This window comes from Bombina bombina, chromosome 8, assembly GCF_027579735.1.
Source record: "Bombina bombina isolate aBomBom1 chromosome 8, aBomBom1.pri, whole genome shotgun sequence".
In the NCBI taxonomy this organism is placed as follows: domain Eukaryota; kingdom Metazoa; phylum Chordata; class Amphibia; order Anura; family Bombinatoridae; genus Bombina; species Bombina bombina.
In genome coordinates, this window is record NC_069506.1 from 180,101,641 (window position 1) to 180,173,729 (window position 72,089).

The window sequence follows — 72,089 nt, forward strand, 5'->3', positions numbered from 1 at the left end:
TAAAAATTAGCATTTTGGACAGAAAAAGTAATATAAACCAAGCACACAGTTAGGGAAAAGCCAAACAAATAAAAGCATATACTTTACTTACTTGCACAAATCTGGAAAGTCAGAGAAAGGCCTTGATTTAATGGCAAGGAGATGAGCGTTGTGAAACAGTAGTTTTAGTTTCTCTGTCTTTGTCATGGTAGCGATTGCCTGTCCAGCAGGTGTTTCAGTCTGCTTTAATTTTCGGTTTGACTCACACTGGACACTCCACAGATGCCCTGATGAAAGCTCATGTGATCGAATACCTTCAAGTTTCATTGTGCTGGTACCTTCCACAAATGCATTCCGTTTGTTTGAAAATGCCTGGCATACACTAGATAGCATAACCCGTTTTGAGCTGTTGTACACAAGCCACTCTCTCTTTTCCCCCTTATCATTAATCATCCAGCTGTCTTTGAATTGTCTCTCTCTCTTTTCCTTTTCATATTGTCTGGCCCTTTCTCTCTTTTCTGCATCATCTACCTTCTTCTTTGATGGTTCACTGACATTATTAAGATAGAGCCACATCATATAGCCATCACTTTGAAATGGAACAGGATTTATCAGTACCTGAGCAGCAGTGTCTGCTACTGGTATTCTGCTCCCAAAAAAATAGTGCGTATGCTGTGACATTGCTAAGGTAACTTCCAGAAGCATGGTCGGTATGCCAGAAAAATATAGAGTAATGCAAACCTGAGCAGCACTTTCTTTTATTATTTCCGCTGCTATTGTAGTACATACAAAATTGTGCATCAGCTGCAACATCGCTAACAAGGTGCCCCACAAAACATAAAGCGTCTGCCGTTAACGAGGAGCGTTGCTGTGACATCAATGTGATCCGGAACACCAGCTTGTATCAATGCTCCCAAATAAAAGTGCGTATGCTCCCTAAAAATATAGTACGCCCTGATGTGACATCACTAACAATGGACAAGCAAGCTAGATGGAATAAATGCGCTGTGCAAGCTAGATGGAATTAATGCGCTGCGCTAGTATTTAGTATTAAGGCGCTGCTGTAAAAAAAATAGTGCCGGAAATAGTGCGGCTGCAGTATGAAAAAAAAGATAGAACACATTATGCCCCCCAAAAAATAGTGCAAAGCTGCCAATGGTGAGATCGCCAGCCGGGCTGTTAAATTGTAAATTTTACTTGCCCGCAGGAATTTTTACTCGCCATTGGCGACCGGACCGGTCTATTCATATGCGCTGAATTACTATAGAAAGTTTATTAAAAACTTTTCTTCCTTGGTCAAACCTATCACAGACATGACCCGTAAGAAGAATGATCCACTCCATTGGTCACCTACTGCCATTAAGGCCTTTGATAGTCTTAAGACTGCCTTTGCTGCTTCTCCAGTACTGGCTCATCCTAACCCTGTCCTGCCATTCGTTCTTGAGGTCGATGCATCTGAGACTGGAGTAGATGCCCTCTTGTCTCAACGTCCTACGCCTGACGGTTCCTTGCATCCATGCGGTTTCTTCTCTAAGAAATTGTCTCCAGTGGAGTGCAATTATGAAATTGGCGACAGGGAATTACTGGCCATAATTTTGGCACTCAAGGAATGGAGGCATCTTCTCAAGGGTACTAGCGTACCAGTGCTCATTCTTACTGACCACAAGAATTTAACTTTTCTATCCGAAGCAAAACGTTTGTTGCCCCGACAGGCCAGATGGGCGCTATTTTTGTCTCGGTTTAATTATGTGGTCTCCTACCTGCCTGGTAGTAAGAATGTTAGGGCTGATGCCCTCTCTCGACAATTTTCACCTCTGTCCAAAGAGAAGTCTGTACCTACTCCAGTTATACCTCCTGATCATATTTTGGCTACCATACCTACTAATTTGACTTCTCCCTTGGGGGAGGAGATCCTGGCTGCACAAACCAATGCACCTCCTGAGAAACCTAGTGATAAGTGCTTTGTTCCTGAGAATCTTCGAAGTAAACTTTTGCACACTTACCACTATCCTAAAGCCTGCAGGTCACCCTGGGCAAGAACCAAATGATTTGGTCTGTCATTCAACAATTCTGGTGGCCAGGTCTTCGTTCTGATGTTGCTCAATGTCTTCCTGTGGGTCTTCTTCAACCTATTTCTAATGGTGAGCATCCTTGGACACACCTTTCCATGGACTTCATTGTCGAGCTCCCTGTTTCCAATGGCAATACTGTTATCCTAATGGTGGTTGACCGTTTTTCTAAAATGTCACATTGCATTCCCTTGAAGAAGCTGCCTACCGCTCAGGAGCTTGCTTCATTTTTTGCCAGGGAGTTCTTCCATTTACATAGGTTACCCAAGGAGATAGTCTTGGACCGGGGTAGCCAGTTTGTCTCCAGATTTTGGTGTTCCTTTTGTGCTCAAATGGGGATCCAGCTTTCTTTCTCCGCGGCATATCACCCTCAATCCAATGGGGCTGCGGAACGATCTAATCAAGCTCTGGAACAGTTCCTCCGTTGCTATGTCTCAGATCACCACAATAATTGGTCTGAACTGTTACCTTGGGCAGAGTTCACTCGTAATAGTGCTATTAATGCTTCCTCCCAGTTATTCCCGTTCATGGCAAATTATGGGTTTTAACCATTCTTGTTGCCCGATTCATTTATGTCTCAGTGTATTCTGGCTTTGGAGGAGCATCTCCGGCAACTCCGTTCCACGTGGGTGCAGATTCAGGATTGCCTTCATCGTTCTCTGCAGCGCCAAAAGTTCCAGGCTGATCGTAGGCATCTGCCCGCACCTTACTACCAGGTTGGTGAGAGGGTTTGGCTGTCCTCTCGAAACTTGAACCTTTGTGTGCCTTCCAATAAACTGGCTCCTCGTTATGTTGGTCCTTTTCGAATACTCCGACAGGTCAATCCTGTGGCTTACGCTCTTTACCTTCCTCCTGCAATGCACATCTCCAATGTTTTTCATGTCTCCCTCTTGAAATTATTGGTTTGTAATCGGTTTACCACTGTGTTGCCTCATCCCCGTCTTATCTCTGTTGACAACAATGAAGAATATGAGGTCAGCAGCATTATTGACTCTCGTATGTCCAGGGGCCGCAAACCGTATTTGGTTCACTGGCTACGGTCCTGAGGAGTGTTCGTGGGTTCCCTCCTCTGATGTTCATGCTCCCGCCCTCTTCCGTGCCTTCCATGCACGTTTCCTCAATAAGCCTTTTGTCCTCCCGTGGGGGAGGGTTCGTTGAGGGGAGGGTACTGTCAGGGTTTTTTCCCTGCTTTGCCATGTGCTGCTGGCAGCCATTTTGCTTACCTTTTCTTGCTGAATCTGGTGCAGAGTGTGTGATGCGGCTCATTTCCTGCACGCCCTTTTATGGCCAGACTGTTCTACATATCCGTGTGACACAGGTTGCAGTCTCAGAATTGTAATGTCATCATTTATTATTTAAAGGGCCTCTGTTCAGTATACTTTGTACTTGCGTTGTCTCAGACCTGTTTGTGAGTTCCTGGAGTCAGGTGTACATATATCACTAGGTCAGTAAATATGTTAACATGCACCATACTGCATATATATTTACAACTAAGCTTATAACTCAATTTGAGTTAAGACAGTGGTACCATGGGAGAGGAGAACTCTTATCTCTGGTTAGTCAGGTTGCTATGTTTTACCAATGTACAAAAAAAGGTGGACATACATTCATTAAACAAATGATAATTAATTTTTCAAAAAATTGCATAAACCCAGTATTGAAAATATGCAGCAATCAGATCGTATGTAAATATGTACATAGACCAATTATAACCAATAGCACTCTTTGGTGTATTTATTGTAACTGTTAAGATGTTATGCAACAAGTTAGATAATGTATTGTAGCACAATTGTATATATATATATATATATATATATGTGTAGTTTTACAATTCTTAGCAAAGTACCCTAGTTGTATGTCACTTAGGTAATGTAGCTTTAACAGGGTACCTTTAATGACCAGTCTATCTCGTTAGTCTATTAGCCATTAGGATGTTATTTCCCCCTTTTAAAATGCCTGCATGTTGGAGGGATTACTAAATCAGCTATAAGTACGGCATTGTAGCCGAAACGCATAAGCTGTTCTCTTTACGTTATGGACATATATTGAATGCTGTATTTATTTTTATTTTTAATAACACGGAATAAAAGCAAAGTTTTATCTTTGACTTGTTGTTCCTCCACTTCTTTTTCTCATCTATTAGAACAGCTTGAGGATCCCTCGATCTCGACCCGTACTTGGATAGTTTGGCATTGTGACGGAGGCCTTGAGGTCTATCTCTGGCTTCCCCATCTGCTGCATATCTCTGCAAAGACCTCGGGGTGGAGAGACCATTCCCCCCTTGAAAGGATTGCCTGCTGAGGAAGCCTGCTTCCCAGTTGTCCACAACCAGAATGTGGATCACTGACAGAGTACAGTTGTGGGCCTCCGCCCATTCTAGGATCTGAGATACTTCTCTCATCGCTAAGGAACTTCTCATTCCACCCTGATGTTTGATGTAGGCTACCAAAGTTACATTGTCTGATTGGAATCTGATAAACTGGGATGAATCCAGGAGAGGCCAAGCATTCAGAGGATTGAAGATTGCCCAGAGTTCCAAGATATTGATAGGAAGATTGGACTCCTCCTGAGTCCACAGCCCCTGTGCCTTCCTGGCACCCCAAACGACTCCCCAGCTGGATAGACTGAGACAGGTGATCTTGACAGAGCCACCAAGAGAGCGAGTCTCTCGACAGGCTGTCCAGAACTATCTGTTGTGACAGATCGGAATGGTTGCCGTTCCATTGCCTCAGCATGCATAGCTGTAAGAGCACTGATCACACTCTGGGTCCATATGCAGCAGATGCCTGGAGCTTCAGGAACTCCAGCTCTTGGCTGTTACTTAACAGCCAAGACTGCTGGAGCTTTCTGAAGCTCAGGCGTATATACTTTTTTATATCAACTTTCACCATTGGAATTTTTCTGACTATTGGACATTGTCACATATAACGCCACTGATCCACAGTAGATGAACTGATTCTATTTGGAGGACTTTCCATATTGTACATACATTATTTTCCATTTTGCTCAACATCGAATTTAACAAGCTCCCAGGAACAGACTTTTCAACATATTTTTAAAGTATTTTATTGTGAAACTTCGATCCAAGATATGTGTTATTATTTTATTAGAGTTATTATTGTGTTATTATTATATTAGATTGAATTAAATTCTTTTTTTTTTACACACTTCAATACTGTACAAGCTTTGTCTATAAATATAGATACCGTCTGCCTTATAGGCGCTCTTTGTTTCTAGATAAATTTAGGTTCATTAAAGCTGTAGTCATCGCTATTGTATAGTCTGTCTACAGTGGGCAGGACACAAATTGTGAATATATATAATATGTGATATCCCAAATAGCTAACAAGATCTGCAGGAAAAGCAAGAAAATGGAAATCACACCTGCAACATCTAAGAATGCTGTGTAGCTGTGTTCTAAAAAAGTTTTTTTAAATTCATATTTGCATTTTTTTAGATTGTCAGTTTAAGTACTTCATCTTCATAAAGGATTTCACATCTTGGTGACAGGGATTTATTTATTTGCCAACCAAGAGGTCCCATAAATAGTGTTTTGAATAATCACGATTTACAACATCCAGAACATTGTGCGTCTATCTTCTTGATTTAAATAGAATATATATGGACTCTGAAAAGAGACCACAAAATTCAAAAAACACAGGCGCTAAAACAGCTTAAAATAGACAATGAAAACGTGATTTTTAAACCATATAGTGCAATATATATATGCTTGCAAATAACAACACCCAGTGCGGACTGAAACAACAAAAGATGTGTGAACAACAAAAGTGTATAAAATATATGTTTAATTACATAAGTGAAATGAAAATATTAAAATATTGAAATATTTGTACATATAAAGGCGCTGATCAGGCGCAATATTGAAGTGTAGCATACATTTTGACAATAATGTGATACAAAAAATGATAATAGAACAACGTGAGAGGTTTAGTAATTTCCAGTATGCGATTCGATGCGATGATTTTTCCAAATAGCCCAGATTTTGAAGAAAGATTTATGTCTTCAATGGGAGCTGGAACGAGATGAGGAAGACCAATAAACGACAGAAAAGGCAACAAAATAAGGTTTTCACTTTTACTTACACCGGAAGTCGGTGGTTGAATCCTGCAAGTTCCTTTTCGTGGCGTGAGACTCCAAACCGCAGCGGGCAGCAAAAGTTAATCCAGCAGAATATGCAAACACCTTTGCACAGGTGGCTGGAAAAGATGCACCTACGGAGGCCGGAAAGAGACAAAAAAAGAGCACAAAAGAGCAACGCGTTTAAACCCGTAAACCGGGTCTTTTTCAAGCTCCCAACAGATAGATAAGTGTGTCATATATAGCCGATGAAATCAGGCTATTGGCTCACTTATCTATCTGTTGGGAGCTTGAAAAAGACCCGGTTTACGGGTTGAAACGCGTTGCTCTTTTGTGCTCTTTTTTTGTCTCTTTCCGGCCTCCGTAGGTGCATCTTTTCCAGCCACCTGTGCAAAGGTGTTTGCATATTCTGCTGGATTAACTTTTGCTGCCCGCTGCGGTTTGGAGTCTCACGCCACGAAAAGGAACTTGCAGGATTCAACCACCGACTTCCGGTGTAAGTAAAAGTGAAAACCTTATTTTGTTGCCTTTTCTGTCATTTATTGGTCTTCCTCATCTCGTTCCAGCTCCCATTGAAGACATAAATCTTTCTTCAAAATCTGGGCTATTTGGAAAAATCATCGCATCGAATTGCATACTGGAAATTACTAAACCTCTCACGTTCTATTATAATTTTTTGTATCACATTATTGTCAAAATGTATGCTACACTTCAATATTGCTCCTGATCAGCGCCTTTATATGTACAAATATTTCAATATTTTAATATTTTCATTTCACTTATGTAATTAAACATATATTTTATACACTTTTGTTGTTCACACATCTTTTGTTGTTTCAGTCCGCACTGGGTGTTGTTATTTGCAAGCATATATATATTGCACTATATGGTTTAAAAATCACGTTTTCATTGTCTATTTTAAGCTGTTTTAGCGCCTGTGTTTTTTGAATTTTGTGGTCTCTTTTCAGAGTCCATATATATTCTATTTAAATCACTTTAACAATTGAGGTTGGGAGTTTCCTCTTTATCATCACAGGTTTAATAGTTTCCTATTTTGCGCAGTTAACCCTTTTGTTTTTTTGCGTCTATCTTCTTACAGTAACAGAAACTGTGCAAAGACAAACCTTGTTCTCTACAGTGAGGTTTTCAGTTTTTGAAGCTACATAATTGTAATGGAGGAAACTGCGTCACTTAGTGGTTTCATAGATTTACAGTATGAGAACTGTTAAATTCCCATTCTATGAGAAAAGTTGCAGTTACTTTCTTCTAATAGAAACTAATTTCCCACAGTGTTTTCTGATGTAAGTCTAGCCAAACTGGGAAATAATATAATCGAGCAAACGTGCACAATATACCCATCATGCCCATATACAATTGGCCTTCAGATTGTTATCCAGTTATCTGGATGGATTCCGATTACAAAAGGTTACACATGTAAATGATAACAAAGGGGTTAATTCAGAACAGCTGTAATGTAAAATATCTTTGTTTTTGTCAGTGTCAGTTGGATTCGCAGTTTCGATCCCGATAACAATTAACTTTGAATGAAAACTTGTTTGCACCTGTGAAGTTTTAGTAGGTGAATCCATTTTGATCACCAGAAAAACATAAGCTTCCCATATCAGTCAAAACCTCATTATTGGGAGCAGAGATCAGAAAATTGTGATCGACCCCATAATTAGAAAAATGCATGCTTTATATAAGTTTTACCAAATATTTATTTAGCACAAGAACAAGTAGCTGAATGTAAATATAGGTAGAAAATAAATTAAAGGATTTGTGATGTTGGTGAACAAAAGGTAGGTGGCGCTGTGTCTCAAGGTTTCCTGCCTCATCACTTTCAATTGAAGATGCACAGCAAATGTAAAAATACACCCATCCTATTGTTAGCCAAATAATGACATTGAAAGCTTTGCTTGTTATGTTATTTATTGCATCTTTATTTTGTATTTGTTTATAAATATATGCCGTAAACAGGACCCATATCTTGCCTAGGGATGATGATCCTTCCTGTATTTTTCCTCTGGTTGCCGACTGCAGTTTCCTTCTGTGCTTCAATGTCACTTCCATACGACAGCAATATTGATGATGGTAGAACAGCCAGCAAAGACTTAAAAGAACAGAAGCAGGTAAGAACATACATGCATGTATTTTCACACTATGTGTTTCTCCATTTTATATATATATATATATATATATATATATATATATATATACAGTATAATATATATATATATATATATATACACAGAGTATATATATATATATATATATATATATATATACACACATCTTCTCTCTTTTTCACTACATACATATTTTATGAAATATTGTGTCTGTGTGTGTCTGTGCAGTGTATACTGTGTGTTCATACATAGGGCTCAATACCATTGAGTCGTTTAAAATGGAGGCGTAAACTACACAAGTTGCCGACAGCTAAAAGTGGTTTACAGCTTTTTTAATACCAGGTTTCCATTAACATATTTTGCGCAATGCGTGCAGTCAGTCTTTCTGTGTATGTGTAAATTAACGTTGTGTTAACACTTCGATCCAACATCGAATTTCTTGAAAATCTTTGCAAAAACAAGTTTGTTGCTATGGTAATCTGACCTAAGATTTTAAAAGGTACATTTAGCGCTTGCGCTCCTTACCTGTGATTGGCTACAGAGGAAAAGACACAGTAGTTAGTTGCAGTGTTAAAGGGACACTCAAGTCAAAATAAACTTTTATGATTCAGATAAAGCAGCAGTTTTAAGAGACTTTCCAATTTACTTCCATTATCAAATGTTGCACAGTCGTTTTGGGGAACAAAATCCTACTGCGCATGTGCACAAGCTCACAGGGTATACGCATACTAGTCTGTGATTGGCTGATGTCTATCACATGATACAGGGGGCCCGGAATATGATAGGAAAAAATTAATTTGTCAGAAACAAATCTACTGCTTATTTGAAATTCAGAGTAGGTGTTTTTGCATTGTCTTTTTTATTATGCGCTTGTTAATTATGTAATTCTACTGCATTGAGTGGTCCTTTAAGACTTTGGTGTTTTTTGAGCTAGGTAAAGTGATTTGGCCACCTAATAAATAATCAAACAATTTAAAGAATTTATTTAAGATTAATATCACCCATTTGTTTTTGGTTTTAATTAATAGTTGCATTTATTTTTATATGTAATATTTAGTGCTGCCCCAGGCATAGGTCTAGATGGGGTTATGTGCTTGATTATATTTTTATATTAAGTACATGCTGAAACATAATAAAGAACATAGATGCAACCTGCCTGGAGCAGCACTGAATATTACATATAAAAATAAAGTTGGCAAACAATGCAAGCTTTTCTCTTTTAAAATTTAAGGTCTCAATGAAAAAGAGGCTTTAACAAACAAAATGTATGCTTACCTGATAAATTATTTTCTTTCCTGGCATGGAGAGTCCACAAATCCATTCAATTACTAGTGGGAATTCAATTCCTGGCCACCAGGGGGAGGCAAAGAACACCCCAGCAAAGCTGTTAAGTATCACGCCCACTTCCCATAAACCTCCAGTCATTCAGCCGAAAGAATATGGAAAGAGAAGAGGATACAAGGGTATAGAGGTGCCTAAGGGCAGGTCGTGGCCTCTCTATGTCAGGAAAGAAAATAATTTATCAGGTAAGCATAAATTTTGTTTTCTTTCCAATGGCATAAAGAGTCCACAAACTAGTGGAAACCAATACCCAAGCTAGAGGACACAGAATGGAAGGGAGTGAGAACAAGACAGGCGGACCTAAACAGAAGGCGCCACTGCTTGAAAAACCTTCCTTCCAAAGGAAGCCCCAGTAGAGGCAAAAACATTGAATTTGATAATTCAGAAAAAAGTCTGCACGAAGACCAAGTGGTCACCTTGCAGATAAAGGCCCAGGAAGAAGAGACAGCCCTAGTGGAATGAGCCATAATCATCTCAGGAGGCTGTTGTCCAGCTGTCTCATAGGCCAACCAAAATACCTTATCAACCAAGCTTGTTCTGTGGCTAGTTACCACCCAAGAAGAAGCCTCTTTTGCTCTTTTTCTCTCTTTCACAAAGAACTTTCCTGAAGCATATGAGTCTGATCCTGACTTAACAGTACAGTACAGCTCCAAAATACCAGGCAATCCCTCTCTGAACGAGAGAAACAGCAAAACCCCAGATGTTCGCAAAAAGAGGCTGCTTCTTGGGTAGTGACTAGTCATAGAACAAGCTATTGTTCGTTCCCAGGTTGAACGCTTCTCTCTTTTTATTTATGCAAATTATGACACTTAGGGAAGTCTCCCTAAGTGTGATGCGAGAATCCAGACGTGGACCTGTTGCTCAGTGTGCCTAGAGGGATATGGCTGCACCTCACTGACGAGGCCCACAATAGGCCGAAACATACGTCTGGGGTTTTGCCGTTTCTCTCGTTCAGAGAGGGATTGCCTGGTATTTCGGGGCTGGACTGTACTGTGAAGTCAGGATCAGACTGATATGCTTCAGGAAAGTTCTTCTTTGTGAAAAGCACATGTTGAGCAAACAGAGGCTGCTTCTTGGGTGGTAACTAGCCATAGAACAAGCTATGATGCTATTGTTTGTTCCCAGGTTGAGCGCTTCTCTCTTTTTAGTTTATTTATTTATTTATATATATATATATATATATATATATACAAATCCCCAAATCTGGAATTCCAAACTTCTTAATATTTAAAAATAAAAATAAAAGTATTACTTTTTCCACACCTTTAAGTTACAATATTCTCTGCCTATGTATTTCTTTCATGTAATTGGCAAGAGTCCATGAGCTAGTGACGTATGGGATATACAATCCTACCAGGAGGGGCAAAGTTTCCCAAACCTCAAAATGCCTATAAATACACCCCTCACCACACCCACAATTCAGTTTTACAAACTTTGCCTCCTATGGCGGTGGTGAAGTAAGTTTGTGCTAGATTTCTATGTTGATATGCGCTTCTCAGCATGTTGAAGCCCGGTTCCTCTCAGAGTACAGTGAATGTCAGAGGGATGTGAAGAGAGTATCACCTATTGAATACAACGGTCTTCCTAACGGGTATCTATTTCATAGGTTCTCTGTTATCGGTCGTAGAGATTTATCTCCTACCTCCCTTTTCAGATCGTCAATATACTCTTATATACCATTACCTCTACTGATTCTCGTTTCAGTACTGGTTTGGCTATCTGCTATATGTGGATGGGTGTCTTTTGGTAAGTATGTTTCATTTATTTAAGACACTCTCAGCTATGGTTTGGCACTTTATATATAAAGTTCTAAATACAGGTGGCCCTCGTTTTACAACGGTTCAATTTACACCGTTTCAGAATAACAACCTTTTTTTCCAGTCATGTGACTACTATTGAAAAGCATTGAGAAGCAGTGCATTTATTAAAATAGCCAGTAGGTGGAGCTGTCCGCTTGTGTTGCAGCGCAGCCAAACAAGCTGAAATTAAACCAACGTGAGGGAGCGCTCAGACACGGCAGCTTTTCATGTTGTAAATTTCTGCAGTGGCCTTCACGTAGATGATCCCTCCTCCAATAATGTCATGATGACGTAACAGCGTAGCAGGATCCAACAGCCGGTGCGAGGACAAGAGCGATCCACCTCCGCTCCAACAAAATCCAGCAAGCACAAAAGTCAGCGCACCCGGCTTTAAAGAAACTGAAGGCACACAGTAATATTCTCAAGTAGTGAATTTAATGTAATGCATGTATAAAACATTACATGACAAGAAGTGTATGGTGGCTGGCTCCACCGGTCTTAAAAGATAAACAGGTCAGACGCGTTTCTTAGTGGATATATCACATATTCATCAGTGACCGTACTTCACACCCTCTGAATAGAGCCTTATATCTAGGCAGAAAACACTCCCATTTAATTGCCGGTCCAATAGAAAAAGGACCTAATGCTGGCCATAAGAAGTGGGTGTGTAGTAAGGAGTGATGTGTTAAAGCAGTTCACATTTCATAACTTGTAACAGGTAAACAGGTAATGTATATCATAATTTGATATATAGAAAACAAATAACATTGTAAAAATACAGTGTTGAATATGGTAAAATATGCGACATTGTGCGCAAGGCACTTCCCATTCTAAACACTGATGAGAGTCTAAACAGCATACTGAAAGATGGTACCTGTTTCGTATCACGTAAGGCACAAACATTAGGGAACTTACTGTCCCCATCTATGTTGCCTAGAAAACCATTGAGAGCCAATTGGCTCTCCATTAAACCAGGATTTTTCAGATGTGGCAGCAGGAGATGCAAGTCTTGTTCCTATGCGACTTTTGGAACCAGTTTTGTGTCCACTGCTACTAACAAATCTTTTCAGATTAGAGAACACATGAATTGTAATTCTTGTTACGTTGTTTATCTTCTGACATGCAAGGGATGTTTCAGGCAGTACGTAGGTCAAACGACCCGTGCCATGAAGGACCGTTTTTTGGAACATCTACGCTCCATTGAAGATCCGGAGGCAACTACTCCAATATCCCTATCATCTTTATTTCAGAAGATATCATAATTCAGACAGTTCTTTGTTGACATTTCAGGCCATCCAAATGATCCCTAGACACCCAAGAGGAGGTAATCGAGGTTTAATCCTCAGTAAAAAAGAGGTGTTTTGGATCTTTCATTTGGATACCCGCCTTCCTATTGGTTTAAATTCAGAGTGGGATGTTAAGTTATATGTTGATCAATAGCAATATCACTAGAATGTTACACCTGGATATGTTTGATACATTATTACTATTCACCTTACTGTCAATTTAAATTTCGTTTGGCAAAATTTCTTTCTCTTTTTTTATTATTCACGGTATCAGGTTGTTTGTTTATTTATTTATATTTTTTACTTTTCAACATTTTTACAATTTTATTTGTTTTCTATATATAAAATTATGATATACATTACCTGTTTACCTGTTACAAGTTATGCAATGTGAACTGCTTTAACACATCACTCCTTACTACACACCCACTTCTTATGGCCAGCATTAAATGGGAGTGTTTTCTGCCTAGATATAAGGCTCTATTCAGAGGGTGTGAAGTACGGTCACTGATGAATATGTGATATATCCACTAAGAAACGCGTCTGACCTGTTTATCTTTTAAGACCGGTGGAGCCAGCCACCATACACTTCTTGCCATGTAATGTTTTATACATGCATTACATTAAATTCACTACTTGAGAATATTACTGTGTGCCTTCAGTTTCTTTAAAGCCGGGTGCGCTGACTTTTGTGCTTGCTGGATTTTGTTGGAGCGGAGGTGGATCGCTCTTGTCCTCGCACCGGCTGTTGGATCCTGCTACGCTGTTACATCATCAGAACATTATTGGAGGAGGGATCATCTACGTGAAGGCCACTGCAGAAATTTACAACATGAAAAGCTGCCGTGTCTGAGCGCTCCCTCACGTTGGTTTGTTTGCTGTTATCCACCGCATCGAGGGTAAGCTGCACGGACATTGCTGTATTCTACTGTTTGTATTAATGGTGATATTTCTGCATGTGCTGTAAGCCGTAGTTTTCCCAATAAGCTTTTCACATTTCTGGACATTAAGGCACAGTAATTGTTACATTTAAATAAGACATTTAATTGAAGTGTATGGTATGGCGACCGGGGGTTTTGTATTACAGCAGTTTGCTGACGAAGTGAGTGACAGTGAGGATCTGTTTAACACAGACGTTATGGAGCAGGAAGCAAATTCTAATTTGGATAACCTGTTTTTTAGAATGGATGCTTTTATTAAAAAAGGATACTCGAATTGAATTGGACATTAAAAGTTTCCAAATGTATCAGAAAGCACAGCGTATTCTACGGATTAGAAAATTTCCTTCCTTCCAGGTGACAAACCAAGTGTTTATTGATAAGTGGAATAATATCCTAACAACATGTTCTTTAGCACTCATTGATCTGCTTATTGAATATAAAAAGGCATCAAGACAAGAACTGACTAATGACAAGTTAAAATTACAGTCTTACTTACGTCCACTTACTGAAAATCCTGATTTTGTTAAATATGACACTAAACTTAAGAAAGTCATTACTGAATTTAAAAGGGATCTTTGGCAATTCAAGAAACAGAAAATCCTACGGGATAAGCAGGACTATGAGCTTAACAAAGTCTATAAATGGACAGTGACAGATTCTAGAAGGAGGTACAGAAGGACCAATAAGAGCCAAGGTCCTGAACACAAGCAAGTAAGATTCGCAGAGACAGATACCGAATATGACTATGACTCCTCTGACATAGAGGCTATGGGTTCTGCCTCAGTACCCACAGTAGGAACTGGTTCTTTTTCTCTTGATACACATGATGAGATGCCCACTCCAAGTATATAACAGTCAAAAAACGAGTGGGGCCCTCACAAGTCTCATGTAAGACGAAAAAAATACGTAGAGGGGGCCGTGGAAGGTCTCGCCCAAGAACCAGCAGTGACACTGACATCGCTACCAAGGCGGTATCCACAGAGAAAGAAAGCCACTCAATATCAAAAATATGCTTAAATACTAGTAATGTGATTAATCTTTCTTCTTTTGAATTGACAACAACACAAATGGAAGTATTGTCTTTGGGCCTAGGATTCTCTCCTACATCACACTTTAAGCTATTTGACAACATCGTAGACCTGAATCGGTTTGTAAGGTCTATTGTTTTGAAGAAGCACTTTTCAGGGTTACCTACTCAGGGTGTGAAAGTAGCTGAGAATCTTGGCCAAAGAAATTTTGCCTTTGATTTTTCTGATGAATGTTCAGTTTTGGATCTTCTAGCACTTGATAGAGAGAGTTCTAATTTTAGTCCACAGGTATTAGGGGAAGAACAGGATATCTCCAGATTAAAGAAAAAGTCCAAATTTTACCCTGTGCAGGCAAGATCTAGTGCTATTGAAGTTTTTCAAAAAACAGTTGAACAAGAATTGAGGAAACTGTCTATGAGAGATCCCCCCTCTCACTCTGATAATCTATCTAAAACACAACATCTAGCCATTAAACAGTTAAGAGATAATCATGATTTGGTTATTCGTAATTCAGATAACGGGGGTAAAGTGGTTGTGTTGGACCGTGAGGATATCTCACAGAGGCATATAGGCAGTTGCTTGATGCTACGGTGTATGAGAAACTTAAATTTAACCCCATTTTTTCTTACAAAGCTGAACTACGAAAGATTCTTGAGAGAGCTTTACAAGATGGGCTTATTAAGCAATCAAATTTTGAGTTTCTATACAGCGAGCATCCGGTTATGGCTATATTTCATTATCTGCCAAAAGTTCACAAGCATGCCACCAATCCCCCCGGTAGACCCATTGTGGCAGGGATTGGTTCTTTGAACGAGCCACTCTCAGAACTCATTGATGGTTACCTTCAACCATTTGTTTTGAATTTAACAGGTTATATAAGGGACACGTCTGATGTGATTAGACAGTTTGAAAGCCTTGAATGGCGTGTGGAATACACATTTGTCACGATTGACGTAGTCTCATTATATACCTGTATTCCTCATGACAAGGGCATCGAGGCTATTAGATTTTTCTTGGATCATTTTTCCAATTATGAAGAGGCATTGAAACTGTTCATTAAGAACTCTGTAGAGTACTTATTGACCCATAATTTTTTCTTGTTTGAGGGGGGTTTCTATCTCCAGAGACGTGGGACAGCGATGGGGGCCAAGTTTGCCCCCTCTTATGCCAACCTGTACATGGGTTGGTGGGAGCTGTCCCGCGTCTATGGAGATGGAAATCCTTTCAGGCAATACATTTATTACTACGGTCGCTATATAGACAACGTCTTACTCATTTGGAAGGGCCCAGAATCTCTTCTTGGACAGTTTCTGCTGTATCTTCAAGACAATTCTTTGAATCTCCAATTTACCATGGAGGTTAACAAATCTTCGATTTCTTTTTTGGATATCGAATTGTGTTCAAATCTGGAGACTTCAAGCATAGATATTGAATTGTTTAGAAAGCCGAGTGCAGGAAATACCATTCTAGATGCCCGGTCGTGCCATCCGAAACATACTATTAATTCTATTTCCCAAAAGCCAGTTTGTAAGGGTCAAACGTAACTGCAGTACCTCTAGCAGTTACTTAAAGCATTCTCATGATTTAACTGTCAGATTAATTGAAAGAGGATACTCTGAAACAGCTCTTGAACACATCAAAAAAGAAGTGGACCAGACAGCAAGAAAAGATCTTTTTCAGTTTGATACTTCTAAAAAACAGAGTAGGTTAAATAAACTTAAATTCATTACTACATACAGTGTTGAATATGGTAAAATATGCGACATTGTGCGCAAGGCACTTCCCATTCTAAACACTGATGAGAGTCTAAACAGCATACTGAAAGATGGTACCTGTTTCGTATCACGTAAGGCACAAACATTAGGGAACTTACTGTCCCCATCTATGTTGCCTAGAAAACCATTGAGAGCCAATTGGCTCTCCATTAAACCAGGATTTTTCAGATGTGGCAGCAGGAGATGCAAGTCTTGTTCCTATGCGACTTTTGGAACCAGTTTTGTGTCCACTGCTACTAACAAATCTTTTCAGATTAGAGAACACATGACTTGTAATTCTTGTTACGTTGTTTATCTTCTGACATGCAAGGGATGTTTCAGGCAGTACGTAGGTCAAACGACCCGTGCCATGAAGGACCGTTTTTTGGAACATCTACGCTCCATTGAAGATCCGGAGTCAACTACTCCAATATCCCTGCATTTCAGAAGATATCATAATTCAGACAGTTCTTTGTTGACATTTCAGGCCATCCAAATGATCCCTAGACACCCAAGAGGAGGTATTCGAGGTTTAATCCTCAGTAAAAAGAGGTATTTTGGATCTTTCATTTGGATACCCGCCTTCCTATTGGTTTAAATTCAGAGTGGGATGTTAAGTTATATGTTGATCAATAGCAATATCACTAGAAATGTTACACCTGGATATGTTTGATACATTATTACTATTCACCTTACTGTCAATTTAAATTTCGTTTGGCAAAATTTCTTTCTCTTTTTTTATTATTCACGATATCAGGTTGTTTATTTATTTATATTTTTTACTTTTCAACATTTTTACAATGTTATTTGTTTTCTATATATCAAATTATGATATCTATCAGGATCTCAAATCATTAAATTTGAAGGTATGGAAATTGAACGCTAAGTGCTTAGTCATAGAGGTTTCTCTGACTCAGTGATTAATACTATGTTGCAGGCTCGTAAATCTGTTTCTAGAAAGATTTATTATCGAGTTTGGAAGACTTACATTTCATGGTGTTCTCATAAATTCTCTTGGCATTCTTTTAGAATTCCTAGAATTTTACAGTTTCTTCAGGATGGTTTGGATAAGGGTTTGTCTGCGAGTTCCTTGAAAGGACAAATCTCTGCTCTTTCTGTTTTATTCCACCGAAAAATTGCTAAACTGCCTGATATTTATTGTTTTGTACAGGCTTTGGTTCGTATCAAGCCTGTCATTAAATCAATCTCTCCTCCTTACTATTCACCTTACTGTCAATTTAAATTTCGTTTGGCAAAATTTCTTTCTCTTTTTTTATTATTCACGGTATCAGGTTGTTTATTTATTTATTTATATTTTTTACTTTTCAACATTTTTACAATGTTATTTGTTTTCTATATATCAAATTATGATATACATTACCTGTTTACCTGTTACAAGTTATGAAATGTGAACTGCTTTAACACATCACTCCTTACTACACACCCACTTCTTATGGCCAGCATTAGGTCCTTTTTCTATTGGACCGGCAATTAAATGGGAGTGTTTTCTGCCTAGATATAAGGCTCTATTCAGAGGGTGTGAAGTACGGTCACTGATGAATATGTGATATATCCACTAAGAAACGCGTCTGACCTGTTTATCTTTTAAGACCGGTGGAGCCAGCCACCATACACTTCTTGTCATGTAATGTTTTATACATGCATTACATTAAATTCACTACTTGAGAATATTACTGTGTGCCTTCAGTTTCTTTAAAGCCGGGTGCGCTGACTTTTGTGCTTGCAACCTGAAATTAATCAGTTTAACCAGACCTGAGCAATCGAGCAGATTTTAAAGGAACAAGATCTTCCTGTCTATAAATCAGTCCAGATTGGAATGCATAGAAAGAACTGTTTGCAGAAAAATGCAAGTTTAGTCTGTGTTGTGTGATTATTTTATTAGGTTTATAATGCTGTTCAGCAAATGTTTTTGTTCATTTAACTTAGTTTAATTATATATTCTGTGTCGTGTGATTATTTTATTAGGTTTATAATGCTGTTTAGCATTTAACGTCTTCATTTCAAAGTTTTAAAAATAATGTATTAGGTGTTACTTATGACAATTTTGAGAGGGGCCTGGAACCTATCTCCCTCACTTCCCATTGACTTGCATTATAAACTGGGTTTCAATTTACAATAGTTTCGATTTACAACCATTCCTTCTGGAACCTATCCCCGGCGTAAACTGAGGGCTACATGTATATGTTTGTACTTATATTTGCCATGATTCAGGTTTATCAGTATATTTCCTTTTTGCAGACTGTCAGTTTCATATCTGGGAAATGCTTTTAAAAAAAAAAAAAAAAAAAAAAAAGATATTTCTTACCTGAGGTTTTCAAATTGACTCTTTCTAAATTGCGGGCTGTATTAGGTTCGCAAGTGCGCAAAATGCTATAATTTATTGCGTCATTCTTGGCGCGAGACTTTTTTGGTGCGAAAAATTACGTTTGTTGACACAAATTCGTCATTTCCGGCATCTTAGTTGGTGCCGAGTCTTTTCACGAGGTTGTGTCATCTATGACGCTCGAGTTTCGTTATGGATGTTTTTGGCACCAAAAAATGTTTTTCAGTTTGTGGTGCATCATACTTGGCGCCAAACATTTTTTCATTATTTAAGACCTCATTCCTTTTGCCTCTGGTCTTTTTTTTATGTCAGAGGCTTATTCTGTTTGCATTTTTTCCCATTCCGGAAACTGTCATATAATGAAATTGATCATTTTGCTTTATATGTTGTTTTTTCTTTTACATACTGCAAGTTGTCTCAATCTGATGCTGTCTCAGAATCTACTACTGGAATCCTGCTGCCTGATATCGGTTCTACCAAAGCTAAGTGCATTTGTTTCTAAACTTGTGGTAACTGTTCCTCCAACTGTGGTTTGTAATAGTTGTCATGATAAACTTTTACATGCAGAGAATGTTTCCATCAGTAGTAGTTCATTACATGTTGCTAGTCCATCAACATCTAATGCTCAGGATATTCCTGTAAATTTAAGAGAATATATTTCTGATTCCATTCAAAACGCTTTGTCTGCCATTCCGCCTTCTAATAAACGTAAAAAGGTCTTTTAAAACTTCTCATAGAGTTGATGAATTTTCTAATGACCGACAACATACTGATTTATCTATCTCTGATGAGGATCTGCCTGATTCAGAGGATCCTGCCTCAGATATTGACACTGACAAATCCTTTTATTTATTTAAAATGGAGTATATTCATTCTTTACTAAAAGAAGTGTTAATTGAATTAGATATGGAGGAGACTAGTCCTCTTGATACTAAAACTAGTAAACATTTAAATTTGGTTTATAAACCTCATGTGGTTATTCCAGAGGTTTTTCCAGTTCCTGATGCTATTTCAGATTTGATTTCTAAGGAATGGAATAGACTTGGGTACTTCTTTTACTCCTTCTTCAAGGTTTAAAAAATTGTATCCTTTGCCTACTGATAGAGTAGTACTTCTTTTAAGGATCCTTTAGATAGGAAGCTTGAATCTTATCTAAGGAAAGCTTATTTATGTTCAGGCCATCTTCTTAGGCCTGCTATTTCTTTGGCTGATGTTGCAGCTGCTTCAACTTTTTGGTTGGAGACTTTAGCGCAACAAGTTTCAGATCATAATGTGTATAGCATTGTTAAATTAATTCAACATGCTAATAATTTCATTTGTGATGCCATTTTTGATATCATCAGAATTGATGTTAGATCTATGTCTTTAGCTATTTTAGCTAGAAGAGCTTTATGGCTTAAATCTTGGAATGCTGATATGACTTTTAACCCCTTAACGACCGACGACGTATGCCATACGTCCTAAAAAAAAAAGCACTTAACGACCGAGGACGTATGGCATACGTCGTCGGTTTAACAGAGCACTGGAAGCGATCGAAATCGCTTCCAGCTGCTCTAACAGTATTGCAGGCTTGCCTTGAGGTCTAGGCATCCTGCAATACTGTTCCCGAGTGCCGGGACCGGATTGATCACTCCCCCACGAGTGATCACTTCCGGTTTCGCTCCACGTGGAGCCCGGCAGTGTTTCAGAGCATCGGAAGCGATCGGACACGCTTCCGATGCTCTGCTTGTGTGCTAAGTGCCTCGGTGGGTCAAGGCACTTAGTTGGTTATTAAATAAAAGTAATAATTAAAAAAAAAAACGAATTAAATAAAAAAAAGCCCTAAATAGCCCCCCCCCCCTTCACTAGGCATCCAAGATGGCGATGCCCAGTGCATCATGGGGCCTCTGGGGGTGTCCCTAGCCTGCATCATCATAGGGGCAAGCTAGGGTCACCCAATCTGAGCCTCCCACCCTAAAAAAAATAATAATAATAAAATACCCCATTTGTCTGATCATGTCAATATTTGTAAATATTGACTATGATCAGTGTGGATCTCCCTCCCTCTCCTCACTTGCCATTTTGTTGGAGAGAGAGAGACCTGTATTTAGCAGAGAGAGAGATTTATTTCTTTTATTTGTTAAAAAATATAGAACCAAAGGCTCTTTTCAGAGCCATTAACCCCTAGCTTGCCAGTGATCACTATATATCACTGGCAGTAACATAGGTGCACTTTTTTTTTGCTGCATTTTGCTGTCTGTGCATTTTTTTAGGGGTTAATTTTGTTGTTGTAATTTTTTAAAAACCCAAAGGCTCTTTTCAGAAACATTTAGTTAATTTAATTTAATTTTCAGAGCCATTAACCCCTAGCTTGCCAGTGATCACTATATATCACTGGCAGTAGCATAGGTGCACTTTTTTTTTGCTGCATTTTGCTGTCTGTGCATTTTTTTAGGGGTTAATTTTGTTGTTGTAATTTTTTAAAAACCCAAAGGCTCTTTTCAGAAACATTTAGTTAATTTAATTTAATTTTCAGAGCCATTAACCCCTAGCTTGCCAGTGATCGCTATAAATCACTGGCAGTTGCATAGCTGTACTTTTTTGCTGTCTGCGCATTTTTTTAGGGGTTAATTTTGTTGTTGTAATTTTTTAAAAACCCAAAGGCTCTTTTCAGAAACATTTAGTTAATTTAATTTAATTTTCAGAGCCATTAACCCCTAGCTTGCCAGTGATCGCTATAAATCACTGGCAGTTGCATAGCTGTACTTTTTTGCTGTCTCTGCATTTTTTTAGGAATTAATTTTGTTGTTGTAATTTTTTAAAAACCCAAAGGCTCTTTTCAGAAACATTTAGTTAATTTAATTTAATTTTCAGAGCCATTAACCCCTAGCTTGCCAGTGATCGCTATAAATCACTGGCAGTAGCATAGCTGTACTTTTTTGCTAGTTAATTTAGTTAATTAATTTAGTTAATTTAATTTAATTTTCAGAGCCATTAACCCCTAGCTTGCCAGTGATCGCTATAAATCACTGGCAGTTGCATAGCTGTACTTTTTTGCTGTCTGTGCATTTTTTTTAGGGGTTAATTTTGTTGTTGTAATTTTTTAAAAACCCAAAGGCTCTTTTCAGAAACATTTAGTTAATTTAATTTAATTTTCAGAGCCATTAACCCCTAGCTTGCCAGTGATCGCTATAAATCACTGGCAGTAGCATAGCTGTACTTTTTTGCTAGTTAATTTAGTTAATTAATTTAGTTAATTTAATTTAATTTTTAGAGCCATTAACCCCTAGCTTGCCAGTGATCGCTATAAATCACTGGCAGTTACATAGCTGTACTTTTTTGCTGTCTGTGCATTTTTTTAGGGGTTAATTTTGTTGTTGTAATTTTTTAAAAACCCAAAGGCTCTTTTCAGAAACATTTAGTTAATTTAATTTAATTTTCAGAGCCATTAACCCCTAGCTTGCCAGTGATCGCTATAAATCACTGGCAGTAGCATAGCTGTACTTTTTTGTTAATAAATTTAGTTAATTTAATTTTTTTTAGTAATTGTTTTCTGTGACAGATACAAAAATGTCACAGAAAAGATATAGTGCTGAGGAGGCGTATGCCATCCTTGCGTCAGAGTCAGATGCCTCTATTTCTGACTCAGACCCCAATTTTGACCCTGCCATGTGCTCAGATACATCACTAGATGCAATCTCAACTGATAGTGATGTATCTGTGGCTGCTAGCCCCCCTGCCAGCCCCCCTGCTACCCCCCTGCCAGCCCCCCTGCTAGCCCCCCTGCCAGAAGGAGGCGTGTTGCTGCCATTGCTGCTGAAGAGTGGGTAACGCCTCATCTCCAGAGGCCAGATATCCCACCCTTCACAGCAAATGCTGGCATAAATATAGATGTGGCAGGTTTTAGCCCCCAGCAGTTTCTGGAAGTGTTTCTGGGCGATGATATATTGGGGAACATTGTCGCCCAAACTAATTTATATGCCCATCAGTTCCGTGCTGCAAAGCCTGGAACATATTTGGCAAAGCAGCAATGGGCCCCCATCAATGTGCCAGAATTCAAAAAATTCTGGGCATTGACTATGCTGATGGGCATCATAAAGAAACCCTCCATTCGCTCCTACTGGAGTACTAGCCCCATCTGCTCTACCCCCATTTTCTCCCAGACTATGTTGAGGAAGAGGTATGAAATGATTCTGCATTTCATGCACTTCAGCGACAACAGCCTGTGCCCCCCTAGGGAGCATCCCCAATTTGACAGGCTGTATAAAATCCGCCCCCTGATAACCCACTTTTCTGCCAGGTTTGCAGAGGCTTATACACCTGGAAGGAATATATGCGTTGATGAATCCCTAATGAAGTATAAGGGAAGGCTGGGATTCAAGCAGTATATTCCTTCCAAACGCTCCAGATATGGGGTAAAGGTGTATAAGCTCTGTGACAGCGAGACTGGGTATACTTGGGCCTTCCGGGTGTATGAGGGAAAGGATAGCCACCTTGACCCTCCAGGTTGCCCAGAACATATGGGAACCACTGGCAAGATTGTCTGGGACCTGATATTACCCCTAATGAACAAAGGGTATCACTTGTACTTAGACAATTTTTATACAAGTGTCCTTTTGTTCAAGCTACTGTATTGCTTTGATATAGTAGCTTGCGGTACAATTAAAAAGAACCGCGCAGGTTTCCCAGGACAGCTTGTACGCACCCGGCTACGAAGGGGGGAGACCTCAGCTCTGCGCCAAGAGGAGCTGTTGGCACTGAAGTACAGAGACAAGAAGGATGTATACCTTCTTACCACCATCCACACAGAGAGGACGGTGGCGGTTTCTGTACGTGGCAGAGCTGAGATCATAAGGAAGCCAGTGTGCATCAAGTCTTATAACCGGCATATGGGTGGGGTTGATCTGGCTGATCAGCTGCTGCAGCCCTACCTAATTATGCGGAAGACATAAAAGCAAACCCCAGAGTTAAAAAGACTTTTTTACAGTTTCAGCTCCAGATTATTACGGGGATTTTGTACCATGATGCACCTGCTCCCCGGGCGGTGATGGGAGAGAGCAGAGTTGGGGCTACCCATTTTATTTTTAAAATCCCCCCTACTGCCACAAAGCAGAAACCACACAAAAAATGCAGAGTCTGTACCAAGAGGGGGAAGAGAAGGGACACCATATATCACTGTCCTGATTGCCCTGGACAGCCTGCACTCTGCATTGGGGACTGCTTCAAGCGGTACCATACAATGGTCAATTTTTAAAAAAATAAATACATTTGCTGTTACATATCTATATATTTTTTTTTTGGTTATGTTTACAGTTAGATGTTTTTTTGTTTTTTTTTACTTTTACTGTGCCAGATTTTTACATTTCACTACTCTATTTTTTTCTAAAATTGGGCCTGTTTTTTTTTAACCAAAACCCCTGTCAAACCTATGCATGGGGGACATAGGTGTTCTCAGGGTGCCTTGCAGAAAACAACCTGAAGTATGTTTTTGTAATAACTTACTTCCTAAATTATAGTCAAAAAGCAATGTGTCTGTAAAAATGAAAATTGAAAAATTACCACCATACACTTTCTCCAATTTTTTGGGCTAAAACGGTTGCTTCAAAGGCATCAAAGCACACCATATACAATACCTTGGGGTGTCAACATTTAAAAAATATACACTTTCATGGCAATAAATAAATGTGGGGTATGCGATAGGCCCCAAACTAAAGATAGGCCTATCAGAAGAAATACTCTCATTTTTAATAACTAAAATCACAAGTCATAAAATTGTAACATAACCTTCCCAAAATCCTGGCACACCTATGCATGGGGGGCATAGGTGTACTCAGGGTGCCTTGCAGAAAACAACCTGAAGTATTATTTTGCAATAACTTACAACAATCTCTCCTAAATCATAGTCAAAAAGCAATGTGTCTGTAAAAATGAAAATTGAAAAATTACCACCATATACTTTCTCCAATTTTTTGGGCTAAAACGGTTGCTTCAAAGGCATCAAAGCACACCATATACAATACCTTGGGGTGTCAACATTTAAAAAATATACACTTTGAATGCAATAAATAAAAGTGGGGTATGTGATAGGCCCCAAACTAAAGATAGGCCTATCAGAAGAAATACTCTCATTTTTAATAACTAAAATCATGTAACATAACCTTCCCAAAATCCTGGCAAACCTATGCATGGGGGGCATAGGTGTACTCAGGGTGCCTTGCAGAAAACAACCTGAAGTATTCTTTTGCAATAACTTACAACAGTCTCTCCTAAATCATAGTAAAAAAGCAATGTGTCTGTAACAATGAAAATTGAAAAATTACCACCATATACTTTCTCCAATTTTTTGGGCTAAAACGGTTGCATCAAAGTCATCAAACCACTCCATGTATAATACCTTGGGGGGTCAACTTTTTAAATATAATCACATTTATGGAAAACAAATAAATTGGGGTATGTTAAAAGACCCCCAAAAAAGACGATAGGCAAAGAAAATATGTTAAATGTGAAAAAAAAATCACAAACACATGTCAGACATTTGGCATTGCACCGCCCAAACAAGCCACCAAACCTATGCATAGGTGGTATCACTGAACTCAAGAGATGTTGGTGACCACATATTGGTGTCTTCTCTGGTAGTAACACATAACAGGAGCTGTGAATCCATGTCTAAAGTACAATGTATGTGAAAAATAACACAAAGAAATGAATGCCCAATAGTTTGACAAAGACTAGTGGTTGAATTAGTGTATGGAAAGTGTTAAAACACCTGCATTTGAAATACCCTAGGATGTCTACTTTTCAAAAATATATGGTTTTATGGGGGTAAATTACATTGGCCGGCTTCAGAAATGTCTTAAATAGAACATGGGTGCATGGGATGTGAAAATGGGAAGTGTAAAAAATGGAATGCGCTTCCTAAAAATAAGGCCTTCTAGCCCCCAGAGAACCCAACACACCTATACATGGGTGGTATCACTGTACTCAGGAGATGTTGTTGAACACATATTGAGGTGTTTTTTGGCAGTAACACATAACAGGAACTGAGAATCCATGCCTAAAGTACAATGTGTGTGAAAAATAACACAAAAAAATGACTACCCAAAAGTTTGACAAAGACTGGTGGTTGAATTAGTGCATGGAAAGTGTTAAAATACCAGCATTTGAAATACCCTAGGGTGTCTACTTTTCAAAAATATATGGTTTGATGGGGGTAAATTCCATTGGCCAGCTTCAGAAATGTCACAAATAGGACATGGTTGCATGATGACCGATGTGAAAATTCCAAGTTGAAAAACTGGAATGCACTTCCTAAAATTAAGGCCTTTTAGCCCCCAGAGAACCCGACACACCTATACATGGGTGGTATCACTGTACTCAGGAGATGTTGTTGAACACATATTGAGGTGTTTTTTGGCAGTAACACATAACAGGAACTGAGAATCCATGCCTAAAGTGCAATGTGTGTGAAAAATAACACAAAATAATGACTACCCAAAAGTTTGACAAAGACTGGTGGTTGAATTAGTGCATGGAAAGTGTTAAAATACAAGCATTTGAAATACCCTAGGGTGTCTACTTTTCAAAAATATATGGTTTGATGGGGGTAAATTCCATTGACCAGCTTCAGAAATGTCCCAAATAGGACATGGGTGCATGATGACCGATGTGAAAATTCCAAGTTGAAAAACTGGAATGCGCTTCCTAAAATTAAGGCCTTTTGAGCCCCCAGAGAACCCGACACACCTATACATGGGTGGTATCACTGTACTCAGGAGATGTTGTTGAACACATATTGAGGTGTTTTTTGGCAGTAACACATAACAGGAACTGAGAATCCATGCCTAAAGTACAATGTGTGTGAAAAATAACACAAAATAATGACTACCCAAAAGTTTGACAAAGACTGGTGGTTGAATTAGTGCATGGAAAGTGTTAAAATACAAGCATTTGAAATACCCTAGGGTGTCTACTTTTCAAAAATATATGGTTTGATGGGGGTAAATTCCATTGACCAGCTTCAGAAATGTCCCAAATAGGACATGGGTGCATGATGACGATGTGAAAATTCCAAGTTGAAAAACTGGAATGCGCTTCCTAAAATGAAGGCCTTTTAGCCCCCAGAGAACCCGACACACCTATACATGGGTGGTATCACTGTACTCAGGAGATGTTGTTGAACACATATTGAGGTGTTTTTTGGCAGTAACACATAACAGGAACTGAGAATCCATGCCTAAAGTACAATGTGTGTGAAAAATAACACAAAATAATGACTACCCAAAAGTTTGACAAAGACTGGTGGTTGAATTAGTGCATGGAAAGTGTTAAAATACAAGCATTTGAAATACCCTAGGGTGTCTACTTTTCAAAAATATATGGTTTGATGGGGGTAAATTCCATTGACCAGCTTCAGAAATGTCCCAAATAGGACATGGGTGCATGATGACCGATGTGAAAATTCCAAATTGAAAAACTGGAATGCGCTCCCTAAAAATAAGAGCTTTTAGCCCCCTGAGAACCCGACACACCTATACATGGGTGGTATCACTGTACCCAGGAGATGCTGCTGAAGACATATGAGGGTGTTATTTGGCAGTAACCCTTAATATTATCAGTAAATGTATTCTTAAATTGCTATTTTGTCAAAAAATCAAATTATTTCCCCCCCCCCCCAAACTTTGGCATAGATTGGTGGTAAAATGGTTGCATGAAAAAAGTCAAAATACCCCAAGTTTAATACCTTAGGTTGTCTTCTTTTAAAAAATATATACATTTGAAGGGTTATTCAGGGATTCATGACAGATATTGGTGTTACAATGTAACTATCGCCAATTTTGAAAAAACATGGTTTTGAAATAGCAAAGTGCTACTTGTACTTATTGCCCTATAACTTGCAAAAAAAGCAAAGAACATGTAAACATTGGGTATTTATAAACTCAGAACAAAATTTAGAAACTGTTTAGCATTGGTATTTTATGGTGGTTGTAGATGTGTAAGAGATTTTGGGGCTCAAAGTTAGAAAAAGTGCATTTTTTTTCATTTTTTCCTCATATTTTATATATTTTTTTTTATAGTAAATTATAAGATATGATGAAAATAATCATATCTTTAGAAAGTCCATTTAATGGCGAGAAAACCAGTATATAATATGTGTGGGTACAGTAAATGAGTAAGAGGAAAATTACAGTTAAACACAAACATCGCAGAAATGCAAAAATAGCCTTGGTCCCAGATGGTCAACAAATTGAAAAGTGATCTGGTCACTAAGGGGTTAAATCAACATTGCTATCTCTTTCTTTCCAAGGTAATAAATTATTTGGTTCTCAGTTAGATTCTATAATTTGAACTGTCACTGGGGGGAAGGGAGCTTTTTTGCCTCAGGATAAAAAATTTAAGGGTAAATTTAAAGCTTCTACCCGTTTTCGTTCCTTTTGACAGAATAAGGAACAGAAACCTAGTCCTTCCCCTAAGGAGTCTGTCTCCAATTGGAAGCCTTCCTCAATCTTGAATAAATCCAAGCCATTTAAGAGATCTAAACCAGCCCCCAAATCCACATGAAGGTGCGGCCCTCATTCCAGCTCAGCTGGTAGGGAGCAGATTAAAATTTTTCAAGGATGTTTGGATAAATTCAGTCCAAAATCATTGGATTCAGAACATTGTCTCTCAGGGGTACAGAATAGGTTTCAGAGTAAGACCGCCTTGTGAGAAGTTTCTTTCTCTCACACATTCCAGTGAACCCAGAGAAAGCGCAGGCTTTCCTGAAGTGTGTTTCAGACCTAGAGTTATTTGGGGTAATCGTGCCAGTTCCTTTTCAGGAACAGGGTCTGGGGTTTTATTCAAATCTGTTCATTGTCCCGAAGAAAGAAAATTCATTCAGACCAGTTCTGGATCTAAAAGTCTTGAATCGTTATGTAAGAGTACCAACATTCAAAATGGAGACTTACAGGATGCATATCTTCATATTCCGATTCATCCAGATCACTATCAGTTCCTGAGATTCTCTTTTCTAGACAAGCATTACCAATTTGTTGCTCTTCCTTTTGGCCTAGCGACAGCTCCAAGGATCTTTTCAAAGGTTCTCTGTGCCCTACTCTCTGTAATCAGAAATAATCTTATTTGGACGATATTTTGGTACTTGCTCAGTCTTTACGTTCTGCAGAATCTCACACGAATCAACTAGTGTTGTTTCTTCAAAGACATGGTTGGAGGATCAATTTACCAAAAAGTTATTTGATTCCTCAGACAAGGGTAACCTTTTTAGGTTTCCAAATAGATTCAGTATCCATGACTTTGTCTCTAACAGACAAGAGACGTCTGAAATTGGTTGCAGCATGTTGGAACCTTCAGTCTCAATCATTCCCTTCAGTAGCTATGTGCATGGAGGTTTTAGGTCTCATGACTGCAGCATTGGACGCGATCCCCTTTGCTCGTTTTCACATGAGACCTCTTCAGCTTTTTATGCTGAACCAATGGTGCAGGGATTATACAAGGATATCACAATTAATATCCTTAGATCCCAATGTTCGACTATCTCTGACTTGGTGGTTAGATCACCATTGCATAATTCAAGGGGCTTCTTTTGTTCGTCCAACCTGGACTGTGATCACAACATATGCGAGTCTTTCAGGTTGGGGAGCTGTCTGTGGATCAACAGCACAAGGAGTTTGGAAATCTCAAGAGGAGAGATTACCAATCAATATTTTGTAACTCCGTGCGATTCTCAGAGCTCTTCAGTTTTGGCCTCTATTAAAGAGAGAGACGTTTATTTGTTTTCAGACAGAAAATGTCACAACTGTGGCGTATGTCAATCATCAGGGTGGGACTCACAGTCCTCAAGCTATGAAAGAAGTATCCCGGATACTTATTTGGGCAGAATCCAGCTCCTGTCTAATTTCTGCAGTCCATATCCCAGGTATAGACAATTGGAAAGCGGATTATCTCAGTCTTCAAGCTTTACATCCGGGAGAGTGGTCTCTTCACCCAGATGTGTTTTTTCAAATTGTTCAGATGTGGGGGCTTCCAGAAATAGATCTGATGGCATCTCATCTAAACAAGAAACTTCCCATGCACCTGTCCAGGTCCAGGGATCCTCAGGCGGAAGCAGTGGATGCATTGACACTTCCTTGGAGTTATCAACCTGCCTATATTTTTCCGCCTCTAGTTCTTCTTCCAAGAGTGATTTCCAAGATCATCATGGAGCAATCATTTGTACTGCTGGTGGCTCCAGCATGGGCTTACAGGTTTTGGTATGCGGATCTTCTTCAGATGTCCAATTGCCAAACATGGCCACTTCCAGTAAGGCCAGACCTTCTATCCAAAGGTCCGTTTTTCTATCAGGATCTCAAATCATTAAATTTGAAGGTATGGAAATTGAACGCTAAGTGCTTAGTCATAGAGGTTTCTCTGACTCAGTGATTAATACTATGTTGCAGGCTCGTAAATCTGTTTCTAGAAAGATTTATTATCGAGTTTGGAAGACTTACATTTCATGGTGTTCTCATAAATTCTCTTGGCATTCTTTTAGAATTCCTAGAATTTTACAGTTTCTTCAGGATGGTTTGGATAAGGGTTTGTCTGCGAGTTCCTTGAAAGGACAAATCTCTGCTCTTTCTGTTTTATTCCACCGAAAAATTGCTAAACTGCCTGATATTCATTGTTTTGTACAGGCTTTGGTTCGTATCAAGCCTGTCATTAAATCAATCTCTCCTCCTTGGAGTCTTAATTTGGTTTTGAAGATTTTACAGGCTCCTCCATTTGAGCCTATGCATTCTTTGGACATTAAATTGCTTTCTTGGAAAGTATTTTTTTCTTTGGCCATCTCTTCTTTTAGAACAGTTTCTGAATTATCTGCTCTTTCTTGTGAGTCTCCTTTTCTGATTTTTCATCAGGAAAAGGCAGTTTTGAGGACTTTATTTAAATTCTTACCTAAAGTTGTGAATTCCAACAACATTAGAAGGGAAATTGTTGTCCCTTCTTTGTGCCCCATCCTAAGAATTCTTTGGAAAGATCTTTCTTTGGATGTGGTGAGAGCTTTGAAATATTATGTTGAAGCTACTAAAGATTTCAGGAAGACTTCTAGTCTATTTGTTATCTTTTCTGGTTCTAGGAAAGGTCAGAAGGCTTCTGCCATTTCTTTGGCATCTTGGTTAAAGCTTTTGATTCATCACGCTTATTTGGAGTCGGGTAAATCCCTGCCTCAGAGGATTACAGCTCATTTTACTAGGTCAGTTTCCACTTCCTGGGCTTTTAAGAATGAAGCTTCAGTTGATCAGATTTGCAAAGCGGCAACTTGGTCTTCTTTGCATACATTTACTAAATTCTACCATTTTTATGTTTTTTCTTCTTCAGAAGGAGTTTTTAGTAGAAAAGTTCTTCAGGCAGCTGTTTCAGTTTGATTCTTCTGCTTATAATTTCAGTTTTTTTCTTTTCCATTATAAGATTAAAACTTATGATTTGGGTTGTGGATTAATTTTTTTCAGCGGAATTGGCTGTCTTTATTTTTTATCCCTCCCTCTCTAGTGACTCTTGCGTGGAGTTCCACATCTTGGGTATTGCTATCTCATACGTCACTAGCTCATGGACTCTTGCCAATTGCATGAAAGAAAACATAATTTATGTAAGAATTTACCTGATAAATTCATTTCTTTCATATTGGCAAGAGTCCATGAGGCCCACCCTTTTTATAGTGGTTATGATTTTTTTGTATAAAGCACAATTATTCCAATTCCTTTGTTTATGCTTTTGCTCCTTTCTTTATCACCCCACTTCTTGGCTATTCGTTAAAAACTGAATTGTGGGTGTGGTGAGGGGTGTATTTATAGGCATTTTGAGGTTTGGGAAACTTTGTCCCTCCTGGTAGGATTGTATATCCCATACGTCACTAGCTCATGGACTCTTGCCAATAAGAAAGAAATTAATTTATCAGGTAAATTCTTACATAAATTATGTTTTTGTTTAGTTTGTATGTTCCAGAATGCAAATAATTGTCTATATTTATTTGAAACAACAACTATTACCTTTCCAATATTGCATAAGATATTGTTGTTTACACTTGGTTCCATACCCTCTCCAAACTTTCCCATTTTACAGATGCAAATATTCCAAAATCCAGACTTTTCAGGTTCGAAGCTGTTTGGATAAACAGTTTGTACTTAGGAAATCCAGATAGATACTGTTAAATGTTAACAAACTATGTTCCAATTATTGGAAAGCTCTATTGTTTAACACACCTATGAGCTGATTATGTAACTGCATATTGCTTGTCACTGTATTTTAGGACTGTCAGGAATATAAGTGCAGCCATGAAACTATGTGTGTCATGGGTAGATGCTCCGAAGACAAGAGTTTTGGTGAAAGTGAGACACAATGTGACACAACAAAAAGCCAATGTGCTGCTGGATACTGCTGTACCAAATCAAACAGTAAGTTATAAAACAAACAGTTTTTTTCAAATTGAAATGTGTGGCTTTGGGCAGGCAACAGCTGTCTTGAGCACAGCGTTTGAACATATATTTATAAGGTTATATGTATAGTGCTCAACAGGGCCAGTGCTAGAATTTTTGGCTTCACAGACGAAGACACATTTTGCCGCCCCCCCTCCAATTGCTGCCTTTTGAAAAAAAATGTTATTGAGATGTGCTAAAACTAGGTATGCTGGGTAGATAAACAATACATAGTCACACACAAAAGCAGGGGTAGGCAGACATACAGACATACACAGGCAGGGATATACAGACTCATGCACTCACAGGCAGGGCTGGACAGACTCATTCACACACAAGCTAGAAAAGACAGACACATGCACACACAGGCAGGGATAGATAGACTCATGCACACACAGGCAGGGATAGACAGACACATGCACACACAGGCAGGGATAGATAGACTCATGCACACACAGGCAGGGCTGGACAGACTCATGCACACACAAGCTAGAATAGACAGACACATGCACACACAGGCAGGGATAGACATAAACATGCACACACAGGTAGTGATAGCCAGACACATCCACACACAGGCAGGGATAGACAGACACATGCACACACAGGCAGGGATAGACAGAAACATGCACTCACAAGCAGGGATAGATAGACTCATGCACACACAGGCTGGGGTAGATAGACTCATGCACACACAGGCTGGGGTAGATAGACTCATGCACACACAGGCTGGAACAGACAGACACATGCACACACAGGCTGGAATAGACAGACACATGCACACACAGATAGGGATAGACAGACACATGCACACACAGGCAGGGATAGACAGACACATGCACACACAGGCAGGGATAGACAGACACATGCACACACAGCCAGGAATAGACAGACACATGCACACACAGGCAGGGATAGACAGACACATGCACACACAGACAGGGATAGACAGACACATGCACACACACAGGCAGGGATAGACAGACACATGCACACACACAGGCAGGGATAGACAGACACATGCACACACACAGGCAGGGATAGACAGACACATGCACACACAGGCAGGGATAGACAGACACGTGCACACACAGGCAGGGATAGACAGACACGTGCACACACAGGCAGGGATAGACAGACACATGCACACACAGGCAGGGATAGACAGACACATGCACACACAGGCTGGGATAGACAGACACATGCACACACAGGCAGGGATAGACAGACACATGCACACACAGGCTGGAATAGACAGACAAATGCACACACAGACAGGGATAGACAGACACATGCACACACAGGCAGGGATAGACAGACACATGCACACACAGGCAGGGATAGACAGACACATGCACACACAGATAGGGCTAGACAGACACATGCACACACAGGCAAGGATAGACAGACACATGCACACACAGATAGACAGACACATGCACACACAGCCAGGAATAGACAGACACATGCACACACAGGCAGGGATAGACAGACACATGCACACACAGACAGGGATAGACAGACACATGCGCACACACACAGGCAGGAATAGACAGACACATGCACACACAGGCAGGGATAGACAGACACATGCACACAGAGGCTGGGATAGACAGACACATGCACTCACAAGCAGGGATAGATAGACTCATGCACACACAGGCTTGGGTAGATAGACTCATGCACACACAGGCTGGGGTAGATAGACTCATGCACACACAGGCTGGAACAGACAGACACATGCACACACAGGCTGGAATAGACAGACACATGCACACACAGATAGGGATAGACAGACACATGCACACACAGGCAGGGATAGACAGACACATGCACACACAGATAGGGCTAGACAGACACATGCACACACAGGCAGGGATAGACAGACACATGCACACACAGATAGACAGACACATGCACACACAGCCAGGAATAGACAGACACATGCACACACAGGCAGGGATAGACAGACACATGCACACACAGACAGGGATAGACAGACACATGCACACACACAGGCAGGGATAGACAGACACATGCACACACAGGCAGGGATAGACAGACACATGCACACACAGGCAGGGATAGACAGACACATGCACACACAGGCAGGGATAGACAGACACATGCACACACAGGCAGGGATAGACAGACACATGCACACACAGGCAGGGATAGACAGACACATGCACACACAGGCTGGGATAGACAGACACATGCACACACAGGCAGGGATAGACAGACACATGCACACACAGGCTGAAATAGACAGACAAATGCACACACAGACAGGGATAGACAGACACATGCACACACAGGCAGGGATAGACAGACACATGCACACACAGGCAGGGATAGACAGACACATGCACACACAGGCAGGGATAGACAGGCACATGCACACACAGGCAGGGATAGACAAACACACAGATAGGCAGGGACAGACAGACACACTTGGATATCAATTAAATTAGTCCCAAAAAAAAGGATTTTTTATTCTATCATTCTTCTGAAAATATCAGATACTTAAGGGGACATGAAACCCAAAAAAATTATTTCATGATTCAAATAGAGAATACAATTTTAAACAACTTTCTAATTTACTTTAATTATCTAACCTGTTTTATTCTCTTGGTATCATTTTTTGAAGGAGCAGCAATGCACTAATGGTTCCTAACTGAACACATGGGTGAGCCAATCACAATCAGTATATATATATATATATATATATATATATATATATATATATATATATATATATATATACAGTATATGCAGCCACCAATCAACAGCTAGAACCTAGGTTCTCTGCTGCTCCAAAAACCTGCCTAGATAAACCTTTCAAAAGGTGAGAGCAGGTAGCTATTTTCGCTATAGAAGCATTACTAAAAACAAAGTACAAAAAGAGGGGATCACTATTTCCCCTTAACAAATAGTGAAAAATGACATTTCTCTTTAACAACAGAAAGTACTATGCGCTACTAAGGTGTAGCTAAATTAGTAACAAGAATGGCAGGCTCAGAGTGCGTATGTAAAAGAAAATGGTGACTTGAGAAAGTATGTGCAGAAAACAAGGGATTCCAAATAAGCTTTGGAGGATAGTGTCAGTAAGGGTATGCACATAAATAGGAGAAATGATATTGAGCGTATAATGTGGTTTAGATTTACATAAATGTATATAAAAGTACCAGTGTTACATAAAAAAAACTGGAAGTGTAAATATATCATTTAAAATACATAACAAAATTTAATGGCCAAAAAAGAAGAAAAATTTTCACAATTTCATGAAAATGTTACACAAGAAACATCAAAAGGAAACTCATACGAGCGTAGTACCAAGCAAAAAATTGATACATCCAAAGGTACAATTAAAATAATAACAAATTTGCAAACATAAATACAAACTTTAAAAACAATACATCCAAAGACCGTTTTTTTACAAACTTCTTCTGATAAATTGAAGGAATAAAAAGGAGCCGTAAAACACTGACGCCTAGATTACGAGTTTTGCGTTAGCCTTAAAAAGCAGCGTTGAGAGGTCCCAACGCTGATTTTTATCTAACGCTGGTATTACAAGTTTTGCAGGTACAGGTGTACCGCTCACTTTTCTTCCGCGACTCGAGGCTACCGCAAATCCCCTTACGTCAATTGCGTATCCTATCTTTTTATTGGGATTTGCCTAACGTTGGTATTACGAGTCTTGGAGAAAGTGAGCGGTACAGCCTCTACCTCCAAGACTCCAACTGCATTTAAAAGTCAGTAGTTAAGAGTTTTATGGGCTAACGCCGGAACATAAAGCTCTTAACTACAGTGCTACAAAGTACACTAACACACCTAAACTACCTATTAAACCCTAAACCGAGCCCCCCCCCACATCGCAAACACTATAATAAAAATATTTAACCCCTAATCTGCCAACCGGACACCGCCGCCACCTACATTATACCTATGAACCCCTAATCTGCTGTCCCTAACATCGCCGCCACTATAATAAATGTATTAACCCCTAAACCGCCACACTCCCGCCTCGCAAACACTATAATACATTTTAAAAACTATCCAAAAGCAAATGATGATGCACTCAATGAAGTGAAAGGGCTTATATTAAAGTGAACAGCAACATTTCGGGGCTACTGCCCCTTTGTCAAGCTAAAAATGTAATGCACAAGCAAACACTTTATAGCACAGTTAATTAAAACAAGGACCAATAGGAGCACATGTAGAAGGCGGGTTACACAAGAGAGACAAACCTTTTCTCATACATAGTAACATTCATTTAATTAACCCCATATTGCCAAAAATGGGATCCTAAAGGGCCTAAATTAAAAACATCATATGAGAGGGGACAATTAAAGATGAATACATAGCCATCTAGATAGATAGGGATAAAAACTAGAAAAACATGATAATAAAATCATAAATCACATCCGCAGAAGGCCCCGCCCCTTTTTTAGCGCAAGATCAGACGGCGCCAAGGGGAGGAGGAGGAAGACTCGCAGAGGGTCCGGCCGAAAGAGGAGGAATGTACACCAGACGCCAGCAGAGGAGAGGGAGGTAAATGTTGTCAATTTATCTCCAAGGCCGCTCAGTGACATTGAATTATGTGTGCTCAGTAAGGGTCTTTCATTTTGCCCGACTGAGCTACCGGACACTTTTGAACTTAATGTTGACTTGATGCGGTTCTTCAGATTATTACGGTTAAAAGCTTTTTTCAGCAATATTCCACATTTACCTAATGCTGAGTTACAGGTCACTGATAATGAGATGTTGGATATAGATAAATTTGGTTTACGCAATAAAAATAGTTTTTCTCCACCATGCACTAACTCTGGTGTTGAGACATTCATTAAGGTGGTAGATAACCAATTTAAATCTTTAATCAACAAGAAATGCAGTAATAAACATGAGTTTATAATGTGTAATCTAACTAATGAGGAAAAATGTGCATTGACCACGTTACAGAATGATGCTAGTATAACCATGAAAAATGCCGATAAAGGCGGGGCAGTGGTTGTCTGGGATATTAATGCATATATTGTTGAGGCCTTACGCCAGCTAAATGATGTATCTGTGTACACTGAATTGCCAGGGGATCCAACCTTAAAGATACAGACACAATTTCTGGGCTTGTTAGATCGTGCCTTTCACCAGGGTATAATCAGTAAGAAATTATATGATTTTTTATTTATCCAGCACCCTATTGTACCAGCCTTTTACTTGACACCAAAAATCCATAAAGACCCCGTAAATCCCCCAGGGTGCCCCATAGTGGCTGGTATTGGCTCTATCATGAGCAATGCATCTAAGTTTATGGATAAAGTTTTGGCACCTCTGGTACACATAGGCAAATCCTACATTAAAGACACTAATGATTTCCTGGTTAAGATAAAACAATTTAATGGTCTTGATGATGATGTTGTACTTGCAACATGGGATGTTTGCAGTTTATATACTGTTATCCCACATAATGTGGGTATTGAGTGCATTCGCAAAAAACTGCATGCATGTGGCAACTACACTAATACTCAGATAGGTTTCATGATTGACCTATTGGAAGCTATTTTGACCCAAAATTACTTTCTTTTTGATAAAAATGTTTACATGCAGAAGACAGGCACAGCGGTGGGGTCAAATGTGGCCCCATCCTATGCCTGTCTGGTCATGGATTACATAGAGGAATCTATTGTTTACAATCATCCTCTGTTTTAGAAACATTGCCTTGCATGGCATAGGTATATAGATGACGTTTTTATTATTTGGCAGGGCAGCCCTGAGTGTTTAAATCAATTAAAAAATGACATTGAAAGATCAGCATCATTTATAGTATTTACTGCCAAACATGATTACACTAAAATTGAATTTCTTGACACTTTGGTTTACAAAGAGAATGGTCATTTAAACACAGACCTTTATGTCAAGACAACTGATAAAAACACATTACTTCATAGGAATAGTTTCCATCCTCCTGCTATATTTAAATCAGTACCTAAATCTCAATTTCTCAGGGTTGATAGAATTGTCTCGGACCCCTCAGTTAAGGTGAATAGACTTAATGAGATTCAATTAAAATTTAAAGAGAGAGGATACTCTGAGAAAGAGTTAACAGAAGTGAGGTCAAATTTCCAGTCTAGAAAGAGTCACCTCAACAATAATAGGTTAACTTTTGTCAGTACATACAATACTCTAAGCTATAAGATACAAGGTATTCTTAAGCACAATTGGCATATCCTAAAAGAGTCATGTCCTGACATTGAAGAATTTTCCCAACTCCCTAGAGCAGCATACCGTAAGGGGTACACCTGTGGCAAAAGGATCGTTAGATCTACTGTCAATTCTGATAGCAATAAGTCTCCTTTTTTTGGGAAACCTAAGAATGGCACCTTCCCCTGTTTGGGTTGTCCCCACTGCAACAGTGTCATTAAAGGGGTTGACATCTGTCACCCCTACTCCGGGTGTAAATTTAAAATACCGGGGTTTTTTACCTGTAACTCATCCTATGTTGTATACGCCCTTAAATGTCCATGTCTGTATATAGGTGAGACCACCCAAAGGGTAAGGGACCGTATAGGACAACACAAGTCCACTATCAGAAATGACAGTACTAAAGACCTTCCTGTGCCTGATCATTTTTTAAAAATGGGACATCAAGTAAACCAACTTCGGTTTATGGTATTAGATCAAATAAAAAGAAAACCTAGGGGGGGGGTGATATACATAGAGAGCTTCTATACAGAGAGGCTAAGTGGATATGGAAACTAGACACACTTTACCCTAAAGGCATGAATAGGGAGTTTGATCTCAATCCATTATTATGATTTTATTATCATGTTTCTCTAGTTTTTATCCCTATCTATCTAGATGGCTATGTATTCATCTTTAATTGTCCCCTCTCATATGATGTTTTTAATTTAGGCCCTTTAGGATCCCATTTTTGGCAATATGGGGTTAATTAAATGAATGTTACTATGTATGAGAAAAGGTTTGTCTCTCTTGTGTAACTCCGCTGTCATGAGCGCTTCCGTTCATCGCCGTGTCGCCGCGGCTCCCGGAACTCCTCTGTGTCTCTGACGTCATGTTGCTTAGCAACATGACGCTTTCTCTCACACCCCTCTGATGACGGTTACGCTCTGCCCTTTAAATCTCGGCGGGAGATCTGAATCTGGGCCCGTTTGTTGTTTCCCTGGATTGTGAGTACCATATCAGTTTTGTTCTTCTGTGTACCGACTTCTGCCTGCCTGACCAAGCCTCTTGCCTAATCCCTACTTGCTGATATTTGGACATTGACTTCTGCCTGCCTGACCTTGCCTGTAGCTATTACCCTTTTGCTGATACTTTGATGCCGACTTCTGCTTGCCTGACCCTGTCTTTTGCCAATACCTTTTGCTGATATTTGGATGCCGACTTCTGCCTGCCTGACCTTGCTTTGGCCTTTACCTTTAAACCTATTCTTTGTTAAACAACACCTGCTTAAAAGGGACATTTACTTTTACAAGCTGCAAAAGAGAACTTTGCCTTTCTGTTTGTTATACACCTGCTTAAAAGGGACATTTACTTTTACAAGCTGCAAAAGAGAACTTTGCCTTTCTGTTTTTTATACACCTGCTTAAAAGGGACATTTACTTTTACAAGCTGCAAAAGAGAACTTTGCCTTTCTGTTTGTTATACACCTGCTTAAAAGGGACATTTACTTTTACAAGCTGCAAAAGAGAATTTTGCCTTTCTGTTTGTTATACACCTGCTTAAAAGGGACATTTACTTTTACAAGCTGCAAAAGAGAACTTTGCCTTTCTGTTTGTTATAAACCTGCTTAAAGGGACATTATACTTTTACAAGCTGCAAAAGAGAACTTTTCCTTTGTTTTACAAGCCTGCTAAAGAGGACCTTTTTCAGAAGCTTCAAGTAAGAGCATTTCCTTTTTGTTCTTTGAACTACTTAAAGGGACGTTTTATCCTTTGTGGCTTTCCTGCATTCTGGAACAATATTCATTTTTGTTATCTTCTAATCTGCTTCCTGAGTGGGTCACGTCCTGGATATTTCTCAGTGTGCTAGCGTGTGCTTTCAATTCACGCTAGCAGTTGGGTTACATCCCGGATTGATTCCTGAGCGGCTGACATTACAAACGGGCCATAAAAATGGACCCCACTGAATTATCTATGGCCGTGGCTCACCAGGGACAGCTCTTGGGTTCTCATGCCACTCACTTGCAGTCTCTGGACACTAAACTTGATCAAATTACTGCTCTATTACAAAATTTGGTTGCTACCGCACCTCCCAATCCTAATCCCAATCCAAATCCGATTGAGGCATTACCTCCTCCGATTCCTAACAATCAGTCTCAGGTACAACTAAGTCCCAGGATACCTCTTCCGGATAAATATGATGGGAATCCTGAAGAATGTAGAGGCTTTTTGAATCAATGCCGTCTTCATTTCCGAAATAGCCCTACTCTCTTTGCTACTGCCTCTTCTAGAATCACGTTTCTTATTTCCTTAATGAAAGGAAAAGCCTTGGCTTGGGTGTCACCTTTGCTAGAAAAGAATGATCCTATACTGTTGGATGTTGATACATTTCTATCTACATTCTCAAACGTATTCGATAAACCTGGAAGGTCATCCGCTGCTGAAGCAACTCTCCTGGATTTACGTCAAGGAAATCAACCAGTCTCTCAATATGCAATTGAGTTCCGCACCCTTGCTTCTGAAACCACTTGGAATCAGGGAGCACTCAGAGCCGCTTTCCGTAAAGGACTTTCTGAGCGTCTCAAGGATGAATTGGTGTATCGTGAACTTCCAGAGTCCTTAGAAGCCTTAATAAATCTCTCTATCAGTCTCGACGCCAGGTTTCGTGAACGCCAACAAGAAAAGGATAGAACACAGAGGACTTCCACTCGAACTCCTTTTCGTTTAGCTCCTCGTTTTTCTAATCCAGTCACTCCAGCCTCTCCTACTACTGATCAGGCTGAACCCATGGAAGTAGGAAGTATAAAATTAACTGAGACTGAACGCTTAAGAAGACGGACTCTTGGCTTATGTCTGTACTGTGGCCTTAAAGGACATTTATTAAGGGATTGTCCTACTAGGCCAGTAAAAGCCAGGGCTTAACTCTAGTCCAGGGAACTGAGTTAAGCCAAAATAGTGGTCATTCCCTATACAAGAAACTCTTTGTTCCAGTAACTCTTCTAATTGGACATAAGAAGATCTATACCCAAGCTCTAATTGATTCTGGTGCTGGAGGTGTGTTCATTGACTCTACATTTGTTTCTACTCATTCTATACCCTTACTAAAGAAGGAGTATTCCATTTCAGTCTCTACGGTCAGTGGAGATCCTTTGGGTTCTGGATACATTCAGTTTTCTACTCAACCCTTAATCCTCACCGTAGGAATACTTCATTCTGAGACAATTTGTTTCGATGTCATTCCCACTCCGCAATTTCCCATTATCTTGGGACTACCCTGGCTCCAGATTCACAATCCCATTTTTTCTTGGACTTTCGGTGAACTCACTTCCTGGGGATCTACATGCCAGACTAAATGTCTTCAAAAGATTACTAAGTTACCACTCACTATTGCTCTCACAGTTGAAACTCCGGAATCCTTACCTATGCATTACCATGACTTTGTGGATGTCTTCTCCAAAAAAGAAGCGGAACGTCTTCCTCCTCATCGCCCTTTTGATTGTCCCATTGACCTCCTTCCTGGGGCTGCCTATCCTCGAGGCAAGACATATCCACTTTCTAAACCAGAAAACATGGCTCTGGAAGAATATATAAAAGACAATCTGGCTAGAGGATTTATTCGACCCTCCTCTTCCCCTGTAGGGGCTGGTTTCTTTTTTGTGGGAAAAAAGGATGGCGGATTAAGACCCTGTATTGATTATCGTGGATTGAATCAGATTACCATCAAGAACAGTTATCCTCTGCCCCTTATTCCTGAACTTTTTACTTATCTTCAGGGAGCCACCATTTTCACCAAACTCGACCTACGTGGTGCATACAACTTGATCCGTATACGCAAAGGAGATGAGTGGAAGACTGCCTTTAACACTCGATTTGGGCATTATGAATATCTGGTCATGCCCTTCGGGCTATGCAATGCTCCGGCGGTTTTCCAGCATTTTGTAAATGAGATCTTTCGTGATTTTTTGAATATTTTTGTTATCATATATCTGGACGACATCTTAATTTTTTCTCAGAACCACCAAGATCATGTGCACCACGTCAAGAAAGTACTTCAATGTCTAAGAGAATTCCATCTGTTTGCTAAACTGGAGAAATGTTCTTTCCATCAAAAATCCATACCCTTTCTGGGTTATGTAATATCGGCATCTGGATTCGAAATGGACCCTACTAAACTTTCTGCCATTTTGGATTGGCCTAGACCTGATTCTTTGAAGGCTTTACAACGTTTCCTAGGCTTCGCCAATTATTACAGAAAGTTCATCAAGAATTTTGCTACTATTACTTCTCCTCTTACTTCTCTCACAAGAAAAGGACAAAACTGTAAAGTATGGCCGTCTGAGGCTATAGAAGCTTTTGAATCTCTCAAAGAAGCTTTTTCCTCAGCTCCTATCCTTCGTCATCCAAATCCTGAGTTTCAATTTATTCTGGAGGTGGATGCTTCCTCTGTTGCTGCTGGAGCGGTTCTGTCTCAAAGAATACCAGAGACTGGAAGGATTCATCCTGTTGCTTTTTTCTCTAAAAAATTCACTCCTTCCGAATTTAACTATGACGTAGGGAATAAAGAGTTGCTTGCCATCAAGATGGCATTGGATGAATGGAGACATTGGCTGGAAGGTACTTCTTTGCCATTTACTATACTTACTGATCATAAGAACCTTCTGTATCTCCAAACAGCCAAACGACTAAATTCCAGGCAAGCACGCTGGTCCTTATTCTTCTCTCGGTTTCACTATAATTTGTCTTACATACCTGGATCAAAAAATATTAAAGCAGACGCACTTTCCAGACAATTTCAAGATACCCCAGTTCCTGAGTCTGGTACCATTCTCCAACCTCATGAAGTCATTGCCCAGTTAACAACTTCTTGGTTACAAGAATTACAGTCCGCTCAAGAGCATCTTCCTTTGTCCTGTAAACCTCCCAATGGTTTACTCTTTGTTCCTGAACGCCTTCGTTCCAAGATTTTATTTTGGGCTCATGATAGTCCCCTTTCTGGACATCCTGGCATCAGTATTACCACTCGAAACCTCAAACAACATGTCTGGTGGCCTACACTCTCTCAAGATGTGAAGGATTACGTCTCAGTATGCACACAATGTGCCATGAACAAAACTCCACGCCAACTTCCTTCAGGATTACTCCAACCATTGCCTATACCTCACCAGCCTTGGACTCATGTATCCATGGACTTTATTACCGATCTTCCCTTGTCCACTGGGAACAATACTATCTGGGTGGTGGTCGACAGGTTCACTAAGACGGCTCATTTTGTACCCTTGCCAGGATTACCATCTGCCAAAAGACTCTCTGAACTTTTTATTCTACATATTGTAAGAATCCATGGATTTCCTCTAGATATTGTTTCAGATAGAGGGGTACAATTCGTTTCTCGATTTTGGAGGTCACTTTGTAAACATTTTGGTACTACTATATCTCTCTCTACTTCTCACCACCCACAATCGAATGGTCAGACTGAAAGAGTAAACCAGTGTCTTGAAACTTATCTTAGACATTATGTGGATCATTATCATTCAAACTGGACTTCTTACCTTCCTTTGGCTGAATTGGCCCATAATGCCCGGTACAATTCCTCCCTTCAGACTTCTCCTTTTCATGCAGCTTACGGATATCAGCCTAGGACATTCCCTTTGCATACTTCCTCCACAGTGAATCCTGCTTCTGATCTTACAGCCCGAAGATTAACTCGACATTGGCAGAAGATACATCGTATTCTTTCTGTAACTTCTAGACGTTACAAGTTCTTTTCGGATCTTCGACGGAAAAAGGCTCCCAAATATCGCCCTGGTGATAAAGTTTGGATTTCCTCTCGATTTCTTCGCCTGAAACAACCTTCTAACAAATTGGGACCACGATATGTGGGTCCTTTCCGAATACTGGGTCAGGTATGTTCCACTGCTTATCGGGTAGCTTTACCCAAGTCTCTCAAAGTCCATCCAGTATTTCATGTTTCTCTTTTAAAACCTGTGATGTTTAACAGGTATTCTAAGCCTTTTTCTAAACCTCCACCGTTATTGGTGCATGGACATCCTGAGTTTGAGATCAGCCATATTCTAGATTCCAAATTGCGGGGCAAGAAATTGTATTATCTCATTCATTGGAAGGGTTATCCAGTCACGGAACGTTCTTGGGAACCTGCTCATCAAGTAAATGCTCCTATATTGGTCAAGTCCTTCCACAAGACTCATCCTGATAGACCTGGTCCTGTCCCCCGGAGGGGTCCTTGAGGAGGGGGTGCTGTCATGAGCGCTTCCGTTCATCGCCGTGTCGCCGCGGCTCCCGGAACTCCTCTGTGTCTCTGACGTCATGTTGCTTAGCAACATGACGCTTTCTCTCACACCCCTCTGATGACGGTTACGCTCTGCCCTTTAAATCTCGGCGGGAGATCTGAATCTGGGCCCGTTTGTTGTTTCCCTGGATTGTGAGTACCATATCAGTTTTGTTCTTCTGTGTACCGACTTCTGCCTGCCTGACCAAGCCTCTTGCCTAATCCCTACTTGCTGATATTTGGACATTGACTTCTGCCTGCCTGACCTTGCCTGTAGCTATTACCCTTTTGCTGATACTTTGATGCCGACTTCTGCTTGCCTGACCCTGTCTTTTGCCAATACCTTTTGCTGATATTTGGATGCCGACTTCTGCCTGCCTGACCTTGCTTTGGCCTTTACCTTTAAACCTATTCTTTGTTAAACAACACCTGCTTAAAAGGGACATTTACTTTTACAAGCTGCAAAAGAGAACTTTGCCTTTCTGTTTGTTATACACCTGCTTAAAAGGGACATTTACTTTTACAAGCTGCAAAAGAGAACTTTGCCTTTCTGTTTTTTATACACCTGCTTAAAAGGGACATTTACTTTTACAAGCTGCAAAAGAGAACTTTGCCTTTCTGTTTGTTATACACCTGCTTAAAAGGGACATTTACTTTTACAAGCTGCAAAAGAGAATTTTGCCTTTCTGTTTGTTATACACCTGCTTAAAAGGGACATTTACTTTTACAAGCTGCAAAAGAGAACTTTGCCTTTCTGTTTGTTATAAACCTGCTTAAAGGGACATTATACTTTTACAAGCTGCAAAAGAGAACTTTTCCTTTGTTTTACAAGCCTGCTAAAGAGGACCTTTTTCAGAAGCTTCAAGTAAGAGCATTTCCTTTTTGTTCTTTGAAATACTTAAAGGGACGTTTTATCCTTTGTGGCTTTCCTGCATTCTGGAACAATATTCATTTTTGTTATCTTCTAATCTGCTTCCTGAGTGGGTCACGTCCTGGATATTTCTCAGTGTGCTAGCGTGTGCTTTCAATTCACGCTAGCAGTTGGGTTACATCCCGGATTGATTCCTGAGCGGCTGACATCCGCCTTCTACATGTGCTCCTATTGGTCCTTGTTTTAATTAACTGTGCTATAAAGTGTTTGCTTGTGCATTACATTTTTAGCTTGACAAAGGGGCAGTAGCCCCAAAACGTTGCTGTTCACTTTAATATAAGCCCTTTCACTTCATTGAGTGCATCATCATTTGCTTTTGGATAGTTTTTTGGAGTCTATGGGATTGGACTCTGTATGATTGCACCTACCATGAAATCTATGGATCATTGATGAACTCAGGTGTGCTGGTCCTACCCTTGTGTTCTTACTATAATACATTTTATTAACCCCTAATCTGCCCTCCCTAACATCGCCGCAACCTACCTACAATTATTAACCCCTAATCTCCCACACCCAACGTCGCCGCTACTATAATAAAATTAACCCCTAAACCTAAGTCTAACCCTAACCCCCCCAGTTAAATATAATTTAAATGAAACGAAATAAATTTACTATAGTTAAATACATTTTTCCTATTTAAAACGAAATACTTACCTATAAAATAAACAATAAGATAGATACAATATAACTAATAGTTACATTGTAGCTATTTTATGATTTATTTTTATTTTACAGGCAACTTTGTATTTATTTTAACTAGGTACATTAGCTATTAAATAGTTAATAACTATTTAATAGCTACCTAGTTAAAATAATTACAAAATTACCTGTAAAATAAATCCTAACCTACGTTACAAATACACCTAACACTACACTATCAATAAATTAATTAAATAAATTAAATACAATTTTCTAAAATAAAATACAATTAAATAAACTAAACTACATTACAAAAAAACAAACACTAAATTACAAAAAATAAAAAAATATTGCAAGAATTTTAATCTAATTACTCCTAATCTAAGCCCCCTAATAAAATAAAAAAGCCCCCCCAAAAAAATAAAATTCCCTACCCTATACTAAATTACAAAAGTAATCAGCTCTATTACCAGCCCTTAAAAGGGCTTTTTGCGGGGCATTGCCCCAAAGTAATCAGCTCTTTTACCTGTAAAAAAAAGAAATACAATACCCCTACCCCAACATTACAACCTACCTCCCACACACCCCTACTCTAAAACCCACCCGATCTTCCGTTAAAAAAACCTAACACTACCCCATTGAAGATCACCCTACCTTGAGCCGTTTTCACCCAGCCGGGCACCGATGGGCCAGAAGAGGACATCCGGAGCGGCAGAAGTCCTCATCCGATCGGGACAGAAGAGGTCCTCCATCCAGCAGAAGTCTTCATCCGATCGGGGCAGAAGAGGTCCTCCATCCAGCAGAAGTCTTCATCCAAGAGGCATCTTCTATCTTGATCCTTCCGGCAATGAGCGCCTCCATCTGGAAGACCTCCGGCGTGGAGCCTCCTTCCAGCACGACGGACTAACGACGAATGACGGTTCCTTTAAATTACGTCATCGAAGATGGCGTCCCTCGAATTCCGATTGGCTGATAGGATTCTATCAGCCAATCGGAATTAAGGTAGGAAAAATCCGATTGGCTGATGTAATCAGCCAATCGGAGTGAAGTTCAATCCGATTGGCTCATTGGATCAGCCAATAGAATGCGAGGTCCATTCTATTGGCTGATCCAATGAGCCAATCTGGGTAGTGTTAGGTTTTTTAAAGGGGGGATCGGGTGGGTTTTAGAGTAGGGGTGTGTGGGTGGTGGGTTGTAATGTTGGGGTGGGGGTATTGTATTTCTTTTTTTTACAGGTAAAAGAGCTGATTACTTTGGGGCAATGCCCCGCAAAAAGCCATTTTAAGGGCTGGTAATAGAGCTGATTACTTTTGTAATTTAGTATAGGGTAGGGAATTTTATTTTTTATTACTTTTATTTATTTATTTATTTACTTTTTTATTTTATTAGGGGGCTTAGATTAGGTGTAATTAGATTAAAATTCTTGTAATATTTTTTTATTTTTTGTAATTTAGTGTTTGTTTGTTTTTGTAATATAGTTTAGTTTATTTAATTGTATTATATTTTAGAAAATTGTATTTAATTTATTTAATTAATTTATTGATAGTGTAGTGTTAGGTGTATTTGTAACTTAGGTTAGGATTTATTTTACAGGTAATTTTGTAATTATTTTAACTAGGTAGCTATTAAATAGTTATTAACTATTTAATAGCTATTGTACCTAGTTAAAATAAATACAAAGTTGCCTGTAAAATAAAAATAAATCATAAAATAGCTACAATGTAACTATTAGTTATATTGTATCTATCTTATGGTTTATTTTATAGGTAAGTATTTAGTTTTAAATAGGAATAATTTATTTAATTATAGTAAATTTATTTCGTTTAATTTAAATTATATTTAACTTAGGGGGGGGTTAGGGTTAGACTTAGGTTTAGGGGTTAATAACTTTATTATAGTAGCGGCGACGTTGGGGGCGGGAGATTAGGGGTTAATAATTGTAGGTAGGTTGCGGCGATGTTAGGGAGGGCAGATTAGGGGTTAATAAAATTTATTATAGTGTTTGCGAGACAGGAGTGCGGCGGTTTAGGGGTTAATACATTTATTATAGTGGAGGCGATGTCCGGTCGGCAGATTAGGGTTAATAAGTGTAGGCAGGTGGCGGCGATGTTGAGGGGGCAGATTAGGTGTTAATAAATTTAATATAGGTGTCGGCAATGTTGGGGGCAGAAGATTAGGGGTTCATAGGGATAATGTAGGTGGCGGCGGTGTCCGGAGAGGCAGATTAGGGGTTAATAGTATAATGCAGGTGTCAGCGATAGCGGGGACGGCATATTAGGGGTTAATAAGTGTAAGATTAGGGGTTCATGTTAGGGTGTTAGGTGTAGACTTAGAAAGTATTTTCCCATTGGAAACAATGGGGCTGCGTTAGGAGCTGAACGCTGCTTTTTTGCAGGTGTTAGTTTTTTTTTCACCCAGCTCAGCCCCATTGTATCCTATGGGGAAATCGTGCACGAGCATGTTTAGCCAGCTTACCGCTACCGTAAGCAACGCTGGTATTGAGGGTTGAAGTGGAGCTAAATTTGCTCAAAGATCACTTTTCTGAGGCTAACGCAGCCATTCAAAAAACTCGTAATACCAGCGTTGGTTTAAGGGAGCGCTGGAAAATAAAGGCTTGTTAGCACCGACAAAACTCGTAATCTAGACGTGAGACTGTTTCTGGAGACGCCGAAAAGGTGTCTGTTCCAGCGTATACCTCAAAGGATCACTACTGCCCACAGAGACGCTGTGTGGTGTCAGTTTTATTGGATCAAAGTGATTACCGGAGAAAGCATACGCCTGCGGAGATCACCTTCACAACAGGTGGTCGCTCCTGGCTCCTTTTTATTCCTTCAATTTATCTGAGATGTTTGTAAAAAAAACTGTCTGGCATCTTTAACTGGATCCATTCTTTAGATGTATTGTTTTTAAAGTTTGTATTTATGTTTGTAATTTTGTTACTATTTTAAGTGTACCTTTGGATGTATCAACTTTTTGCTTGGTACTACGCTCGTATGAGTTTCCTTTTGATGTTTCTTATGTAACATTTTCATGAAATTGTGCACATTTTTCTTCTTTTTTGTCCATTAAAATTTGTTATGTATTTTAAATGATATATTTACGCTTCCAATTTTTTATGTAACACTGGTACTTTTATATACATTTATATAAATCTAAGCCACATTATACGCTCAATATCATTTCTCCTATTTATGTCCATACCCCTTCTGACACTATCCTCCAAAGCTTATTAGGAATCCCTTGTTTTCTGCACATACGTTCTCATTATTATTATTTATAGTCAAACATCAAGTCACCATTTTCTTTTACATACGCACTCTGAGTCTGCCATGCTTGTTACTAATTTAGCTACACCTTAGTAGCACATAGTACTTTCTCTTGTTAAAGAGAAATTCCATTTTAGATAAACCTTTCAGCAAAGGATAACAAGAGCAGGAAGCAAAATAAATAATAGAAGTAAACTGGAAAGTGGTTTGAAATTGTATTCTCTATCTGAGTCTTAAAGAAAAAATGTGGGTGTCATGTTCCTTTTTATAATTAATTATACTAACTTAATAACTAAATACTTAAAGGGACATGAAACACAAACATTTTCTTTCATGATTTAGGTAGAACATACATTTTTAAACAACTTTCCAGTTTACTTCTATTATCACATTCTCTTAATTCTCTTAGTATGCTTTGTTGAAGGAGCAGCAATGAACTTCTGGTTTCTAACTGAACACATAGCTGAGCCAATGATAATCGGTATATATATATATATATATATATATATATATATATATATGCAGCCACCAATCAGCAGCTAGAACCTAGGTTATTTGCTGCTCCTGAGCTTTCCTATATAAACCATTCAGCAAAAGATAACAAGAGAAGGAAGCAAACTTAATAATAGAAGTAAACTGGAAAGATGTTTAAAATTGTATGATCTGTCTAAATCATGCATGTCTAATTATTACGTTACTGTCCCTTTTAATAATTAATTATACTAACAGAAAATATGTTTTTTCCTGAGAAAATTTTTTTTTCTACTAATGAGAACTCTGAGAATACTGGTTTAACCAAAGTTTTCAAAAATCCTTAGTCTGTGAAAACGTACCATTGTCATTATGGGGTAAATGACACACACTTACTTACAATATTATGAAAGTGTCCAGCACAGAATAATCCAGTGAGGGTAATTTCCAAGAGTGACTGCCACACTCAACAAATGTACCATATGTAGAAAAATGGAAAAACTACTCTGAAGTTAAAAGTCCAATTTTATTATGATACAGGATCAGACATAAAAACCACAACGTTTCGGGGTCAGTGCCCCTTAATCATGTGATGAAATACAATCATATCACACCTGTTTAAGTAGGCTGTTCAACCAGGTAATTAACCCTTTACACTTCCGTTAGTGAAAAACAATCACATGCATAAATATCGCCCTCTTCTGGACAGCTGTGAAATGATCTATCATTAAAAACAAAGATATAAAGCCTTAATGATATAGAAAAACACATACATATTAGTAACAAAGGATTCAATTATCCCAAAAAGAGGATAAAAATGTCAACCCAAAAAGAGGGGGGCATAAACAACATTTAAAATGCACCAGATAACAAGTAACAGCAATATTAATGGTTATTTATAAAAGAACCAAACAGGGAAAATATGGCTAGGGGACAAGGGCAAAACAGTGTGTCAGTAAAAAAGAGATTGATATAACCAAAGGTACAATATCCAAACTTGAAGATGAAATTCGACAAACTACCTTGACCGAATGTTTTGACAAATTGTTGCTGTATAATCGCAATCTCTTACGTAAAACCATAGAGGAACGGAAAAGAACCAAGTTCCAGCGTGACGAACAAGATTACTCATCCAATAGGGTGTATAGATGGATCTACGACCCACAAGGAAGAGAACGACACGTGACTTCTGGTTATAGGAGACGCCAACAGAACCGTCCTGGTATGTCGAGCAACAGCGGCTCTGACTCTACGGATTTTTCCCAGAGCGAAGGGGAAGGAAGCCCAGGCGACGGGGTGGGAGCAAACATATGCACTGTGAACAAGTCTACCTAGACGCGACAACCGGACAAACCACAGCCGAGGAGGGCAACACGGTGTCACAAGACATAGTTGTTATTATCTCTGATTACCCTCTTGATGCGAATGAGGCTGCAGTATTACAGAAAGGTTTGTCGTTCTGCCCCCTCAGTGACTTTAACTATTTTGAAATCCAGAAAGATATGTTCCGTTTTTTCCGTAATATACTATTAAAGTATTGGCATGCTATGTCTTGTGATGTTAATGCGGATTATGTAAGAGCTACTTCACAGTTTAAAGTTAATATGCTTGATAAGATTCACAATGTTCCGTCCAGCGGTAGTAATACAATAGGGGGTTTTGTTTCTAATTCGTCACCTAAAATTAGTGATCTTTGTTTACGTAATAAGAGTACTTTTTTCCTCAACATACACATCATAGCATTGAAACATTTGAGAAGTTGGTTTTATTCGACCTCAATAAGTTACAGATGAATACTAATCAACAACATTTAAGGGGTAAACACAAAGTATCAAATTTTACCAATGTTGATAATCAAGCTTTAAATAAACTTAAGAATAATGGTAACATCATTTTGAAGCCGTCCGATAAAGGCGGGGCTACTGTAATTCTCAATAAATCTGACTATAAGAATGAGATTTACCAACAATTAAGTGTTCAAACAGTCTATAAGACAATAGCTGGTAACCCAATATTCAAGATAAGAAATGAAATAGACTGTTGTAAGCTCAGCATTAAAGTTAGGTATTATTGACCAGAAAACTGCACAATTTTTAATAGTTAAGGACCCTGTCACCCCGGTCCTGTACGTTTTGCCCAAAATACACAAGTCTCTGACTTCTCCACCAGGGCGCCCGATAGTGGCTGTCACTAATTCGATTTTTTCGAATGTGGCAATTTATTTGGATAAAATTTTGAGATCACTGGTTGAGCAGTCTTGTACTTTTATTAAGGACACAAACAATTTTTTGGTGAAAATACGGGATTTGCAGTTACCTACTGACAAGTTCATTCTTTATAGTCTTGACGTCACTAGCCTTTATACATCCATTTCACATGCTAGTGGCGTTGGATCGGTCAGCAATACACTACACTCTGTAGGCTTATATTCTAATTTAGAGGTTTCTTTTATCCTTCAACTTTTGGAAATTATTCTATATAATAATTATTTTTTGTTTGAAGATAAGTTTTATCTGCAGTTTCAGGGGACTGCTATGGGCTCCAACGTCGCCCCCAATTATGCCAACATTTTTATGAATTCATTTGAAGAGAGATTTGTTTTTGAACATCCCATGTTTCGTCGGTGTGGCGCCACTTGGTGGCGCTACATCGACGATATGGTTGGGCGACGTTGGGGCCCTGGAGTCCTTTGTGGCAGACTTGTCTCTGTCAACTGATAGTATACAGTTGAAGCTTGCATGTAGTGAATCCAGTATTGACTTTCTTGACGTCACAGTGATTAAGGATGGCTTTGGTTTTAAAACCGATCTATACAGAAAAGACACTGATAGAAATAGCCTACTGTTTTATGAAAGTACCCATCACCCCCCTCTGGTTAAATCACTCCCACATAGCCAGATGCTCAGGGTTAGACGAATTGTGGAGGACCAATATAAATCCATGACACGGCTAATTGAAATTTATACAGAGGGGCTATCCTAGAGCTCTTATCTCAGATACTATCAAATCAGTTGATGCCAAGAAGAGGTTAACTTTTGTTTCTCAATTTTGTAGTTAAAGTCATCAGATTGCTAGGATTATATGCAAACATTGGGGTGTTTTACAAAATTGTAATCCCAATATAGAGGAATTCTGTCAGTACCCTATGCCAGCATACAAGCGCAGTAAAATCCTAAGAGATGTACTTATTAAGGCTGACGTGGGTCCTGGCAGAGTTCCTCAACAAGGTTACATCACCAAAAAGAGTTTAGGGTGTTTTCCATGTCTGGGCAGCATAAATTGTAGTTCTATAATAAAAGGTCCATACTTTGTACACCCCCAGACTGGTTACAAGTTCAAATACAGGGAATATTATACCTGCAATACCAGCTTTGTTATTTATTTGATTAAATGTCCTTGTGGGCGGGCCTATGTCCACTAGGAGGATTGGGGACCGCATCACGGAGCATAAAAGCAACATAAGATGTAAAGTAATTAGCGCTCCTGTGGCCCATCATTTTCTATCAGCAGGGCATCATATTAGTCAACTTCGGTTCCAGGTTATAGATCACATCAAGATCCCCAGACAAGGTGGTAACAGAGAATTGCTGTTGAAACAGCGTGAAACTTTTTGGATTTCCAAATTGGATACCCTGAAACCAAAGGGGATGAATAGGGAAATCAATTGGTCCGTTTTTTACCGACACACTGTTTTGCCCTTGTCCCCTAGCCATATTTTCCCTGTTTGGTTCTTTTATAAATAACCATTAATATTGCTGTTACTTGTTAAAGGGTTAATTACCTGGTTGAACAGCCTACTTAAACAGGTGTGATATGATTGTATTTCATCACATGATTAAGGGGCACTGACCCCGAAACGTTGTGGTTTTTATGTCTGATCCTGTATCATAATAAAATTGGACTTCAGAGGAGTTTTTCCATTTTTCTACATATAACAAACTTACATACACACATACCAACCATATATACACACACACATACACACAACTTTTTTAATTCAATAGTCTTTAAAACAAAAACAAAAAAACTGTTACTTAGAATGTGGAAATCAAATTTATACTGTGTGTGTATGTATGTATGTATGTACAGTATGTGTGTGTGTATGTATATATATATTTATATACACACACACTCGCTCACTCACTCTCACACTCATATATATATATTTTTTTTTAAGCAGTCAACCCAAGGTATTGATCTAGGCCCATTTTGGTATATTTAATGCCACCATTTCACCACCAAATGCCATCAAATTAAAAAAAAAAAATTTTTCACAAAATTTGTTTTTCTCACTGAAATTGTTTACATACTGCTTGTGCAATCATGGCACACATGGTTTTAAAAGCGTCTCTGGGGTCCCCTTTGTTCAGAAATAGCAGACATATATGGCTTTGCCATTGCCTTTTGGTAATTAGAGGGACACTAATTGCAGCTGTGCACCACACTTCTATTATTCCCGGCAGTAAAGGGGTTAATTAGGTAGCTTGTAAGGTTAAAGGGACAGTATACACTCATTTTCATATAACTGCATGTAATAGACTTTACTATAAAGAATAAGATGCACAGATACCGATATAAAAATCCAGTATAAAACTGTTTAAAAACTTACTTAGAAGCTTTCAGTTTAGCTTTGTTGAAAAGGCAGCTGGAAAGCCCACTGCAAGTGGGAAATAAGACACTTTTCCCCCCTCCCCCTTCTTTTGCATATGAAAAGACCCTTTACACAAACAGGAGCAAGCTGGAGAAGGTATACATCAGTACTCACATAAAACTTTGGGGCTTGGTTAGGAGTCTGAAAATCTGAGCAATGTTATTTAAAAATAAGCAAAACTAAACATTTTTTTTTTAAAACAAACTTCATGGGCTATATAAAAAGATCATCTACAAAACATTTATGCAAAGAAAAAATGAGTGTATAATGTCCCTTTAATTGTATCTTTAGTGTAGAGATTACCCTCCCACCTGACACTCCCCCCTTATCCCTCCCAAACTGCTCTGATCCCTCCATCACCCCACACTGGTCACCCCCATCTTAAAGGGACAGTATACACTCATTTTCATATAACTGCATGTAATAGACACTACTATAAAGAATAATATGCACAGATACTGATATAAAAATCCAGTATAAAACTGTTTAAAAACTTACTTAGAAGCTGTCACTTTGGCTCTGTTGAAAAGGTAGCTGGAAAGCCCACTGCAAGTGGCAAATAAGACACTCCCCCCTCCCCCTTCTTTTGCATATGAAAAGACCCTTTACACAAACAGCAGCAAGCTGGAGTAGGTAGTCGAGCGTATTCACATAAAACTTTGGGGCTTGGTTAGGAGTCTGAAAATCAGAGCAATGTTATTTAAAAATAAGCAAAACTATACATTAATTAAAAAAAAAAAACTTTATGGGCTATATAAATAGATTATCTACAAAACATTTATGCAAAGAAAAAATGAGTGTATAATGTCCCTTTAAGTACTGGCAGACAGTCTGTCAATATAACAATTTAAGGCTTTTTTTAAAATTTCTGCAGGGTAGGATACCCCCTTACCCTCTAACCTCCCTGATTCCTCCCAAACAGCTCGCTAACCCTCCCCCCTCTAATTATTGCCCGCTATCTTAGGTACTGGCAGCTGTCTGCCAGTATCTATAAAATGCTTTTTTTTTGTCATTTTAATTTTTAAATTATATTTTCTGTAGTGTAGTGGTCCCCCCACTTCCCACGATCGTTAGTTATGGACACCCCCACACCACATTTTTTCTGTGTGTAGCTCCCAGAGTCCCCATCCCTCCCTATCCCTTTATTTTTATTTTTTTGAGCCATCAAACTTCTGCCACCTCCCTCCAACCACCACTGCTAGACCACCCACCTGCCTCCCGGATTCCCTCCCACACATCCCGCCGGCACCAGCAGAAGATCGTTACAGACGGTGACACATACAGGGTCAGTGTCTGTTAGGGTTGCCACCCGTCCCTTAAAATACAGAACACTTATAAGTTACACATGCTGCAGGGTGTGCAGGGAGGAATATGAATAGTGCTGTCCAGAAACACAATACATGTTCCTCCCTGCATACCCTGCAGCATGTGTAACTCATAAGTGTCCAGGAAAACATGGCTGAGGTGGCAACCCTAGTGTCTGTAACGATCTGGCATCTGCCCTCTTATGGAACCGGAGCTCCAATCACGCTCCGGTTCCATATGCGGGCAGATGCCTGGCGCTCAGGAACTCCAACTCTCGGCTGTATGTATGTATGGGTGTATATATATATATATATATATATATATATGTCCGGTACAATGAGCAAGGTACATATTGGAATTAAAACTTCTGAAAAGTCCTGGCGAGTGCACTCTTCATTATTTTCTATGTACTTATCTGCTGCACCCTGGGCATTTGAACTGGATTTCTGGAGTGCTTGTCTATCTTGAACTTTTATATATATATATATATATATATATATATATATATATATATATATATATGCCACCATTAGATTTGTTGTTTTAGCAATTGTATAATGACCATATATAATTATTTATCAGTATCTTTATTAGAATACAACCAGAAAATACAGGATATTTGTATGCAGCATTAAAAACTGAAAATAAAACAGAAAAAAACAGTTTCTCTAGGCTAAAGTGGCAAGTATTTAGTGTGACCTGGCTCTCGTAAACCTAAATGGAATGGAACCCTAAATAATGTCATTGCTAACACCTGTATTTGTCCTACTCTTTCATGTCAAAATGACTGCTGTAAAAAAAGGTCTATTACACCAGGTTTGTGCAAGACTGCTTGAGCATTACATACACATGTGATATGTGTTTAATTAATTGGAAGCTAGATAATAAGACCAACTTTCAATCACACCATTCCATTAAAAATGCCAAAGATCACAGAATTTGACAGACATAAAATCATACTTTTGCATCAGCAAGGCCACTCTCAAAGTGAAATCAGCAAACAAACTGGATACTCAAGATGTGGTATTCAAGCTGTTATAAAGAAATTTGAAGAATCAGGAGAGGTCTTTGTGGAAAGGTTTCAGCCAATAAACCACTTTTTCATAAGAGGAACTGGGTGAAAAGACAAAGATATGCTAAAGCTCACAAAGATTGGAATGAAGATCAGTGGAAAAGAGTATTATGAAATGATGAATCCAAGTTTGAATTTTTTGGGTCCAATCGTCAACAATATGTGAGAAGAAGAGTTGGCGAGAGATGAAAGAATGAGTGCTTGCGGCCTTTAGTGAAACATGGTGGAGGGTCTGTCCTGGTTTGGGGCTGCATTTCTGCCTGTGGTGTTAGCGATATTTTCTGAATTGATGGGATCATGAATGCTGAAAAGTACAGACAGGTTTTAATTCACCAAGCAATTATTTCTGGAAAGCGCCTGATTGGGAATGGTTTTATTTTTCAGCATGATAACGATCCCAAGGACATTGCTTATGCGGTGAAATCATATTTGGAAAGAAAATCATCTGATAAAACACTGACAGTCATGGACTGGCCTGCACAGAGTCCAGATCTGAACTTTATAGAGGCAGTATGGGATCACCTGGACAGAGAAATAAATAAGACAACCTAAATCCAAAGAAGAAGTCTGGGAAGTACTGAAAGAAGCCTGGTATAATATACCAGAAGATTACTTTAGAAAACTTCAGGACAGTCTCCTCAAAAGAGTTCAAGATGTGCTTAGTGCAAAGGGAGGACACACTAAATACTGACTTTTGCCTGAAGAAACCATTTTGTTCAGAAAAAAAAAAAAAAATATATATATATATATATATATAGTGTACATATTTCTTGTATTTTCTGTTTGTATCTTAATAAAGAGACCAAAAAATAAATATGGCTGGTCATTAAAACTTTGCTAACACAACAAAGCTGGTGGTGGCCTAAGACTTTTGCACAGTACTGTGTGTGTGTGTATGTATGTATGTATGTATGTATGTATATATATATATATATATATATTTCTTTCATGTAATTAACAAGAGTCCATGAGCTAGTGACGTATGGGATATACATTCCTACCAGGAGGGGCAAAGTTTCCCAAACCTTAAAATGCCTATAAATACACCCCTCACCACACCCACAAATCAGTTTTACAAACTTTGCCTCCAAGGGAGGTGGTGAAGTAAGTTTGTGCTAGATTCTACGTTGATATGCGCTCCGCAGCAAGTTGGAGCCCGGTTTTCCTCTCAGCGTGCAGTGAATGTCAGAGGGATGTGAGGAGAGTATTGCCTATTGAATGCAGTGATCTCCTTCTACGGGGTCTATTTCATAAGGTTCTCTGTTATCGGTCGTAGAGATTCATCTCTTACCTCCCTTTTCAGATCGACGATATACTCTTATATTTACCATTTCCTCTACTGATTCTCGTTTCAGTACTGGTTTGGCTTTCTACAAACATGTAGATGAGTGTCCTGGGGTAAGTAAGTCTTATTTTCTGTGACACTCTAAGCTATGGTTGGGCACTTTATTTATAAAGTTCTAAATATATGTATTCAAACATTTATTTGCCTTGACTCAGAATGTTCAACTTTCCTTATTTCCAGACAGTCAGTTTCATATTTGGGATTATGCTTTAATTATCATATTTTTTCTTACCTTAAAAATTTGACTTTTTTCCCTGTGGGCTGTTAGGCTCGCGGGGGCTGAAAATGCTTCATTTTATTGCGTCATTCTTGGCGCGGACTTTTTTGGCGCAAAAATTCTTTTCCGTTTCCGGCGTCATACGTGTCGCCGGAAGTTGCGTCATTTTTGACGTTATTTTGCGCCAAAAATGTCGGCGTTCCGGATGTGGCGTCATTTTTGGCGCCAAAAGCATTTAGGCGCCAAATAATGTGGGCGTCTTATTTGGCGCCAAAAAATATGGGCGTCGCTTTTGTCTCCACATTATTTCAGTCTCATTTTTCATTTGCTTCTGGTTGCTAGAAGCTTGATGTTTGGCATTTTTTTCCCATTCCTGAAACTGTCTTATAAGGAATTTGATCTATTTTGCTTTATATGTTGTTTTTTCTCTTACATATTGCAAGATGTCTCACGTTGCATCTGAGCCAGAAGATACTACAGGAAAACCTCTGCCTGCTGGATCTACCAAAGCTAAGTGTATCTGCTGTAAACTTTTGGTAGCTATTCCTCCAGCTGTTGTTTGTATTAAATGTCATGACAAACTTGTTAATGCAGATAATATTTCCTTTAGTGATGTACCATTGCCTGTTGCAGTTCCCTCAACATCTAAGGTGCAGAATGTTCCTGATAACATAAGAGATTTTGTTTCTGAATCCATAAAGAAGGCTTTGTCTGTTATTTCTCCTTCTAGTAAACGTAAAAAGTCTTTTAAATCTTCTCTCTCTACAGATGAATTTTTAAATGAACACCATCATTCTGATTCTTTGGACTCTTCTGGTTCAGAGGATTCTGTCTCAGAGATTGATGCTGATAAATCTTCATATTTATTTAAGATGGAATTTATTCGCTCTTTACTTAAAGAAGTACTAATTGCTTTAGAAATAGAGGATTCTAGTCCTCTTGATACTAATTCTATACGTTTGGATAAGGTTTTTAAAGCTCCTGCGGTTATTCCAGAAGTCTTTCCTGTTCCTAATGCTATTTCTGCAGTAATTGCTAAGGAATGGGATAAATTGGGTAATTCATTTACTCCTTCTAAACGTTTTAAGCAATTATATCCTGTTCCGCCTGACAGGTTAGAATTTTGGGACAAAATCCCTAAAGTTGATGGGGCTATTTCTACCCTTGCTAAACGTACTACCATTCCTACATCAGATGGTACCTCGTTTAAGGATCCTTTAGATAGAAAAATTGAATCTTTTCTAAGAAAAGCTTATCTATGTTCAGGTAATCTTCTTAGACCTGCTATATCATTGGCTGATGTTGCTGCAGCTTCAACTTTTTGGTTGGAAACTCTAGCGCAACAAGTAACAAATCGTGATTCTCATGATATTATTATTCTTCTCCAGCATGCTAATAATTTCATCTGTGATGCCATTTTTGATATTATTAGAGTTGATGTTAGATTTATGTCTCTGGCTATCTTAGCCAGAAGAGCTTTATGGCTTAAGACTTGGAATGCTGATATGGCTTCTAAATCAACTCTACTTTCCATTTCTTTCCAGGGAAACAAATTATTTGGTTCTCAGTTGGATTCTATTATTTCAACTGTTACTGGTGGGAAAGGAACTTTTTTACCACAGGATAAAAAGTCTAAAGGTAAAAACAGGGCTAACAATCGTTTTCGTTCCTTTCGTTTCAACAAAGAACAAAAGCCTGATCCTTCGTCCTCAGGAGCAGTTTCAGTTTGGAAACCATCTCCAGTCTGGAATAAATCCAAGCCTGCTAGAAAGGCAAAGCCTGCTTCTAAGTTCACATGAAGGTACGGCCCTCATTCCAGTTCAGCTGGTAGGGGGCAGGTTACGTTTTTTCAAAGAAATTTGGATCAATTCTGTTCACAATCTTTGGATTCAGAACATTGTTTCAGAAGGGTACAGAATTGGTTTCAAGATGAGACCTCCTGCAAAGAGATTTTTTCTTTCCCATGTCCCAGTAAATCCAGTGAAAGCTCAAGCATTTCTGAATTGTGTTTCAGATCTAGAGTTGGCTGGAGTAATTATGCCAGTTCCAGTTCCGGAACAGGGGATGGGGTTTTATTCAAATCTCTTCATTGTACCAAAGAAGGAGAATTCCTTCAGACCAGTTCTGGATCTAAAATTATTGAATCGTTATGTAAGGATACCAACGTTCAAGATGGTAACTGTAAGGACTATATTGCCTTTTGTTCAGCAAGGGAATTATATGTCCACAATAGATTTACAGGATGCATATCTGCATATTCCGATTCATCCAGATCATTATCAGTTCCTGAGATTCTCTTTTCTAGACAAGCATTACCAATTTGTGGCTCTACCGTTTGGCCTTGCTACAGCTCCAAGAATTTTCACAAAGATTCTCGGTGCCCTTCTGTCTGTAATCAGAGAACAGGGTATTGTGGTATTTCCTTATTTGGACGATATCTTGGTACTTGCTCCGTCTTTACATTTAGCAGAGTCTCATACGAATCGACTTGTGTTGTTTCTTCAAGATCATGGTTGGAGGATCAATTTACCAAAAAGTTCTTTGATTCCTCAAACAAGGGTAACCTTTCTGGGTTTCCAGATAGATTCAGTGTCCATGACTTTGTCTTTAACAGACAAGAGACGTCTAAAATTGATTACAGCCTGTCGAAACCTTCAGTCTCAATCATTCCCTTCGGTAGCCTTATGCATGGAAATTCTAGGTCTTATGACTGCTGCATCGGACGCGATCCCCTTTGCTCGTTTTCACATGCGACCTCTTCAGCTCTGTATGCTGAACCAATGGTGCAGGGATTACACGAAGATATATCAATTAATATCTTTAAAACCGATTGTTCGGCACTCTCTAACGTGGTGGACAGATCACCATCGTTTAATTCAGGGGGCTTCTTTTGTTCTTCCGACCTGGACTGTAATTTCAACAGATGCAAGTCTCACAGGTTGGGGAGCTGTGTGGGGATCTCTGACGGCACAAGGAGTTTGGGAATCTCAGGAGGTGAGATTACCGATCAATATCTTGGAACTCCGTGCAGTTTTCAGAGCTCTTCAGTTTTGGCCTCTTCTGAAGAGAGAATCGTTCATTTGTTTTCAGACAGACAATGTCACAACTGTGGCATACATCAATCATCAAGGAGGAACTCACAGTCCTCTGGCTATGAAAGAAGTATCTCGAATTTTGGTTTGGGCGGAATCCAGCTCCTGTCTAATCTCTGCGGTTCATATCCCAGGTGTAGACAATTGGGAAGCGGATTATCTCAGTCGCCAAACGTTGCATCCGGGCGAATGGTCTCTTCACCCAGAGGTATTTCTTCAGATTGTTCAAATGTGGGGGCTCCCAGAGATAGATCTGATGGCCTCTCATCTAAACAAGAAACTTCCCAGGTATCTGTCCAGATCCCGGGATCCTCAGGCGGAGGCAGTGGATGCATTATCACTTCCTTGGAAGTATCATCCTGCCTATATCTTTCCGCCTCTAGTTCTTCTTCCAAGAGTAATCTCCAAGATTCTGAGGGAATGCTCGTTTGTTCTGCTAATAGCTCCGGCATGGCCTCACAGGTTTTGGTATGCGGATCTTGTCCGGATGGCATCTTGCCAACCATGGACTCTTCCGTTAAGACCAGACCTTCTGTCTCAAGGTCCTTTTTTCCATCCGGATCTGAAATCCTTAAATTTAAAGGTATGGAGATTGAACGCTTGATTCTTGGTCATAGAGGTTTCTCTGACTCCGTGATTAATACTATGTTACAGGCTCGTAAATCTGTATCTCGAGAGATATATTATAGAGTCTGGAAGACTTATATTTCTTGGTGTCTTTCTCATCATTTTTTTTTTGGCATTCTTTTAGAATACCGAGAATTTTACAGTTTCTTCAGGATGGTTTAGATAAGGGTTTGTCCGCGAGTTCTTTGAAAGGACAAATCTCCGCTCTTTCTGTTCTTTTTCACAGAAAGATTGCTATTCTTCCTGATATTCATTGTTTTGTACAAGCTTTGGTTCGTATAAAACCTGTCATTAAGTCAATTTCTCCTCCATGGAGTTTGAATTTGGTTTTGGGAGCTCTTCAAGCTCCTCCGTTTGAACCTATGCATTCATTGGACATTAAATTACTTTCTTGGAAAGTTTTGTTCCTTTTGGCCATCTCTTCTGCTAGAAGAGTTTCTGAATTATCTGCTCTTTCGTGTGAGTCTCCTTTTCTGATTTTTCATCAGGATAAGGCGGTGTTGCGAACTTCTTTTGAATTTTTACCTAAAGTTGTGAATTCCAACAACATTAGTAGAGAAATTGTGGTTCCTTCATTATGTCCTAATCCTAAGAATTCTAAGGAGAAATCATTGCATTCTTTGGATGTTGTTAGAGCTTTGAAATATTATGTTGAAGCTACGAAATCTTTCCGTAAGACTTCTAGTCTATTTGTTATCTTTTCCGGTTCTAGGAAAGGCCAGAAAGCTTCTGCCATTTCTTTGGCATCTTGGTTGAAATCTTTAATTCATCTTGCCTATGTTGAGTCGGGTAAAATTCCGCCTCAAAGAATTACAGCTCATTCTACTAGGTCAGTTTCTACTTCCTGGGCGTTTAGGAATGAAGCTTCGGTTGACCAGATCTGCAAAGCAGCAACTTGGTCCTCTTTGCATACTTTTACTAAATTCTACCATTTTGATGTATTTTCTTCTTCTGAAGCAGTTTTTGGTAGAAAAGTTCTTCAGGCAGCGGTTTCAGTTTGAATCTTCTGCTTATGTTTTTTGTTAAACTTTATTTTGGGTGTGGATTATTTTCAGCAGGAATTGGCTGTCTTTATTTTGTCCCTCCCTCTCTAGTGACTCTTGTGTGGAAAGATCCACATCTTGGGTAGTCATTATCCCATACGTCACTAGCTCATGGACTCTTGTTAATTACATGAAAGAAAACATAATTTATGTAAGAACTTACCTGATAAATTAATTTCTTTCATATTAACAAGAGTCCATGAGGCCCACCCTTTTTTGTGGTGGTTATGATTTTTTTGTATAAAGCACAATTATTCCAATTCCTTATTTTATATGCTTCGCACTTTTTTTCTTATCACCCCACTTCTTGGCTATTCGTTAAACTGATTTGTGGGTGTGGTGAGGGGTGTATTTATAGGCATTTTAAGGTTTGGGAAACTTTGCCCCTCCTGGTAGGAATGTATATCCCATACGTCACTAGCTCATGGACTCTTGTTAATATGAAAGAAATGAATTTATCAGGTAAGTTCTTACATAAATTATGTTATCGCCCTGGGACAGAATCCTTTATATTATCCCCCTTGTTGTTTTGTGCGTATCTGCTTTTTAGATGCGCTTAGTTTAAATTGTGCACGTCAGCCTTTGGGTTTATGTGTCGGAGTTGCACACGTCGGGATAACGCTTGTCACGCTAGTGCACATCCTTTAGTTCTATCATAGTTACTTTTGTGCTTCGGCTGGTTTACGCATTTTGGGTTAGTGCAGATTTTGGTGCAATAAATAAATAAAAAGTTAATGATCAGCGCTAAAATGGATCCTCACAAGCAATCGGGATATAAGGATCTCCTTAATCTTATGAAAAAACTGTTAATAATATGAAAAATGTACCTGATTGCGCAAAAAAATACTTCAGGGAGGAGGTAAAGGGAATTACAGGATCTGTTAATTTATAACTTACCAAATGCGGTGTAAGGGTAAAATTGTCTCTGTTCTAATGACTTGCTAATAATGGTGTGTGACAGGCTAACAATATTTAATACACAAATCAACAATTCATATAAAATGCTACCATTCATATATAATGCATCAATTTCTAAAAACACATTGCAATAACAATGGTTTAAAAATAGCAATAGTTAAAAACACTTGATACAAAATCGATACAGAAGTGTGACAAAAAAACAAACACTGGTACAGAAGATTGTATCTGATAGGGAACTTCCAATAAAGCCGCAACTCATGGCAGTTCAAGTTTAAAGTCCCACAGCCAAGTGTTCCTGTTAAAGGTAGATGAAAAAATCTCCTTAGTGCAGTACCAAAGTATTTAAATTCAAGCGCATTCCGTACCCACACTTAAATTAACGAACGTCCTCTAGATTCTTTCCAATCCGCTCAACATATGGGGTGAAGAAATAGTTTATCATGTACACTGGGTCAAAGGTTCCTCAGCGTCTGAATTACAGGATACTCCCAAGGCGGTCTGCTGTTTCTAATTCAAATCCAGCTCAAGACTGTCAGTTAACAAACTAGACTTAGGTGTGCTTTACTACGGAAGCCACCTTCTAACTGAGCAACACATTTCAAATTTCTTTCTGGAGCTTGAAAAAGAAATTTGAAATGCTCTGGTCCGTATTAAACCAGTATTCAAGCCAAATTCTCTTCCATGGAATCTTAACTTGGTGTTAAGGGTTTTGCAGGCTCCTCCTATTGAACCTATGCAAAAGGTGGCTATCTCTTCTGCTAGAAGAGTTTCTGAGTTATCTGCTCTTTCTTATGATCCCTCTTATCTGATTTTTCATCAGGATAAGGCAGTTTTACAGACTTCTTTTGGCTTTTTGCCCAAGGTTGTTTCTTCAGATAACTTTATCAGAGAGATTGTTGTTCCTTCTTTGCATCCTAATCCCAAGAATGCTTCAGATAAATATTTGCATACTTTAGACGTTGTTAAGGTATTGAAATATTACATTGATGCTACTAAGGACAAACATCTAGTTTTTTTCATTCACTTTTCTGGTCCTAGGAAAGTTTCTGCTGTTTCTTTGGCCTCTTGGTTGCAACTTTTTATTCACAAGGCTTACTTGGAGGCAGGTCAGCCTCCACTGCAGTAGATTACTGCTCATTCTACTAGATCAGTTGCCACCACTTGAGCTTTAAAGAATGGGGCTTCAGTTGACCAGATTTGCAAGGCAGCTCTTTGTTTTTTTTTGCATACTTTTACAAAATTCTACTATTTTGAAGCTTATGGTTCTTCTGAAGTAGCCTTGGTAAGAAGGTTCTTCAGCCAGTTGTCTGTTTGATTTTTTTTCCTGTTTCACTTACTTTAAGGGCATTAAAAAAATATTGGGGTTGTGGAACTAATGGTTTGTAGACCCTCACCACCTGTATGAAAGAAAACATAATTTATGCTTACCTGATAAATTAATTTATTTCATGGTGGTGAGAGTTCATGAGACCTCACCATTATGTTTTTTAAGGTTAATTTTTTTCTGAAGCACATCCTTTTCCATGCTCCTTTTATGGCTCTTATTCCTTTATCTTACCTCACTTTGCTTGGCCATATGTTAGACTGAAGTATGTGTGAATTGGGAGGGGTTTTATAGGGCTCTTGGGGTTTGGGAATCTTTGCCTTCTAGTGGTAGAGAAGAGTAATTCCCATGAGTAATGGATTGTGGACTTTCATCACCATGAAAAAAATGAATTTATCAGGTAAGCAAAAATATTTTTTTTATATTGAACACTCTATCTGGATCATAAAACATACAAAATATATTTTCTCTTTAAAGCTTTTCAGACTCCTAAGTGTATGCCCTATCCATCTGAAGGGGAGCAATGCTGGATCCAAACTACCAATCCATTACAGATATTCGACTTGGATTTAACTGATGATGATGTGGCCAATTCCTGCCCTTGTGCAGAAGGGCTAATATGCACCAAAAAAGGGTAATACCAGCATTTTGTAGGCAGGGGTGTGTTGAAACAAACAGCCATCTACAAGAAAGTCTTGCTGACACGCACACGCATAATAACACTACTTCAGCATTTTAGTCTTTATATAAACATACAGCATTCTATTAGAATGTCAGTAAGAGCCTTGAACAAAGGAAGCCCAAAATATTTCTTGCATGCTAGTGCACCCACAATTAAACACTTTGCTTGCTCACAGGACCAGAAGTGGTGTTTATCATGTCTGTGATTAATTAATTTGCATCATGCAAAGCACTGCCAGCAGTCTGAGCAGATGTGGTGTTTGAATAATGATGTACTTAGCGTCTGAAAGTGGGAGGAACAGTGGAATTCATTGTGCTGAATAGGAGAGTTCCCAGGGTATGTCTGGAGCTCTCTCGCAAGTCTTGTGAAATGCTGTAAGCACTTTAAACAAGCTGGCCACACTGATTTTTCTCAACAGTTGTATGCAGGTGAAGTTTGCTCTAAATTCACAATACACTTACTGACAGAAAAGTAATATATAATAAACTATAGGCAAAAGCAAGTTATTTGTAGTGAAACCATTTCAGTTTAATTTGTAATTAATGCAAACTGAGCCTTTATATAAGCCCCAGGTGTTCTCCAGTTACATTCTCTCTCCCCTGTGAAATTCTGTATCCCAGGAACCTTCATTACTTTCCATAGAAGACATTTCTCATCTTTTTGGAACTTCAAGGTTCTGCCCTTTTCTTATATAATGCAGTGAGTTCATCCCCTGTGAAGTCTGCATTATAATTTCTCTCCAAACTAGAGAATCTTTGCTTATCAGGCCTATAGAAAGTAATGAAGCTCTCTGGGAAACTGAAGCTGTCTGCTTATCAGTTTTATTTTACATAGAAGAAATATAAAGCTCAATGTAACTTGTGAAAGATACACATAAATATACAAAATCTGATCCTAATTTGTAAAGGTTACACAGAAATTGTGAAAGCATAATCAGAATTTGTAAAATCACAATCCTAAATACACTACTGTATACAAAAATAAAATATAAAATAGAAAGTGCAAAGTTTAGATGTAATAAAACTTAATTTGAAGTGTAAAGTAATATAAAATACAAAGCACAGAGTGTAAATGCAGCAGAACTGTCATGTCATGCAGTTCAGTATTGCACTGGGCTTGTCTCTCCTTCACAATCAGAAATGCAGCAACATCTGCCTTTTAAGAATTTCACTAGGGATCTCACAGTGCTGGAGGATCATCTCACCTGGGCAGAGAGCTTTAGATCATCAGGTCCTTAGACTGAGACTTTTTAAAAATCAATAGTAATTGCTAGTACAATTCACTAAAAATGTTCTACTTGAAAACATAAACTTGCTAATTCTTGACTTGTCATCCACGATTAAAAAAATATATTATCTGTCCAAAAGTAGCATATAGAAATACACCATTTGTGCACTATGTAGATGCTCTGCATAAATGGCTTGTTTCTACCTACTTAGAAACCAAAATCCCAGAGGGAGCCATACCGCTGGTAAATATTAGTTTTGTCTTTCAATGTTGCCTCAAATAAAATATTCTGTTGAATATACTATTGTAACTTAAATTACCGTTAATATCTGATAAAATACTTTGTATGCAAAACATTTGTTAAAATGATAATGGTATAATCTACCACCTGCCCGTCCATGGTCCTCACAAACTGTAACTTTAACATTCATCAACTGCAAAGCTTTAACCTCGCTTCAGGGTCCGTACCTAAATGTGTTTTCCCTTTTTCATATCTCTGCTTTTTTTTTTTTAATATATATTCATTGCAGTGAAATATGTCAAACGTATTGCAGTTAAAGGGACATTAAAGTGCAAAAAGAAAGTGCTCTAATGTGTTAGATCATTTTATTATTGCACTACTTTTTGCATTTAACTATGTGGTCATTTCAAGTCTTTCTAATTTTTTTTTCAGATGTTGGAAAAACAGAAATGGCCGTTATTTTCTTCTTCATTTTTTTCCATTATCAAAACGACCACAATCGATCTGAACCGAGATTTCTAACACACATGAGTTTTAATCCACAGATTTTCCCACTCGGAACTGCCGATACTTGAATGCAATCTCAAATAGGTTAAAGGGGTTAATGGAAACTGTGTCTGTGTTTTGCAACTGGGTAGAATAGTCTTTATGATAAGTGTTAAACAGTATGAATGCCATTTGAATATGGGCATCATAAATATACTGGGCATGCTTGATCAAAAAAATGTTTTTAACTTTTAGGGCTAGATTACAAATTAGTTTTTAGGTGCAGCACCCTGGGTAGTGCTTGCTTATTGGTGGCTACATATACCCACCAATAAGCAAGCGTGACCCAGATTCTGAGCCAAAAATTAGCTGGCTCCTAAGCTTAACATTCCTGCTTTTTAAATAAAGATACTAAGGGAACAAAAAAAATTGATAATAGAAATAAATGAGAAAGTTGCTTAAAATGGCATCCGAATTATTAAAGAAAAAAAATCTTTAAATTTGGCGGCTGTGGGGACTTTAAGTGCCTTTACATAGCGGTCAGTGGGAACTGTGTGTTCCCTGTAAATATATTATATGTATATGCTTATCTACATATATATTTGTGTAAAAAGAAAGAAAAGAAAATAATGGCACTACCAATGTTGTTTCCCTTATGGTTATTATCATCATACTAATATAGATACTTCAATCTAGAGACTAATATATTTCATAGGGAAGAGGTGTTGTACACTAAGAGACAGAAATTTGTAAGACAAATAGTGTGAATCACACTAAAAGTGTTTATTTAAATAGCACTCCACAACATATTATCACCACATTAATATCTCAGCAGTGGTAGAGATGAATGAGTTAATTTCCCAAAATGGTGGAAAGATGTGTTTGGAAAAAAACTTTTATTGACACTATTAAAATAAAAATATGATATTAAAAACTCAAGAGAGTGAGTTTCTATCAGTTATAGGATATAAAATACTGATGCCATTGTTTATATAATATATTTATTTTTCTTATTATAGTATCTTTATGGCACAGTATAAGAATTCAGCCACAGTAGGGTTAAAACAGTAAAGATGTACACAAAATGTCACAGTGTGTAGTATAACTACTACACGCTATAAATTGTAACAATCCCACCTGAGTTGTTATTATTGTAAAAAAGTTACTTAGAAATGGGTAGAGAAATGTATCTCTATCCCTATAGAACCAACTGGCCTATATTCGGTAATATCTTTAACACAACTACTGCTGGGATGACAATAACAAGGGTGAGATTAGTATAATTACTGGCTAGGAGTAGCGGTATGCGTTAAAGGATAAAATGCACATCACAAAGGATATTAATTTTAAGCTTCTATATAATACTCGTAACAAAACGGTGAATCACACAGATTGTAATCATTCCTAGTTGTTAAAGAAGGACTAAACGTGATGGCGAAAGCACTTGCAAACTGGCGCTGTAAATATCAAGCTCTTCACCTATGTCATATAGATACCCAGTGCTCACACCTATAGAAATATCGTTAAAGTGTGTAGACTAAAAACTGATAGTAGACAAAAACGGCAAGTATAGTAGACTAAAATTTCACTGCTATTGCAAGTTAAAAAAAGAACCCCATGATTCCCATTCCCCCTGACATATTTCGCCCAAAGGCTTTTGGTCATGAAAGGAGGAAGCACTAAAGGGTATTGATATCCTGCTGATCTTGGTGATTCCCCTCAGAATTACAAAATAAATATGTTACAAAAGAAAGAGTTAAGTGCTAAAAGCATGGATCAGATAAGAAGATATAAATAAAATGATTAATTTTGCATTTAAATATAGGCTAATGAGATAAGATATGATGCAGTAGAAAATCTATAAATATATCTATAAATTAATTCAGATAAAAAAACATGTGCATTCAAATATTTAATATCCGTTAAAACAGCAATTTGAATAACAAAATGCTAATATAATACAAAAAAGACGTGGCGCTAGAAAGCTAGGTATTTTGAAATAAATCAAACAATGCTAAAAAGGAGTATATATATATCTCTTAAAAACACTTAAATACTGCAATAAAAGTCATAAAGTACAGATAAATTCAATATATACACTAATATTTAATCAGACACAGTAGGAATATAAGAAGATATACAGAGGGCGACTCCTAGTGTGGAATTAGTAAGCAGAGTGTGAACCCACCAGCTTTACCCTTCAGAGATATACTCACAAAGTATAGAGCACACTGTAGTGCTAATGAAGCAAGCTGGGTATATTAAAAGTGGCCCAGCGCACATACCACTCCGGTGAAAGATGGTCCAATGTATTCAGAAGGTTCAGATAAAAAATTCAGGAGACTCCAGATATATATAAAAAACACTTTATATAAAAATATAACAGTGTACAATAAAAATCAGTAGAATTCGCTACGCGTTTCTCAGAGCTACCACTCTGTTTCCTCAGGCAAGTTATCTTAACTTGCCTGAGGAAACAGAGTGGTAGCTCTGAGAAACGCGTAGCGAATTCTACTGATTTTTATTGTACACTGTTATATTTTTATATAAAGTGTTTTTTATATATATCTGGAGTCTCCTGAATTTTTTATCTGAACCTTCTGAATACATTGGACCATCTTTCACCGGAGTGGTATGTGCGCTGGGCCACTTTTAATATACCCAGCTTGCTTCATTAGCACTACAGTGTGCTCTATACTTTGTGAGTATATCTCTGAAGGGTAAAGCTGGTGGGTTCACACTCTGCTTACTAATTCCACACTAGGAGTCGCCCTCTGTATATCTTCTTACTTTTCAGATGATTTTGGAAATCTACTAAGAGGAGCTGCCCTAGCATTCTAATGCACAGTCAACTGGGACACTGATAAGTTTCCAGACTGCTTATCTAGGCATTATCTTTGCCTTCACTACATGTGAGTACAAAATCTATATCTCATTCTATTTATCCTTATATATACTGGCTACACTAGGAGGCGCCCTTTCTTTTTTTGTTACAGTAGGAATATAAATATATATACACACAACATATAATAAAGAACACCTTATTATACTAAACAAAAAATAACAATATGTATACCACCGGTGGTTTGTATGATTTACAAAAAAAGTACTTAATTAATATGCTCTAATAAAATTAATCTAATAAATTAAGTAAGATGCTAAAATACTGTGAATACAGTTAAACCCAAAAAACGATCGTTATTAAGAAAAAAACGTTCAATGAGTGGTTTAAGGCAGTCTGTAGTTCAGCACTTTGTAAGGTTACAGTTAGCCAGTTCAAAGATAGTTTTTCCACTGAAGCAAAAGCGTTTCCAAAAAGCAGTTTACAAATACCTTAGGCTACGGGACTGTGTATCCAGGGCAGACTCTCTTAGGTTCAGAGTCTTGATAGGAGTATAGAGATCACCTTAATTCTTCGGTGTCCACGTACTCCTCGTAGCTAGGGATTTCCTCCGTCGGACACTTTTGGCGTGTGACGTAGTAACATTTGTCACATGGGTGTGATCCTCCAATCACTGAGGGAGTTTCTCCTGAACTGATTTTAAACTTCCCGCATTTGGATTTGGAAGCGGAGAAACTCCCTCAGTGATTGGAGGATCACACCCATGTGACAAGTGTTACTACGTCACACGCCAAAAGTGTCCAACGGAGGAAATCCCTAGCTACGAGGAGGACGTGGACACCGAAGAATTAAGGTGATCTCTATACTCCTATCGAGACTCTGAACCTAAGAGAGTCTGCCCTGGATACACAGTCCCGTAGCCTAAGGTATTTGTAAACTGCTTTTTGGAAACGCTTTTGCTTCAGTGGAAAAACTATCTTTGAACTGGCTAACTGTAACCTTACAAAGTGCTGAACTACAGACTGCCTTAAACCACTCATTGAACGTTTTTTTCTT